Consider the following 65,635-nt stretch of genomic DNA (forward strand, 5'->3'; position numbering starts at 1 on the left):
TTATTACAGTAAAAGACACATTGCCATTAATACCTCTCAAATTACTCCCCCCCACACTTTGAACACACTTATTCCATCATTCTTGCCATCTTCTGAAGCAGTTACGTTAGTCCTCTTTCGTGAGTGTCTTTACTTGAGCTGTCATGGCTGCCTCGATGTCCTGAATTGATTCAAAACGTTTACCTTTCAGGGTCATTTTGACTTTGGTGCCAGTCACATGGTGCCAGGTCTGGTGAATAAGGTAGATGAGGACACACTGTAATGTTTTTATTTGACAGAAATTGCCATATCAAAAGCGATGTGTGACTTGAAGCCTTTCCATTGTGATCATAAAATATGGTGAATGCTGCTGCTGAGTGCCATCCAATGGAAGGGCAGGGATCTTCAATACAGAAAGCAGTGCAGCAAACCTTAGTAACAGTGTGTGACAAGTTTCAACTTGTTTGGTGCAAGTTGGGTGTGAGCTACAGTTGAGAAAAGGTGTTTTAAAGTGTGCCATAAATCATCCTCTATCATGACAATGCTCCGTGTTATACATCGCTTCTGGTATGGCAATTTCTGTTAAATAAAAACATTACAGTGTGTCCTCATCCACCTTATTCACCAGATCTGGCACAATACAACTTCGGGCTCTTCCCCAAAGTCAAAATGATTCAGGACATCAAGGCAGCCATGACAGTGCAACTAAAGACACTCACGAAAGAGGACTTCCAGAACTGCTTCAGAAAGTGGCAAGAACAATGGGATAAGTGTGTTTGAAGCAAGGGGGAGTATTTTGAGGGGGACTAATGTCAATGTGTCTTTTACTGCAATAATTTTTTAAAAATTTAAACATTCACCGTATTGTTTGATCACACCTTGTATAATCTATTTGTGATATTCTTTTTTCCTGATAATTTTTTATTCTGCTTGTATTGACATAATTTTATCATATGGTTGTTTTATGCCACCTCAAAATTTTTATAGAACAGGGAAAACATTTTCCAGAACTTAATTATAATCAATATCAAGTATTATATTAAAAAGAAGCCCCTCCACACATAAAATACATTTTTTCTTACTGGTAAATTCCTTAATATGTTACAAAATTCACTTATTCAATAGCATTTATTGGTATTTATTGGAAAATTAAAAGCAATTCCAGCAAAGCGGTATGGAATATATACTTTGAGGGATTTTTATAAATTGATCACTCTAGTATTTAAAGTTGTGAGTGTATGACCATGTTATTTTAGGGGCTGATTTTAAGTGTACATGAATGTACAGTGTTATACTATAATAACATTTGAAATAAGGTTATTCCATCAACATTTAACAATATACAAATAACTACCATGTTTGGTGGTAATTAGTTCATATAATTAATACAGTTGTATCACTTTTGTGTTCAAAGCATTTTTATGGTAATAAGAAATGGAGGTATAAATAGGCAAAGCAGGAAACTACTCTAAGACCCTTATTAGAACCTCTGAATCCATAACTCACGGTGACCCAAGCAGCCATGCCTCCCTTGGTGTTCAAGGATTTAGGTACAGATTCTCCTTCCTGACCCTCAGAAACTTCCCTGATGAAGGAAGGAATGGAAAATAAGATTGGATATAGTGGGGCTAGATCAGCACTGTCCAATATAAGGTGAGCCACATATATAATTAAATATTTTAAGGCCACATTTAAAAAGTACAAATAAACAAATGAATTTAATAATATATTTTACGTAACCAAGTATATCCAAAATATCATTTTAATATGTAATCCATATAAAAGTTGAGATATTTTACATTCCTTTTTTTTTTATACTAAGTCTGAAATCTGGTATGTATTTACACTTATAGTATATCTCCATTAGGATGCTAAATTTCCAACAGTTAAAGTGAAGTGTAGTTCTACCAAAACAATGAAGGAGTGTGTAAGGAAAAAATATTTTACACTCCTTCAGTATTTAATTTTAAAGTAAACATGCAATTCTTCAGTTGCACTAGCTGCATTTCAAGCGCTCAATAGCCACATGTGGCTAGTGATTACCATATTAGACAGTTTAGGGCTAGATTATGAAGAAATAGGCAGAAAATTATATTCAATTGATTTTATAATTGCTTCTCCTCTATTTTGCTTCCCTTTTCTTCACTCCCTCCCCCCATGCTTCTTCCTACATCCTATGGTGCAAACAAATTGAAGGCAATTATGAAGGTAGGGGTGCAAAAAACTCCACAGAAAAAGGGATGGGTGACAAACTGAGCCTTGAGACTTGTGCAAAAACTTTCTGCTCTTTCCTACCCACCTCATCTGGGAGACAGCTCGAGGCCTCATCTGCATCTTTTTTTTCAAAGTTTAAAAGCAGCCTTACAATCTAGGTGAAAAAAAACCCACTAATAGTCAGGCTTTTCAAATTGGGGTGTAGAGGCTAGACTCAGGGGTGGAATGTACCAAATATATAACAATTGTGGCCTATCTACCAGAAGATAAGTTTTACTCAGTGGTAAGAAACTTAAAATAGTGCTGTTAAATTAAAACAACCATGGATATATCATGTAATAAAATGCAAATTTTCTATCAAAAAGATAAACATCATCCTCACAGCTATTCCACTAAACCCTGTGTATGTGTTGGGATACTTCATATAAAATGGGAAAATAAAAAGAGAAGGAAATGTCTGAAATTCTCCAAATAAAGATTCATTGAGGTTTATAATAAGCAAACACTGGCAGGAAAGGTATGGAGAAGGCACTTAAGGAGAGAAGCTATCAATGCTACATTCTTGGTCAAATTCCACCTTAAGGTAGCTTTTAATTTTGTTCATTTAGATATACTAAAAGAATGATAAGCAAGCAAGAGGAAAAGAATGAAAGACAAATTAAAATATGAACCTTTTCAGGGAAGGACAATGGATAGAAAAGGAGGGGGGGATGAGAAAAAATTATGCTCATATGGGAAAATCCTTTAATGGACTCCACTAACATGAAAACACCATATCAGAATTCATAGTTGAATAGAATGTATGGGATTTTTTTTTTGTAAATAGACAACAGCTAATCTACAGGCATCTGAAATAATGTCTTCTCTCTGGGGATAGTATAAAGAGTGATGGGGGAGTGGTTCACAGAATCATACGATAGAAGAAGTAGTTTGGGGATTCATCAGCCTATATGAAAAATAGCCATTGGCAATTCCGGGCAGGCAGGTAAACCTTAACTGCAGCTTTACACTGAGCACTTAATATGGTCCAGGCATTATGCTAAAAGTTTTACATGCATTATCTCATTTAATTCTCATAACATCTCTATAAGGTGGGTATTATTTTATACTTATTTTTTAGATGAGAAGTTTGAGATTTAGAGAAATTAAGAAATTTGCCCATGGCCACATAATTAGTAAGTGATAAAGCTAGGACTTGAATCCAGGACTTTCTGACACCAAAGCCCCATATTCTTCAACTACTAAAGAATTGTTTTAAAAATTAAATTAAATCATGTGTAAAACACTTGACACATAGTAAGCAATTCAATGTTATGGTCACCTTGCCAGGAAAACATAAACCCAGCTATAGGGTTACACTTTATAAAAATTTAATTCTACCATTTGCAGTATAAGTGTGCACAATAAATTATGGCTTGGTTCTATAAGCAATTGCTGTGGGGAAGAAGGATGGGCTTATCACCTTTTTCATAAAATAACTCTTAGAAAAGAATCTTTATTGAAATGACTATAGCATTTTTCTCTATCATAACACAGAATCTAATTATTGAAAAACAATACAGCAAATTTATGAAAAATATTTTGGCAAACTTGCTGGAAGCTTTGCTGGGGGCTATAATCAAATCTCTACAATTCTGATGTTTAGTTTTTTTTCTAATTTAATCATTTAATGGTCAAAGAACACTTTTTAGCCTCAGCCAAGTGCTAAGTCCTACAGTGTTTATAAAATTACTTGGCACAATTGTTTCAATAAGTTCAAATCGATTAGAAATCCAGCCCATTAGTGAATAAAGCAATACAATTCAACAAAGTGGTGGGAATAAGTGGAAACTAGATTGAACAGAATTAAAAGAGTGATGTGCTAGAAAATGATATGCAGGAGGTGTGAACGTGTTCCTCTCCCCTTTTTTAAATGTGGCAATTAGAAGGAAGAAAATGAACAGCAGCTAGAAGGGACAATAATCAAATGAGGATTTTTTTTTTTTTTTTAAAGACAGGATTCTGAAGTCTGAAGCCAAAAGGGCAAAGCTAGTTGAGAGTATATGTTAAAACACTGGAGAACAGACCTGGACTAAGACCTGATTCAGTCTCACTAGCTTTGTGACTTCAGGCTATTTAACTTCTGAAACCAGAGGTTCCTCACTTAGGGATAATAATAGCACCTATGTTTGTTTTACTTTTTAAGAACCTACCTGGTACATAGTAAGTGTTCAATAGAAATTACCTATTATTAGGCATTGTTAACATTTTGTAGGATTAATGAGGAAAGGAACAAGTATATGGATAATGCCTAGCATAGCGCTGAATGCTTAGCAAAAACTCAATACATAGCAACACTATTACTGTATCTTTTTTTTACAGGAAGGGTGTGTTTCAAGGAAAGAAGAGTCTAAACATGACGGCCAAATTCCACCTCAACTAATAGAATTTAAATGTTAAAAAATTAAAGGTGAGGGCCGGCCGAGTGGCTCAGTTGGTTAAGAGCTCACTCAAGAGCGCGAGCTCTGAGCAACAGCGGTTCTCGGCCGAGCTGAGCTGCCAACAGGCGGCAGGATGGCTCAGCGGGGAAAAAAAAAAAAAAAAAATTTAAAGGAGTTTAGGTATTTAAAAAATGTTCTTATGGTAGAGAATAAAATTTGTGAATAGACAGGATCTAAATTTTAATATAGCATGGGCTTTGCAGTCTTTCAATGTTAAATTACTTAGGTTTATTTTTTTAGTTTTTTTAAATTGGGGAATTGGGGGAGGGGACCAGTGCTGGGGAATTGGGGGAGGGGACCAGCCAAGTTGTTCTTCAATCTTAGTTGCAGGTGGGTGTAGCCACCTTCCCAGGCGGGCGGCAACCTTGTTGCGAGGAGCACGTGCTCCCACCAGCTGAGCCATCCTGCCACCTGTCACTGGCCCACATCGAACTGGCAGCCCTGTTGCTCAAAGCTTGCGCTCTTAAGCCAACTCAGCCACCTCAGCCACGAACCTCGCCCCCAAAGAAACGAAGGCAGGCGGGCGGCGGGCTCCTTCATCAGTCCCCTTCTTCCCAGCAGGGAGGTGGGCAACCAGGAGCCCCCGGAGCAAGAGCGTCTCCAGGCAGGGCACTGGGGAACCGGAACGCGTCTCCTCTCCTTTGCCCCCTTCCCGCCCCAGCCCAGCAGCCGGCACAACCCGCTCCGCCGCGAGAGCCAAGCGCCCACGAAACTCCCACAAACGGACCACGGGAGGCGCCGCCCCCTTTCACGAGCCCTGCCGGCGCCTCGCCGTCTTTCCCCCGCCGCCCTCCCGCTGCGAGCAGCCGGGGGTCCGACCGCCGCGCCTCCCGCCCCCACCCGTCTCCCAAACCCAAGCTGGGAGGGTGTGTTCTCGTCGCTGCGAATCCACCTGAGGTGACTCACGGGCGGAAGCGCGTGGGGAAGGGTCTGAGACGCCGCCACATCCTCACACACGGTGGGCGGTGCGGCTAAGTGTGAGAGGGAACGGAGGGCCCAGGCACAACCGAAACTGCAGTGGCCGACGAGGCCCGAAGCCGGGGCGCGGGAAGAAGATACCTGCGGGAACCTGGGGCCGGTGAGAGGGGTCGGTTGGCCGGTCAGCCTCCCCAGATGCAGCGAGGCCTCAGACGGTTGCTCGCAGGTTGCGCCACCTCGACCTCCCACCAATTGGGAGCGGGGCCGGCGCGGGCCAATCAGCGCGCAAAGCTCACGGCCGGGGGCGGGACCAGCCCACAGCTGCGCGCGCCTCTCCTAGGGGACCCGCTTCCAGCGGATCTACCTTTATCCTGCCTTGCTTAACATTCCGGCAAAGCAAAACGCGAACACCCACCCAGACCTCCTTTGGCCTTCTAATTAAACCCCTTTCCCTTGAACACTAATTAAAGTCAGGATTGTATTAGAGCCATTGATCTTCCCTCCAGCTAGATGGGAGAGGCAGGCCCTGTTATGTTAAAATAAGTATGTGAACAGAGAGGAAGAGACCACTTAAACTAAAATCAGGTGTGAATGCTGTGGTTCCGTGAGAAGGGGTAATGTTTCCCCATTCTGTTAAGTCTGTTCTAAGCTGCAAATTCTTCTACAGGAACCTTTTTCTGTAGCCTCATCCTAACCCTTGGCCAGGTGCCTGGGATGTAGGTGTATAATAAATATTCAATGAATGAATAGATTTTTCAGTTTTTAATTTTTTTTTAGGTGACATACTTTCCGTTTCCCTTCTAAAGTATAACCTGCTTTTCCCCCTTTAACATATGGCCTTTTTTCATGTTGCTAGCCTTTATAAATAATTTTAGTAACTGCATAATACTCAAGTGGCTGGACCGATTTTATTTAAATTTCATTTTTCTTTTTTTGATCGTCAATGTTTATTGGACATTTAGAACATACCAGTCTGACATGTATTTTCTCATTAAACATCCCTACAACCACTTAAGATAGGGTCTAAGATGATCCCAATTTTACAAATGAAGAAACTGAGCTCAAAAAGAGTAAGTCTCTTAGCCAAGATCATGCAACTAGCAAAGGGTGGGGGCTCCTGTCCAGGAAACTTCAGGGCCTGAAGTCCACCCTGCACAGCCTCTGAATGAGCACTCTAAATTGCCAGGTGCCCAAAGCTGATTCCTCTTCAGCTACATTTCTCATCCATCTCCAACCCGTATTTCTAATCTGAGACCAGAGGGCTCCTTTCAAAGAAAGAATCAATGAAGGATGAGGAGTTAATAATTTTCAAATGTAAAAGCAAAGCTTGGCATCTAAAGCCAACTAACCAAAATGCCCAACTAAAAATAAAGACTAAATTTCACTTTTAAGAAAGATTATAAAGAGCATAATGATAAAACTTTAGGTGGATACTGACATGGAATCAATTTTTCTTATTTAACTATTGTTCACTCTGCAAGGAATGCTGTCCCTTTAAAATCCTTTTAACCACTTTTTAGCTGTTTAAGGAAATTATAACACACTGAAATCTACCAGCAAAAAGGGACACAGTATTTCTAAGTGGATGCCACTGATGTAATGAGGCTATTACGTGTTCTTAGGTGCAGCTTTGTTTCAGGGATGGATCCACAAGGAAGAGGGGAGTGGATTAGGTCAGGATAGCAAGAGCAGAGTAAGCGTGACCATTTTCCTATTCGAAACACATTTTTAGCATGAAGATGTAAAATAATAAAATTTTAATTCGTTATTGTTGCCAAGGAGACAATGGAATGTACCTGAACTTTTATTTCAGTTCCTTGGTTCAATATGACACTTTTATATTCTTAAGGGACACATCTCATTATGTTCCTGGCTTTTCTTCAGATAACTTTTTTGGAAGGCATATATATCCTCTGAACACTTCCAATTAGGCATCTTTTAAGCCTTAAAATTCTTTCTGGTATTTGACTCCACATTTTGTACACACCAGTCTGGCCAATCATGATTAAAATTTCTCCCTGGGCAAATTTAAAACAATGAACGTTAAAACTTCAAATGCAAGGGGTCAACTGTAGTCAATTCTTTCCATTTAAGAACAGTGCGACAACATGGATGGACCTAGAGAGTATTATGCTAAGTGAAATAAGTCAGAAAGAGAGAGACAAATACTGTATCATCTCACTTACGTATGGAATCTAAAGAAAAAAATAAACAACAAAAAAACCGAACCAGGGCCGGCCGAGTGGCGCGTTGGTTAAGAGCTGGCTTGGGACGCCAGAGGGCCCCGGTTCGGATCCCACATATGAGGGCGTGACACTGCCCTCTACAGCTAAGATGCTGAACAACAGCTCAACCTGGAGCTGGGCTGCTGTGAGTCGCCAGCGACGGGGGTAGGCTGCAGCCCCTGTGGCAGTGGGTTGCCATGGGCTACCGTGTGTAGCCAGCAGCCAGCGTGAGTGGCCAGCAGCCGCTGTGAGTGGCCATCCAGAAGCCGGCGACTGATCTGCCTCGCCCGGGAAGGGTGCAATGATGGTGCCAACTTGGGCCAGTGAAGCAACGTCCTCCACAACTAGACTGAAGAACAACAACAAAAAAAGACAGCAACTTGTCTGTTCCCCTCCCCCCGATTCCCCAGGGCTGTTCCCATCCCCCAATTCCCCAATAAAAATCTTAAAAAAAAAAAAAAAACCAAACCCAACTCGCACAGAGAACAAACTGAAGGTTACTAGACGGGAGGGAGGAGGTTTGGGGACTGGGTGAAAAAGGTGAAGGGATTAAGAAGTACACATTGGTAGTTACAAAATAGTTGCAGGGATGTAAAATACAGTACAGGGAATATAGTCAATAATATTGTAATAACTATGTATAATGCCAGGTGGGTACTAGACTTATTGGGGGATCACTTCATAAGTTATATAAATGTTTAACCACTACACTATAAACTGGAAACTAGTATAAAATAATATTGAATGTCAACTATAATTGGAAAAAACAACAAAATTGACCCAAATAATACATGCGATCCATCGTTATCAGTTATCTTGTGTGTTTAATAACTTTGAATGAAATGACATTTGGATTCAAGATAAATTTGAATATAGAAAATTATTAAAAATAAGAGGAAGAACAATATAAATTAGTGACACTATTTTAGTGACACTAAAAATTACAGGAATATTTTTCTCCTAAGAAATGAAGTTTTATTAATTTCAAGTAGAAATGTTACCAAGCAAATATTTTTAATGAACACAATGAATGAAAAGAAGCTATTAAAGTGGTTTTAAGACTGCTTAAATTATTTTTTTTTTTTTCCCAAGATTTTATTGGGGAATTGGGGTAGGGAAATGGTGTTGGGGAATTGGAACAGCCAAGTTGTCCTTCAATCTTAGTTGTGGAGGGCGCAGCTAGCTTAGCTCCAAGTCCAGTCGCCATCTGGCCCCCACATCGGCAGCTTTGGGCCGCTCAGCTCAAGGTGCCCTGTTCAATCCTAGTTGCGGGTGGGTGCAGCCCACCATCCTACGTGGGAGTGGAACTGGCAACCTTGTTGTTAGGAGCACGTGCTCTCACCAACTGAGCCATCCTGCCACCTGTTGGCAGCTCAGTTCAGGTGCAGCTCACTGGCCCATGAAGGAATCCAACCCGCAATTTTGTTGCTCATAGCTCGCTCTCTTAACCAACTGAGCCACCGGCTGGCCCCTTAAATAATTTTTAAACATGATAAATTTCCATACTTTTAAATTTAGTGACCAATATTAATTAGTGACTATTTTTTCATAATCAGTATTGACCTGAACAAATTATTATAAAAACCCAGTAAAGTAGGATCTAAATGTGTTTTGATTAATACTGAGATTAATAAAAGACTGCCCTGTTTCCTGCTAAAAGCTTATTTTCTAGACCTGCTTCACTGGCTACTAAGAGCACATTAAAAATTCTATTAGAAATTGCTCAACTTACACTCCAGTTAGGAAGATATTTAAATCATTAGATAAAAGCCCATGTGACCCAACTACATACATCACAGGCACTACATGAACATCTTCAGAAAAGGATCAAGTAATATACATTGAAGACATTAAAATCTATTGAAATAAAATGTGTTTAAATGTCTCATTGTAAACGGGAATAAAATAACCAGTCAGGCTTCATATCAATTAGACAACTTTTACTAAATGAGAAAACTACATTTAAAATGTGCTTTAAAACAAAATGAAATTAGAAAAAAAGACATATGCATTTGAAAGAACTTTGCACTGTGCTGAAAATCAAATTTCTTGCAGTATACAATACACCAATTCATAAAATGTAAGTTAACAGAATACTCAATTTAACATTTTCAAAGACGATATTAAGATCAAGAATTTCACATCTATGGTAGCACATATAGAAGGGCATTATAAATATGATGTCCATCCCTATGAAGCTTACAAATTTGACAATGCTCAATAAAAGCTTTTAGAATCACATCCAAAAGTATCGCATCCAAAAATCACAAATCTGTATCCTCTAAATTCTCCTTGTAAAATCTTTATGTTCACTTTTCTACTCTTGCCATTTGTTAATACTAACCCTTAAAAAAAAAAGAGAACAGGAAAAGAAATGCTGCAATAAACCCTTGATCGTGTACAGAAATTATTGCTACTATAGTTCACTACAAAGCATGTCTGTCTATACAATATCATATGAACTTTGATCATGAAAAATCAGAATAAAAATCTTTAGTGACATAAGCCTTATAATCGTATACAACATTCACATGGCAATATTAGACAGTTAAGCACCCAATACCAGTTGACAAAATGTCCCACTGACCAGCATTCATTTAAATACATCCTTCGTACAGAGGGAGGAAAAAAGAGATAATGTCAGCTTTCCAAGGCTTGTCAAAAAAGGATTCTCATGTCTTGTGGATCTAAAAACAAAAAAACAACAACAAAAACCCAAAAAACAAAACCAATGCAGGTGAGGGTGTTACCAGAAAGTTAAGCATGCCAAAAGGTGTTTCGTGCGAATTAAAACCTAAAGCCAAGGTACCACATAATCACTTTACCAACTAGTTGGGTAATACTATATGAGCCTTATCTTAAAGTTAAATGAAATGCTACTGCACAATAGAGCATCAATAAGTTAAAAATTAGAGTGCACAAATCCAAATTAGTGGCAATTTCTGTATAAAGCAAAATATTCACTATCAGCTGTAAAGTTTGCCCAAACTGTTTGATTAAATCACTGGATTGGACAGTTTGCATATTTTTAAAAATATCAATCTCTAAAACTCCTTTTTACGGTAATGAGGCATAAGTTTTCTTAGTAAGATCAAACAGGTACATAGGTAAGAGAAAATAATAGTTGGTGAATGTTTTTAAAGCTTGTCCCACATTTCACTTTTAAAAATGTTTAGGGAAAAAAGTTTAAAATATTTGCCATTAATCTAGCAAAACCAAACAAACAAAACAAAACAAGCCCCAAATAATTAAACAACCAAGCAACACTAAAACCACATTACACAGATGGGTCATCATGCTTTCATCTGGTTTAACTATCACATCTAGTTTAATTGGGATGCTTTTCAACTTTAAAAACTGTGATAAGTGAAGATGTAACTTTAATGGGTAATTTTGAATTTGGATTTAACTTTGTTGAATATTATAACAGAGTATACTTATTACAATACAGTGTAGCACATCTTTCTATTAGAAAAAAAATTTAAGATCCTTTACCCGTCTCCTTAAGTTAAAGGTGTGACATCATAAAGGGTGTCAAATGGCTGGATGGTTTTACAGTGCACACTTATATATTATGAAGTATGTCCTTAACAAATTTAATGGTTTCTTTACATAGTTCCTTTCTTCACCTTTTCTTCGGTGGATTAGCTGTTCGAGGTGGAGTGACAGGACGTCCTGAATTCAGTCCACCATACTGGTACTTAGCTTTCTTTTCAGATGGTTTCAATATCTTAAAGTAAACAATTTATCAACATTGTTATTCTTTCAAGTGAATAAGTTTAATAAAATTACTGTTACAATAGGGTTTTTCAATAAATGGCATAAATTATAAAAGTGCAATAAAAATATAAAAAAACCAGTGAAGTTCCACAAACATTTCTCACATTTAAAGTGTGCAAATGTCTGAATATCTGAACATTGCTATTATTTGTCATTCCATTGATAATTTATTAACAAAAGCTCGAGTATACAAATCCTAGCAATTACCCAATTCTTAAATTTAAGTGAAAAAATTTTCAAATTTCTGTATCTCTATGGTGAGGAAAAACCCTCTAGCTTAAGAGTCAAAAGACCTAGGTTCTCATCATAATTCTATCACTATTTAGACAGTAAACTGGCCAAACTCTCCAGACTGTATTTTGTGTAAATCAGTCTTTTTATTTAAAAAACAGCTCTTTTTCTACACACACATAGTTCATAAAATTCACCCATTTAAAATGTACAACTCAATGATTTTTAGTATACTTACAGAGTTGTACAATCACTGCTATAACCTAATATTAGAACATGTCACCCCAAAAGAAACCTTGTTCCCATAAGTAATCACTCCCCATTTCCACTTTCCACTCTCCTAACCCCCTTTCAACTCTAAGCAACCACTAAATCTACTTTCTTTCTCTATTGATTTGTCTTTTCTGGCTATTTCATATAAACAAAACCATACAGTATGTGGTGTTTTGTGACTGGCTTCTTTCACTGAGACACTGTTTTTGAGATTCATTCATGTTGTAGCATGTGTCAGTAATTCATTACTTCTAATTGCCAAATAATATGCCATATTATGGATATTCCACATTTTATTCACTCTTTAGTTCATGGACATTTGGGTTGTTTTTATCTTTTGACTATTATAAATAACTTTTATGAATATGCACATACATGTAATTGAGTACTTATTTTTAATCCTTTTGGGTATATACCTAGGATTAGAATTGCTGGGTCATACAGAAACCCTATGTTTAACTTTGCCAAAGAAGCTGCATCATTGTGTATTTCATCAATGTACATTTCCACCATAAATGTATGAAGGTTCCAATTTTTCCACATCCCAATACTTGTTACTGTCTTTTTAAAATTATATTTATTCTGTTGGATGTAAATAGAGCTTTAACCTAATTATAGATGGAAAATTTCAACAGTTACACAAAAAACTGCTTAGAAAAGATTTATGAAGTATTTCTTAGAACCATTCAGGGCATCAGTGTCTCAATGGAAAAAATATTTTAATTCAACCTCACTATGGCGACCATTGAAGGATAAGGCTTGGTTACGCATCCTTAAATTATAAATGAGAAGTCAAACATTTACCACTCAATTATACTAGTAGATACAAATAGTATATAATAGAGAGGGATGAGAAAGCCCGTCTACATTTAAAAAGAAGACAGTGTGTGCATGGTAGGGATATAAAATAACCTACCAAAACAAAAACAAAGTATCGGAGTTGTTTTGGTCCATGAACAAGAATGATTTTAAAGTAGCACACTAAAGCAAGAGTTGGTCCCCTTTTAAAATGTAAATGTTTCTGTATTTATAAATAGGTACTTTAAGATTATTTGGAAAGTTTTTTCTTAGGTAAATACATTATTTTCATCTAAATTTATAATATAATTCTTTCTCCTCAATCTGTCCCACCCATTCATCTTGCAAAAGAAACAAAATCTAAAGTACTCATTGAATTCATATTCTTTTAGTAGGTAAGTCCCTATCCAAGGAGTCATTCAGCAATTTAACAATTTAAAAATCTGCACTGAGACTGATTGATGTAACTTAGGTTCCCTAAAACTAATATTTGATAAATACCAAAAAGGCCAGAACCTTTGTGAATAAAATTAGGAAATCCCTAACAAGTCTAAAGGTGAGAATCACTTCTGAATAAAACCGATTTCCTACACTTGCTCAAGGAAAGAATATAAATCTAAAAGAAACATTTTTCTGACAGTAGTTTTAATTAGATTTCTAGTTGTTATAAATTTCTATTATACCTGAAATGAACACATCAAAGTTTCATCCACACTCATCATTCCACCAGCATTATCAAATTCGCCACAGTAATTTGGGGCTGAAAATAGGGTTACCAATTGTCGTTTAGCAAAAAATTCATATCCATCTTCCACCACCTGACAAAGGAAACGTCAAAAGAAAAAAACGTATTTATAGGTAATTCTCAACCATCTATACTTATTGAGATTAATGTGACAAAGACCTAAAAAACAAACAAACACCACCGTTTGTTTTGATTTTTATCCTTAAACTTGCCTTAGAAGATTAAAATTAGTGTGCCTTTTCTATAATGGCAAGGATTTAGGTTAAGTAAAATCATAATAAATTCATGATTATTAAAAAGTTGTAAAATCATACCATTTCCAAGGCTAATGCTAATAAATATAGTGTCTGCAGGGAGCTGGGACACAAAGTACTTCTTAGATGATGACACTACAATCCAACTATAGAATCCTTAATTCAATGAACCAGACAATGAAAGACAGATTATGGCAAAGCCATGTTTTCTGCTCCACTTTACAATTTTGTATTAGTATTATGTACACACTGAACAGTCTACTAAATTGAACTTAATTCACATAGTCTACTAAATTGAACTTAATTCACACAAAAATTTAGATGCCTATAAATTTTTTTGTATATAATTCTTTTCTTTAATGACGTAACATGATTTCTAGAATCTATTGTAAATTCCTGAGTTAAACAATTTGTTCCTCAGCTCTACAAATATGAACATTTTATATTTATGTATAGTAGGCAAGAATACTTTCTGAAGTCTTTTAGGTATCCTTTGATTAAGCAAAAATTATCCTACAATACTTACTAATATAAAAGAGCACCTCCAAAATCATTTACATTTTTAAATAATTCCTACCTTAGTATCAGGTACATGCATGCTCCTGTTGTATTTACGTCATAACATGACAGAATTTAGATATCAACCTTTTCTGTTAAGATGTTGGCCACCTTATCTACTCCAAGCTCAGCATGGTGCTTGGCACGCAGCACCTCGTTTTAGTTCATAAGTTTCTTGTTCACTTGCTCACTCATTCACACATTTACAATGAAAGAACAGGCTTTTTTTTCTATAGGAAATATTTGTATTGTTTCTTATAAGCCTCTTTATTTTAGAGATAATATGTGCTGTGTATTGGTTTGATATGATTTGAAATCCACTTGTGACAAAAAGAAGCTATTTTTAAGACTAAAGTTGTTTTGATATAAGAGTGAAGTAAGTTGTGTCAGGATGTCATGATCTCATCTGATAAGCATTCAGCAGCTCAGCTGCTGAGGGGCACTGCTGGGGGCTTATCAAATAAAACACGTGGAGAAGCAACTATGGCAAGGAGACACTGAAACCATAAATACCCAGAGTTTGTGAGGACCATGGGAGAGTTTCCCTCTGAGGAAGGAGACTCACTGCTGACCAAAATAGCTCTTTGAAAACCTTTGGGGCATTAGGTCTTCCCTTGGTAAAGGCTTACACACAGGAAGAAAATTGTGCAGCAGCCCCCACAAAGGAGATCATCTTGCCCGTCAACACTGGCTCCATCGTTGCCTAGCAATGTGCACTAACAACAAGGGATTTTTCCTTTTTTCCCTGGTAGCTGGCAGTCAGCGCTCCTTGGCTAAGCTAGCTCTCCTAAGCTGAGTTGGAGCCTAAGTACAAACTCATATAAAGGTACACCTCAATTAAATTTGGACTTTATTCTTTTTATTTTTCCTTGCCTGAAAAAGCAGTGTGAGTTATCTATTATTGGTTTGGAATACGTTATTTCTTTATTGGCTTATTAAGAGACATAATCCTATATACTACTGGCTTGTGAAATAATAATTCTTGCAGTGAACCTGTGTTAAACCATTGACAAAGACGATCTTGATCTCTAAGCATAACTTGCCATTCAAACATAACAATATGTTTGCAAGTAAGCAGAACAGGATTTTGGGTGTCTGGAAAAAGACCACACAAACTAAGGTAATTCAATAACCTGACTTAAAAATCATCATCTTTTTTTAAAAAGACAAGTGCATGGAGGGCCGGCCGAGTGGTGCGATGGTTAAGAACTCGCTTGGGATGCCAGAGGACCCCGGTTCGGATCCCACATATGAGGGCCAGTGACACTGCCCTCTACAGCTAAGATGCTGAACAACAGCTCAACCTGGAGCTGGGCTGCCGTGAGTTGCTGGCGACGGCATAGGCTGCACTCCCTGTGGCAGTGGGTTGCCATGGGCTACCGTGTGTAGCCAGCAGCCAGCGTGAGCGGCCAGCAGCCGCAGTGAGCGGCCGTCCAGAAGCCGGCGACTGATCTGCCTCGCCAGGGAAGAGCGTAATGATGGTGCCAACTTGGGCCAGTGAAGCAACATCCTCCACAACTAGATTGAAGAACAAAACGACAGCAACTTGTCTGTTCCCCTTCCCCTAATTCCCCAGCACTGTTCCCATCCCCCCAATTACCCAATAAAAATCTTAAAAAAGAAATAAAAATAAAAAATAAAAAATAAAAAGACAAGTGCATGGAGATCTATAGGTGAAAAAAAATTGAGTCTCAGTGGGTATTTTATTAGGAAACTTAGCAACTCTGCCCTCTCGTCTAACAGAAGGCTTATCTTAATTATCTCAATCATAAACACAATGTTTACTGATTAAAAGACAACTCTGACTAAAGGAAACAATTTACGGATATGACTTCATTTCAATTGAACTATGAATTCTGCTAGGAAGAAGGCATGTGATATACCACATGTGCAGAAAATAAGAAGCCAATCACCTGTGTTTTATTGCACAGGATCACAAAGAGCTAGCAGTAGTCAGGTGTCTATGAGGGTAAAGGCCCAGAGAAAAGGAAAGTATTGTGAAATACCTTATACTTAATAAATTTTGCTTTGAAAAAGAAATAACAAGGGATCTTTAAAAATATTGTATTTACAAATTTCAAATACTTTTAGTACTTTCAAAAGTAGCCAAAAAAGATCCTAAAAAATTCAATGTATTTCATACCAGTTATGTTTTAGAGAACGTGAGTACTTAATATATTAAATTGTTAAAATAAGCTTTTGTTAATTCTTTTATTCAGCAACACTAAATGCATGCTATACTATGTCAGTAAGTTTACACAGCAGTGTATATTGAAAAGTCAACAAGTCACAATCCCCTCCTTAAAAAAGTATACAATTTAGTGGTGGAGGACATAAAGAAACAAATAAACCTAAGTTGTGTATGTATTTTCATAATGAAAATCCAAGTATGTACAAAAATAGAGAACTCAATAAACTTCCATTTATTAACCAACCTGATTCAATAATTACCAAGATTTTGCTAATTTCCTTCATTTATTCCACCCTCCCCCTTTTACTCTGCTGATGTATTTTAAAGCAAATCCTAGACATGTCATCTTACCTTTACATACTCAAGTATGAATTTCTGATATGGACATCCTTCTTACATAACAATATCATCACAGCTAAAACAATTAACAATGATACTTCATTCTAATACCCAGTCTGTAATCAAATTTCCCCAACTTTTTAAAAAATGTCTTTACAGTGTGATTTGCTCTTACCAAAATCCACACAATTCATTTGATTGTTATCTATAACATATAAATATCATATTAAAACAGGATCAAATATTTCTCAAAAGCCTCAGACAAGCACTGAAAAACTTTCTAAATTTGCAGTGCAATGCAAAAATATCTTCTTTTGAAACATTTCCTCTTAGAGGGTGAGAGGGTTAACAAAACATTAGATTGCTAATTGTGAGAACAAGGTATAGGCTTCACCTCTCTGTTTCCTCAAAAATAAAAGGAGTGGATTTGTGTGAAATTCATACATATTAAAATATCCAAAAGTTTTATATTTCATACCTGATGAGCTCTACAAATCAAGTCTAAATCATGACGATTCAGAAATTTACTGACTACATCAGCTCCAAAAGTGAAGGAAACACCACGATCATTTTCTCCCCAGCCTTGCACATCCTTATCTGGGTCAGACCACAGCAAATCACAGAGCAAACCTTTAAAGAATAAAAACACAGCAATAAAAAACCCCAGAATTTATAAAGTATATATATGTCACATTTCTTCTCATGCCCTCTTACCCTTTACTAAACAGTAACAAGCTCTTGCCCCCTTAGTATCTCATTTTATTGAACTTACCCACTCTTTGTTAAAGCACCACACAAATGTAATCTTCCCTGGATTCTTTAGGTAGTGCTTTCCAACCCTTTCCACACATAGGAAACGTGTATGGCACATTCTAAGGATGTAATGTAAGGAAAAGGCTGTTCATCTTCTGTATGCAGTTTCTCCATATGGATAACTAAATAACCCAGCAGCTATTCCTGAATTCATCCTTTACTTACAAAGAGCTACCTACACTGTGTTTCTGGGTACTGTGGTCTACTCCATTAATCCTGTTTATCCCTGAGCCAACAACACACTAGAGCTTTTAAATAAATCTCTATATTTTATAGGGCTAGTATACCCAGTTAATATTTTTTTCTTCAGGATTGTCTCGGTTACTTTCAATCCTCTGTTCTTCCACATATAAAGTTCTGAATCAGTTTATCTAATCCCATGAACCTAATTGAGATTTCATTGGAATTGCATTTATCTAAAGATCAACTTAAGGGAAGAAAACATTTTCCACGAAGGCCTGGAGGGTTTAAATAAAGTCTGAAGGAACAAAACCAAATCAGATCCTTGGCTTTAGTAATGTTTCGGGCTTAAGAAAAGAGGTCAGAGCTAAAAGCACTTGTCTGGGTATCTTTATCATACGTAACAGCAGTATAAATCTTAAGAGGGACATAGACCACCTTGGGAATGAAAAGTGAGAAGGCCAGTAAATAAATTCTGAGGAATCAAACGTTTAATAAGTAGGCAGAGGAGGGGCAATGAGCAAAAAATACTGAGAAAAAAATGGTCACAGCAAAACAAAGAGATTGGAATAGCAGAGATCTCCTGAAAGGAGTAAGAATTATCTAGAATGAGAACAGTTAAGTTTCAAGCACAATGAACAACTGGAGTAGGTCAAAAACCAAAAATGTGGCACTTACAATTAGATCATCAGACCTTAATGAAAGCAATCCTTGATGGTTGAGGGGAAGAGAGTGGGTAAAAGTCAAATTGTAGGGAGATTAATAAGAGGGGATGGATGTTGAGATGATGATGTTAAGTACTTTTCTAAGAATTATGGTGCTGAGGAAATATATTGATCCATAAACTTCGTAATATAGCTTATCAGGATAGGAGATTTTCATTTTGGGTCATATATAGCTTGTCTCGATAGAAGAATTATTTAAAACATCTTGAAGAATTGGTAGCAATGTACTCTTAATTTCTATCACTTCCTAAGATCCTGCTATGGTGTTTTAATAAATCCAATGACACACAAAATCCATGGAGACAGTCTCAATTTACAAACTCTTTCTCATTTCTAACGAATTACAAGCTGATTTTTGTTTTTTAATACACACACCCAGTGCTTTAATTGCTCATACTTTCCAGTCTGTTTCCATAGGTGAAGGAGTGAGTGGGAGGCCAAGATGTTAATCTATAATTTTAATGTGACAATAAAACAAGAATGTAGTTGTTTTTGGAATTATTTGGGCAATATGACAGTCTGTATGCATACACAATTAAATAATGGTAGCAACAACAATCTGGCAGTATTCAATCTTAATGGAATCAAGATATAAATCTCAGAGTCAAGGTTTAGTGTTTTATAATTAAATTCCTAATGAACAAGCATCACAATCATTAGGGTATTGTTTCAAAACAATGTGTTAATTTATAAATTAAATTTCTTTAGATTACCAAGCTTAAAATGACCATTTTCAGCATCTTATGAAATTCCCAATATACTGGAAAGAGAAGCCTAAGTTTCACCTTTGAAACTAATTTATACTTGAACTATAGTATTAACAGATACCTGAAGATGTAATAACTTGAAATATATATTTATATATCTTATTTAAAAAACAGCATTTTCAATAAGTGCCCTATTATTTAAGTACAAGGCAACCACCACCCCATACCTTGCTCTATGCACTTCTTCCATTTGGCTGTTCCTGATTTGTATCTTTTAATTCAAATATGCCAACATTTTGCATAAAACAATTAAGTAAACTTCTCTGTATACTTAACCTGTATCAGGGACATCAGTGGGTCTCATAATTCTCCGAATCTGCTCCATAGATTGCAGGTCTGGTGACAGTCCTACAAATGGGGGGGTGGGGGGGAATGAGTCATAGTACTGACATCTAAAAACTTTTTTACTCAAATAAAAAAAATTTAATGAAAGTAGATTCACTATGTGAAATTAAATATACTTAAGGTGTTCCTTTTAATATATTGAGTTATTAAATAGTATCCCACTTTGATGTAATAGGACATTATGATTAGGCCTTCGCCACTTTTCCCTACCAGAGAATGAAATTCCCTTTCATTTCAAAAGATTTCTTAAGGAAAGAACTCTTACCACTCTTCTTTCTTTCCAAACATTCCCTGCCCTTCATAGGAACATACTCAATTCCAATCCTTCCTACCATTTTTGTTACTCATCACCTACTCTTAAACATGTTTACTTCCAAGTTAAAGGGACTCACTCTGTCCCATTAGGCCCTATAATCCACTCTAAAATGTTCATTATCTTCATAAAAGCATAAGTGATCAGAATGATAAACAAGAAAAAAAACATGAGAATAAATACTTTACAAGCTTTAAAGGAGTACATGGAAAAAAGCTGGTATTTCTCTTTCTAGACAATCCATCATCACAAAGAACGAAACTAAATATTCTATACTATTACATTTGTGTTTTTAGTTATACTAATGTTCAATAGCTACAATTTCTTTCTTTGTTTTTAATTGGGGATTTAGGGGAGGGGAACAGTGTTGGGGAATCGGGGAAGGGGACCGGCCAAGTTGTTGTTCTTCTATCTTTGCTGTGGAGGGCGCCAGTCGCCATCTGGCTTCCTGTCAGCAGCTCGTGGCCTCTAAATTCAAGGTGCTGTGTTCAATCTTAGTTGCGGTGGGTATAGCCACCATCCCGTGCGGGAGTTGAACCCGGCAGCCTTGTTGTTAAGAACAAACACTCTATTCACTGAACCCAGCAGCCTTGTTGTTAAGAACAAACACTCTATTCACTCAGCTCAAGGTGCTGAGTTCAGTCTTAGTTGTGGGTGGGCGTAGCCCACCATCGAACAGGCAATCTTCTTATTACACCAGCTAAGACATCCTGCCACCTGTTGGCAGCTCAGTGACAGTTCAGCTCGGGCGCAGCATCACTGGCCAATGTGGGAATCGAACCAGCGGCCCTGCTGCTCAGAGCTCATGCTCTTAAGCCAACTCTTAACCAACTGGGCCACTCGGCCAGGCCCTCTTAAGCCAACTCTTAACCAACTGAGCCACTCGGCCAGCCCCAATAGCTACAATTTCTTAAATGTTTAGTATCTAATTAAATGTAAACTATGTTTCAATTAATATAGTGAATTATGTTCTATTAGAGAATAAACCATTTATTACCTCAGGACTAGACAAGTGCATCTTTCTTTTTAGCTTTTCCCCACTTTAATTATTCCCACATGTTGATAGAAAACTAATTTTCTTACAGTATTTTCATTAAATACTTCCCTGTATAAAAATCCAGTGTGGCTATTAAACCATTCAATAAACTCCTCTGCTCAGTACTGAACTCTCCATAATCTGATCTCATCATTCTCCAACGGGTACTTGACATTCTAGTCAGGCCAGTCCTCACAGTCTTTGAACTTTACATTAAAAAGTCTGACTCAACTCCTTTTCACCTCTCCAAAGTCTTTATTCTCCAAAACCCATCCATTCACAAACATTCATCTAACAATTCTTTCCCTTTCCTGACTTCTCATAATTACTGTCTCTACAATTACTCTGGCGTTATTAAATTCCTCTCATACTCAATGTTTTGAATATATACATTTTAACAATAGGTTTTTAAATTCCTCAAGACAGCCAGTTCATGCACTAGTATCTGTATATTTTCATAGCACCTAGCTAAGTGCTAGACACATGTTGGTTATTCAAATAAACTTTCATACACTTAAGCTTATTTTAACAAGACATACAGAACAACTTATCTTTCCAAAAATTATTTTTAGGGCTAAAGCAGGCATATTACATAAAGCCTAGAACTCTTGGCACATGGGAATATTAAATTATATCTGGGTTCTGATTAAAGGTATTTAATATAAGCAGAAAAATAATAATGATCCTCTCATTTTTACTGACATCAGGGGCATCTTTCTGTCAAAACTAAGGCAAAAGGAAGGTATTTTTTTCAAACAAAACTTTGATTATCCTCCTCATACGTGAAACTCTTTAAAGATAAGTACTAAATTTTCATTATGTATAAATAATCATAAATTTATAGTTAGCAAAAGAGATTTTAGCCATGTTTAAAACAGTTTTAATCACTTGAGTTTTCACACAAGCACTGCTTTGTTTTCTGATAGCATCTTAATTATTATAGGTCTTTTCTAAGTAACAGAAGAATCAGAAAAACCCATAAGGCAAATTTACTAGTCTACCTCCATGACAACAAAAGATCTTCTCATCCACAATGGCAGCTATAGGCAGACAGTTGAAACAATCAGTGAAGGTCTTCCACAATTTAATATTAAACCTTCGTTTGCCTATAAAAAGAACAAAATTTATGAATGACATAAATTTTCTTTATACTTACCTAGCACTTTGTTTTTTCTATAATGAAGTGTTAACTTATATACATTTAAAAAGGCAATAAATATAAAAAATTCACAGCTTCAGTAAATTTACAAAAACTTCAAAGACTGTGAGAGGTGTTTTATGAAACAAATACATCAAACACTTGTCTTTTAAGATCACCACAATATAGCAACTCTGAAATAGTCTAATAGACGGTTAGTTTATTTTTTTCCATTCAACATGTACACTAGTTAAATACCTAGCCAAATAAGTAAGTAGAAGTGAAAGGAGCACCTCTGGACACTGGCCATTTGAACTAGAATGCATTGAGTAACACAGCATAAACTTACTGCCAAGAAAGGAGAATTTCCAAGTGCTTAACTGGTATTCACTTTTGAGTGAATTACAACTTGACACTATAGCAAGTATAAATAGACACAAAGGCTATAATTTTCCTGTAGTCTAACAAAAAGCGCTACAACAAAGTAGTATGTTCACCTTTTTAGAGTTACTCGATTTTTCTGAATTTGGCAATAAGTTACAACAACTAACCCAGGGAAAGGATGAAAGACAAAAGCACTAATTTCCAACACTTTTATGCCGTAACCTGACTCAAAGCAGCATTTACAAGGTGTTCTCACATATATCATTTCATTTGATGTCGTTTCTATCCCGAGGATATTCAAGCCCATATTTTATCTTTTAAGAACATACCTCTATTTCTGATGTAGCTTTGAAAAGTGGCTATAGTTTGAATATACTACAGCCCACTTCCTGCCCACTGGTCTGATTTAAACAACTGAAACCATAAATACCTCAGAAATGAAAATGCAATATAAATTCAAATAAAGAATCATTCCCATTAGAATGTAAGCTCCATGAGAATAAATACCATCTATCTTGTACACTGCTGCATTCCCAGTATTTAGAAGTGTGCCATGCTTATAACACTTCTTCAAACATTTGTCAAATAAACCATCAAATGGATCAAGGAAAGAGGAGCTTGAATAAGTCTCTACCATATTTAATGATAGAGAAAAGCAAAAATGGATTCTAATAGGGAATTCAGCACTAAAAACCAATAAATTCAATTTGAAAATCGTTGTTAATTGGTTCCAAATTGTAATTCACCAAATATATGCCCAGTCCCATACTCTAACAAAAGCAAAAGACCAAATTAAAATGTATTGGGTTATCGGAAGTCATGATGCATTTTTGCAATGAAAAACAGAAAAAATGCGTCATGACTTTTCCAACAACCCAATAGTAGGGTAACTCAGTAATGATACTTGTAAGAACTACCATACAACAGCAAATCAGTGACTTGTTACTGATGAAAAAGAGTACAACAAAATAAGGATACCCCAGAGTATTCAGTATGCTTATCTCTCTAGGTTTATAGGCATAGACTAAAATTCTAGTAATGAACTTCAACTTTCAAATAATTTTATAGGATGTCTCACTATTTCTTGTGACACAGAGCCAATCAGAGTTTCTGTCACATCACAAGAATGCTGAGAGCTAAAACCTTAACGGACACTAGAATACCAGAGGCTACTGTCTACAGTGGCCTCTGTTACACTTGAATATTTTACTATGTAAATTAATTACAAGAGTCCTGCTGAGTAAGCTGCAATCAACCTGAAACAACATGACCAAATAGAGCCCAAGGAACCAATTTCATTACTATCATTTCCCAGTTTCAGGTTCCTCTTCTATGAAACGCTCTCTTCTTGGGCTTATGCTTGATAGATCATATTTTAAGAAAACTGACTCGAAGGAACTCTTTTTAAATGGAAAATTATTAGGGAATTTTTTCATTAATAAAAAATAGGGTTTTATTTTTACTTACATTCATCATAGAATCCATAAATGCGATTGATGCTAGCACACTCATGGTTTCCTCTTAAGAGAAAGAAGTTCTCTGGATATTTGATTTTGTAAGCCAATAGCAAACAAATGGTTTCCAAAGACTGCTTTCCTCTGTCCACATAATCTCCTAAGAAAAGATAGTTGGCTTCCGGTGGGAAACCTCCATATTCAAATAATCGCAGTAAATCTGTATACTGTCCATGAATATCTCCTAAAAATAGAAAAAGGTGGTTTTAGAATATTTGGTTACTGTGGTAAAAGCAGCTTCTATGAAATGATTCCCCATGTTTACACCCTTATGTAATCCTTTCCCCCTAAATGTGGGCTGTAGTTAGTGACTTGCTTCTAACAAAAGTGAGCTAGCCTGGCACTTCTGAGACCAGGTTACACAAGATTGTGACTTCCATCTTGCTTGCTCTCCCTCTTGCCTTCTGTCACACTCAGTGATGAAGCCAGCTGCCTTATGGAGCACATATGGCAAAGAACTGAAGGAGGCCCCTGGCCAATAGCTCATTAGGAACTCAGGCCCTCAGTCCAACAGCCCATAAGGAACTGAGTCCTTTCACAGTCGAGCCTGGAGAGGACTGCATCCCCAGATGACACCTTAATAGCAGCCTGTGAGAGACCTAGAACCAGAGGACCCAGCTAAGCTGTGCCCAAATTCCTGACCCAAGGGAAATGTGAGATGATAAATTCATGTTTTTGCTTTAAGCCATAAAGTTTTGGGGTAATCTGTTATACAACAATAGAAAACTAATAGTTACTCTTGTTATTTGGTAGTTTTACTTAGGTCACTTTGTTATACCAAGTAGAGAGACAAACAGCAAGAACTTAGAAATGTTTAGCATAAATAATTTCTATCACTTTCAAATTATCTCTACTGTTTTATTTATTATTCTTTATTATTATTCAATAATTTTCTATATATTAAAGCGTTTTAAAGAGTACCTTGCTGAGAATTTGAATTATTTTAAAGGTGATTTACAAGTAGCTATATTTGCTTCATTTAAATTCATCAAAGGGACAGATCATTTCCACAAAATGCCATATTATTACTTAGTACTTAAAGATGACACTGTAAGCTTATTTTTTCAACGAACGTTTACTTAGTTAATATCTTATTTTCTAGTCACTGTACAAAGAAGCACCAAGCACATGACTTAATAAACCACATGAAGAAAGAGAAAAAAAGTATTTAAAGAGCACATTAAGCATTTGCAGGTTACACAGTGTGACTGTAGATCACTAAGAAACATTCAGGAGAATGCAAATTTTTGCATATGGCAAATAATCCTTGATTAAGCAAATGCTGATAGTTAAATCCATAAAGCTATGTCATCAACTCTAACAGTCTCTAAAAAGAAAAACTATGTTATTAAACCAAAACCCAGTAAAATACATTATAAACCACTTCTCACTGTTATGAGAACTATAGAAAAATGCGATCACTCAACTTAAGGGCATAAGTTTTTGCTTTTGGCCAAAAGCCACTCTAAGACTTGAAAGAACAAACTATAAAGTTATATCGTTTTCAAAATAAATCAAAATTATCACAACAAAGTTACAATACTGCCAATATTGCCATACTGACACCCAAAATTCTGTACTTATGTTTTCTAACCACTGTACTGACACGCCCATTTCTCTAAACTCTTGACAACACTGGGTATCAATTTTTGATATTTTTTTCAATCCGATTAGCGTTCAGGATTTGTTTTTTAAATTGTATTTTCCTGATTAGTAGTGAGGCTGAGGATCTTACATTTATTGGCCACTTGATTTTCTTCTAAGACCTGCCTCTTTTAATTTTTGAAATTTTTCTATTGTATTGTCTTTTTTTATTTATAAGAATTCTTTACATAGTGTGAATAGCAATCTTTTTATCTGTCATATATGTAGCAAATATTTTCTTGTCTGTAACTTGTCATTTTCTGAAAGTTTCAATTTTTATATAATAAAACCTATCAATCTTCTCTTTTATACAAAAATTTCCAAATGTTTTCACTAGATCATTTTCAATGTAAACATGGGAGGAAAACCAGAATTCAAAAGAATTCTTTCCAACTTTACTCATTTACATACCACAAATTTTCAGCGGTGCTTCCAACTCCAAAAGAATAGGCTGGCTGAGAAAGATCTCCCGAGACTTGATACATAAGCCCCGAACTTCTGCTTCAGTCATCTGCACAATCTTTCCGGGACGACATCCTCGTACTGATAAACAACAAATAAAATGGTCAGTTTTCTCAAATTTATCTATAAAATAATAATTCTTAGAAAAGAGGCAGGCTCATATTTTGAAGATCAGAAAGGTCACCCAGGCAGCGAACTACCAGAAACCCTGTTGTGTCCTAGGCTAACAGTAAGGTTATATCCTATGATCTTTGGCTTCTCTCTATCTCCACTGTTGCTTGTCTTGATGATTCTTCTTAAGGCTGCTGCCATGGACATACAGTCCTCGTTTGCTCTCCAGTGGCCAACTTGAGGCCTCACAGCCTAAGAAACCTAATAGGTTTCAGGGACAGCACCACTAAGAGTCTGGCCTACTCTCTCAGCAATGTCTTGCATTTAGTAGAAGGCCAAAACAGTATCATTAAGAAGCAGTGGCTAGGAAGAAAGGAAAATTAAAAGCTTTGCACACTTCCTTGGAATAGTATGAGCAGTCCCAAGAATTTTAGCAACCACAACCTCTATTTTCTAATCAAAGCAAATTTTAAAACGTGCCAGCTATTTATTAAATTTTTAATGCATTATTATGTTCACAATAGGGCATTATACTAAAAACTCTATAAGCTATTTAGATGGAGGAAAGCATTCTTCACATGAATGAGTAAATAAAATCCATTAAATAATATGGTTCCCAGTAACTTCTGGGATGGAGTGTATAGAAATGGTGCATGGGGAATAAAATTCATTAAATAATATGGTTCCCAGTAACTTCTGGGATGGATTGTATAGAAATGGTGCATGGAGAGGGTCCTTATTTGCCCTATTGAATTGAACTTGGAATCATTTCCTCTCAACATTGTCTTCTCCACTGGCTCTCTTTTTAACCTCTAAATATACTGCTAGCTCCCATTTAATCTTAACTGAAAAGACATTACAAAAAAGAAAACAAGAGACTGTATATCTACCCCTACTCTTTCCCATTTACAATTAAGTCCACACATTTCTTGCTAAAAATTGTTGATTCCTTTGTCAGGGAGAGGCTTAAGAGGAGGGAAAAAAAAAAAGGCTCCCACATGAAAAAGTAAATCCATGTGTGTGTGTGTGTGTGTGTGTGTGTATATATATATATATATATTTTTTTTTTTAGCTGAGCCGTCCTGCTACCTGTTGGCAGCTCAATGGCTGCTCAGCTTGGGCTGGACTCGAACCACTGTTGCTCAGAGCTCAAACTCTTGAGCGAGCTCTTAACCAACTGAGCCACTCGGCCGGCCCTATTTTTCATTTACATAGTAACATATAGTAACAAAGAGGAGACAGACAAATGTTAAAATGTGCTTTAGCAAATATGACAGTTAATAAGACCATCCTTGAAATTCAAAACAAGGATCAGCAGAACTTTTATTATGGGAGCTTAGCATAACCTAACTCGCTCTCAAATTACCTACTTCCCATGGACATCTGGATTTTTCTAAGACCAAAAAAGACATCTAACTTTGTACCTTCCATTAAGTATGCAGAATACTAGCTTAGATTCAATGCCCAGCAATAGGAACAATTCTTAATCTTAGCATTAAGTTTTAAATGTGGGAAATAATGGTTACAGAATACAGTTGTACCATCAGTGCATAAAATATCTATTATTTATAATATCTTATTATCCGTGTGTGTGTGTGTGTGTGTGTGTGTATTACTTTTCTTGGAACCATTTGAAAATGGATTGCATACATCATGCTCCTCTACTCCTTAGTACATCAGTATGTATGTCCTAAGAATATTCTTTCATATAACCACAGTACAGTTATCAGATTCAGGGAATTTAACATTGATACAAATCTTTAATCTAAAGAATATACTATAATTTTACTAACTATCTCATTCATGTCCTTTATAGTATCTTCTTCCCTTCTAGTCCAGAATTCAATCCAGGATAACATTATTGCATTTGTTCCATCTCTTTAGTCTCCTTTAACAGTGATGTCCTCTGTGTCTTTCTTGATATTGGTAATTTGTTTTCTATTTTTTATATTATCAGTCTTCCTGGGTGTTTATCAATTTAATCTTTCAATGATTTCATTTCTAAAAATCATACATCTGCTTATTTGATTTCTGCTTATTTTTATTATAGTTTTCCTTCTACTGTTTTGGTTATAATTTGCTTATTCTTCTATTGTCTTGAAATAGAAGCTTAATTTTCAGCCTTTTGTTTTTTCTAACATATACCTTAAAGCTATATATATCCCTCTAGGCATTGCTTTTAGCTGCAACTGCACAAGTTTTGACACGTTTTCATTATTATTCAGGTAATCATATTATTTTCATTAATATATCTTCTTTAGCCAATAGGATATGTAAAAGTACATTGCTTAATTTCTAAATATTTTAGGTTTTTCTAGTTATCTGCTATTGATTTCTAGTTTATCATCACTGACATCAGAGAACATATAAGAGATCTCATTTCTTTCCCATTTACTGAGATTTGCTTAATGGTATAGTGTATAGTATATTTTATTTATTTATTTATTTATTTATTTATTATTTTTTTAAGCTGAGCCATTCCTGCCACCTGTTGGCAGCTTAGCGGCTGCTCAGCTCGGGCTGGGAATCGAGCTGCTGTTGCTCAGAGCTCAAACTCTTGAGCGAGCCCTTAACCAACTGAGCCACTCGGCCAGCCCTATAGTATATTTTAGTAAATGTTCCATTCATATGTTCCATTCAAATGTTCCATTAAAAAGCATGTAGTTGATCACTGAACAACATGGGTTTGAAGTGCTCAGCTCCACGTAAAAACTTTTTTTGTTTGTTTTCAATAAACACCTGTACTGTTTTTGATTCACAGCTGGGAGTCCAAAAGATGTGGAGGGCCTACTGCATGCATTGGTCTACGGCATTTTATACAGGGGACTTGAGCATCTATGGATTTTGGTATTCGAACGGGGTCCTGGAACCAAACCCCCATAGATACTGAGGGTGGTTAAATTTGAGAGGAATCAAAAGTTACACATGGATTTCTGACTGCACCCCAACCTCCATATTATTCAGGGGTTAATTGCATATCCTATAGTTGTGGGTCTTACGTCAAGTTGACTATGTATTTTTAATCTTCTAGATTCTTGCTGACAGTTACTGAGAAAAGTGTGTTAATCTATGGCTGTGGTCTTGTCTATTTTAACCTTTGGTTCTATCAACTTTTTTGTGTGTTTTAGACTTATTAAATACCTAAAAAGTATCAGATAATTATGTCTATCTGTTGAGTTTATTCTTCTAACATTATGCAATGCCCTTCTTTACCCTCTAGTGATACTTCTTGCCTTGCAGTCTACTTTTTCTGACATAAATGTATAGCCAACTCAGGTTTCTTTTAGTTAATGTGCACATGATATATTTTCCCCATTCTTTTACATACTCATCTGTGCCCTTAAATTTAAAATGTCCCTTGTAAACAGTATACAGTTAGTTCTGAGCTTTGTCTTGAGTGTTTGTTCCTTTTACATTTACTATTACATAATTACTGATAAAGTTGAGTTGAAGTCTACCATCCTGTCATTTGTTTTGTCTCATCTGTTCTTTATTCCTTTCTCTTTTCTTGCATTTCTTTGGATTAATAATTATCTTTTATGATTCCACTTTCTCCTTTATTAGCTTTTTATATATTCTTTTCCTTTTGGTGGTTACTCTAGAAATAACAAATACCCTTTGGAATGATTTACTATACTTTCCAGCCTTTTGTTCTACAGGTGTCATCCAGTAATGCTTCCACATATTTTAAACCCTGCATGCCGTAATTATTATTTTGAACAGTATTAATTTATATTTACATGCATTTATCCTTATTGCTGTTCTTCATTTTTTTTTCTGCAGTGCCATGCTTTTATCTGGGATCATTTTCTTTCAAACATAAACTTCCATTAGCGTTTTTTTACTGATGGTCTATCATCAATAAATTTTCTCAGGTTGTCTTTGCCTTCACTTTTAAAGGATATACTCACTGGATTTAGAATTTTAGTTAGCATTCTTTTTTTTTTTTTCCTCCTCAGTACTTTAGGAGCTCATTCTATTGATTTCTGGCTTCTGTAGTTTCAGGTGATACATCAACCACTCTTATTATTATTCTCCTGAAGGCAGCTTTTAAGGTTTTCTTTTTCTTTGATTTTTAGCAGTTAAGTCTATGATGGGTTTCAATACGGCCTTATTTGTCTTTTCCCTGCTTGGAATTCACAAAGTTTCTTTAATCTGTGTTTTGGTCTCTTTCTCAGTTTTGGCAACTTCTTGGTCAGTATTTTTTCCATCCTCTATCTCCTCTCCTTCTGGGACTCCGATTACACATGTTAAGCCCTTCTACGGTCTCTTATGCTTTCTTTCTGTATTTCTCCTCCATTTTTTTTCTCTCTCAGCATTTCATAATTTCTGCAACTCTTTTTTTCTAGTTTACTCCTCTATTCTGCTGTTTCTAATTTGCTAGTAAATCCAACTACCAAGTTCTTAATTTTAGTTAATGTATTTTTTAAGTGGTAGTTTCTAGGTCTGGTAAAATTTTCATCTTTTCCTATCTTGAGCATATTAAATTAATTATTTTAAAATCTCTGTGTAACTCTAATATCTGAATTATCTATGGATTTGTTCCTTTTCTTCTTGATTTTTGGTTAATTAATCCTGTTAGCATGTCCTGTCGCATTTTGCTTAATAAAATATATGGTTATGGATGAAAAATTGTGTAAGTTATAGACGACATCTTCCCCTATAGAGGGGTTGTTTCCTTTTAACAGAATGCCAACGACACCCACATTTTCTTGAGGGTTAGTCTATTTCGGTTTGCCTTAAATCTTACGGAGTAGCCATGATGAAATCTCAATGGAAAACTCGGGGTGTTAAAGGTCCCTCTAAGTTGGCAGAGTTTCAACGTCAATTTTTGCCTCTCTGGCACTAGGGGGATCCTGGAATCTCTGCTCAGATCTTTAGCTTTCCAGCTACTGTTTTCTTAGAATCTTCTCGCACACATGTGTACCTTAGAAGTCAGTCAATGACTTTAAGGGGAAATGACTACAGATTTTGAGGTTAGAATCTATGTGGAATCTCTCCGCTTTCAACTGTTTTAATGGCCCTTGACTTCCACCTCTCCTCTAGTCTAGTAAGACTGTGACTTTTTGTTTGGGATCAATTCTCCTATGCTTCCAGGAAAAAAGCCACAGTGACTAAGCTCTCCAGTGCTTCCCTTCTCTTGAAGATCAAACCCTGAAACACTTCCTGTTTGACAGAAATGGAAAGGCTGCTCAAGTAAAACCAGAGAGGTACAAAAAATATGATTGTTGGGCACACACTAGAAATCTAGATGATTACATAAAGAATTTTGAGGAATACCGTACCAAGGACTAGGCACTTTGGGCCTTAACCCTATATTTTATCTGACTGAATCAGTCACACTAAGGTCTCCTGACTCCTGATAAGGCAATTTTTCTGCACAGTCATGTTTACATCAGAAAAGGGGGGAAACACTAAGACCTGAGGCTTAAATCTGGCCCAATTCCTGTTTTTGTATAACCTGTAAATTCAGAGTAATTTTTCCATTTTTTAAATGTTTGGGGGTAAAAAAAGAACATTATTTTGTGACACATACAAATTATATGAAATTCAAATTTCAGTGCCCATAATCAAAGTTTTCCTGGAACACAATCACTTTTATTCATTTATGTATCACCTACAGGCACTTTCAAGACACACTGGCAGAGTAGTTACAATAGAGACCACGCGGGGCACTCTCATTGCTTCGCGTTGCTTCTCGGGGTACTGCAAACTGCAGAGCTGCACTTTTTTTTTTTTAGCTGAGCCATCCTGCCACCTGTCTGCAGCTTAGCAGCAGCTCAGCTCGGGTTGGGCATCGAACCGCTGTTGCTCAGAGCTTGCACTCTTGAGCAGAGATGCACTTTTAACCCAGCAGTGTATAGAGTGTCATGCTTATTACTGTACTGCAACATTTTTTTAAAACTTTTATTACCCATGCATATTGATCAAGTCAAAGCAATAAAAGCAGAATGTGAATACTGTGCTTTTAAGGCACAGTGGAGTGTGGATTATTTTATTACTTGATTAGACGGCTAGGCATTATATTTATGACATTATAGCTGTGCTAAAAGAACGTATGTTCACATTACCAGACTAAGCACTCATCACGACATTCCCAATTCACAGGAAAGCAACAGTCAAAATAAAATTTTTAAAAATTTAAATGGGGGCCGGCCGAGTGGCGCGATGGTTAAGAACTCGCTTGGGATGCCAGAGGGCCCCGGTTCGGATCCCACATATGAGGGCCAGTGACACTGCCCTCTACAGCTAAGATGCTGAACGACAGCTCAACCTGGAGCTGGGCTGCCATGAGTCGCCGGCGACGGCGTAGGCTGCACTCCCTGTGGCAGTGGGTTGCCATGGGCTGCCGTGTGTGGCCAGCAGCCAGCGTGAGCGGCCAGCAGCCGCAGTGAGCGGCCGTCCAGAAGCCGGCGACTGATCTGCCTCGCCAGAGAAGAGCGCAATGATGGTGCCAACTTGGGCCAGTGAAGCAACATCCTCCACAACTAGATTGAAGAACAAAAAACAACAGCAACTTGTCTGTTCCCCTTCCCCCAATTCCCCAGCGCTGTTCCCATCCCCCCAATTCCCCAATAAAAATCTTTAAAAAAAAAAAAATTTAAATGGAATCTCATCACAACAGAATTTCTTCACAAGAATAAAAATGAGGCTGCAACCAAAAGTAAGTTTCCAACTGGCTCAGGTGTTAGCAAGTGACAAAAGCCATTTACCAATGATTAGTAATTAAATTGTGTTTGGAAAAGCCAAAGAAATATGTCCCAAGACAAAAATTTGCTTAAGGCTATTAGCCTTTTTGTAAAAACAGTTCTTGAAAAGCTGAGGTCATTGAAAGCAACATCAATAATCAGCTAAAAAACAAAACAAATTATTTTGAGTGGTTTTCCTAAGGCTCTTGATGAGTTCACAGGTAATACCAATATTTAGTTGTTGCGTTTTGAGGAGCCAATACTGAATTTGAAGTGACTGAAGAGTTAGCCTTCTAAAAATAGTCTGGGTGGAACAACAGGCAAGAAAAATATTTTCAAAGAAACTGAGAGGAAAAAAAACTGATGGTGAGAAAAATACAAGTGGAGCAGAAAGACTTAGTTGGACAATTTTACAAAGCTTGTGAAAATTTAAGATGCTTAAAGTCTATGGAGCAATTGTAATTACTCAGCAGAATAATATTTTAATGTATTATGTATTATTGTACCAATGGTATCAATGGTGAACTCCATCATCTCTCATGAACTTAACCACTGTCAGTTCCAAGAATATTTGTTGGAAATAAAAGCTGAATATTTTGACTTGCCCTACCACCAGCAGTTTGATGGCTTAGTAGTGATCAAAGTTTTATTGTGATTTTTTTGAGTTCAGGGCCAATAATGACATTTTTCTGAATAAGAAGAATCCCCTACAGTCACTATTATCAAACACTGAGTAGTTATATAAATTAGGTTTTGCTGCGAACCTGAGTTTCTTAATGATTCTACCTAAAATTATAAAGCAAAAAAATACTATGCTGTAGGTTAAATCATTCTACTAATGTTGCCTGAATGCCAAGAAAATGTCAGTTACTTTATACACTTCTGGTGCTGTACAAAGTTAAAACAAGTGAGATCTGGGCCGGCTGAGTGGCACGATGGTTAAGAACTGGCTTGGGACACCAGAAGGCCCTGGTTCGGATCCCACATATGAGGGCCAGTGACACTGCCCTCCACAGCTAAGATGCTGAACAACAGCTCAACCTGGAGCTGGGCTGCCATGAGTCACCGGCGGCGGCGTAGGCTGCAGCCCCTGCGGCAGTGGATTGCCATGGGCTACCGTGTGTAGCCAGCAGCCAGCGTGAGCGGCCAGCAGCCACAGTGAGCGGCCAGCAGCCGCAGTGAGCGGCCGTCCAGAAGCCGGCGACTGATCTGCCTCGCCTGGGAAGAGCGCAATGATGGTGCCAACTTGGGCCAGTGAAGCAACGTCCTCCACAACTAGATTGAAGAACAAAATGACAGCAACTTGTCTGTTCCCCTTTCCCAATTCCCCAGCGCTGTTCCCATCCCCCCAATTCCCTAATAAAACAAAAAAAACAAGTGAGATCTTCATTCCCTCAGATTTGCATCACATACAGAGGGAGCCGAAAAAATGTATACACATTTTAAGGAAAAAACTATTATAATTGTAATAATACATACTGATAACAAAAGATGAATACAAGTCATGTGTATACATTTTTTTGGCACCCCCAATATGTTTTCCAAGTTTGAGCCACAATTCTAACAGCAATCTCCAGATCTCAACGCTAGTGGCAAAGTACATATCAAAATTCATTTAATTGTGCGGATGAAAAGCTTCCACCTAACCCTCTCTTGGAATTGATTAATCTGCAATGTAATGACATACTAAAAGGCAAACATCAAGAGAGGACTAATAGAATTCTATAAATGCCTTCCAAGTGATGACTAAAACCACTAAACTAAAATCATATGCTTATAGGTAGATATCAGTACTTGGCAGTACCTGTGGTAAAAGATCTCTTCCAAGATGAAATACATAAAATCTCATTACAGATCAGCATCAACAGATGAACACTTGCAATCAATTCTGATACAGAACACTAACTAAACCGCAATTAAACAAAATGTTATCCTTCCCCCCAAAGAATTCCCCTTTTCTCATAATTACAAAAAATTGTACTCAATCATTACACTTCAAATTCTGTATTCGTGTAAAAACTTTCTCAATGCAGGTTTGTCTTTTAAGTTACAAATGGTGTGAGATATATATGTCTGTATGTGTGTTGTGTGTGCACTAAATTTTATCTTTCAATAACCTGCTATTTTCTCCAGCAAGTTCTTATTAATAACTATCTTCTCTAAAACAGAAAGGATGCCAAGAAAAACTAACTCCACCACTTATCAAGTCTGCCCCATAAAATGTTAGTCATTAAACTTTAATGTTTTAATTACCCCACTCCCACCCTCAAAAAAGATTCACTCGAGGTTCTGTACTAATCAATAGTCAAGTTAACTTAAATCCAGGTTTCCTAAAGTTCTTAAATTTTTTTCTGTATAATGAAATGGCAAAATTCAACATTTTTAGCACATAGGTCCACCAAAGGGGGAAAAAAGTATAAATTTTACAATTGGCTAAAATGTGTAATTTTAGTTTGAAGTAAATTAAGCAGCTGCCATAACTTCAATTTAAGTCTGTCTGGTAGGAATAATTAATGTGGTTTCAGTGCCTACAGATGGCCTTCAGGAGTCCTGTATAATACCCCCAAGTGTCTATAATATTGTGTATGTACACAAACGTATATTTTTCTGAGAAGGCCCATGGCTTTCATGAATTCTCAAAGGGGTCTGTGAATTATCTTAAAAAAAAATCATCCCTGGTACACTGGTAAACAAATAGATAATGAGAAAAGAGGAAAAGTAACATACAGGTGAGGCTAGACAATTCAGGAATAAAGGAAGAAGCGCCCTAGGCCAGTGGTTCTCAAAGTGTGATCCCTTATTCACTGTGTTGACATCTGCATGGTGTAAAAGCAATGGTTGATAAAACTGCTGGCACCTTAGCAGAAACCAAGTCAGTGGCGCCTAACTGTACTGGTAATCACTGGGGTTGTTCCCTGCCATGCACTTACAGTAAAACACTACGAAGTCCAGTTTCACTTAAGAATGTCCTTGACGAAGAAGTAGAAACAATTTTATTACATCTCCACCACTGAATATACACCTTTTATATATTCTGTATGATGAAATGCAAAGTACCCATCAAGTATTTCTGCTGCATACCAAAGTACAACAGTTGTCTTCAAGAAAAGCACTCACCTGGCTGTTTTAGCTCCAAGCTAATCTAGCCACTTATTGTCATAGGACATATTTTTTACTGGAAAGCACCACTGACAAACTATGGTTATTCACACTTAGATATTTAACAGATCTTCCTGAATACGAAGAAAGTGTGTCTGTCATTTCAAGGAAAACAACTCTCAGCATTTGTTGCTAATAAGACTCAAGCTTTCAAGTGAAAATTAAAAATTTGGAAACCTTGTATGTATCCAGCACCAGGAAAGTGACAGCCTCTCCATACTTAAGGACTCTTCTAATATCTTGCTGTAATATTAACAAATGTGATTTTTTTTATATTGTGTAAGATGTGTCTACATTTAAACATCTGCATAATTCAGCTTAACCAGTATTTTCCAAATGACCAATGCATATTACAAAGTCATGTGTAAGATCCATTTAAAGATAAATGGATTTCAATGTAAAAGAACAAAAATTTCACTGATATTTTAGATTCCACATTACAATTAACCATTAAGAAATTACCACTTATCAATTTTTGGTATATTAAAGTATATCCACAATTATCTTAAACAGCTATTAAAATACTCCTTCATTCTCCAGATATTTTCTTTATATGCTTCAACCAAAATAATGTATCAATGCAGATATGATAGTTCAGCTATCTTCTATAAAACTGGACATTAAAGAGATTTGCTTATCACAATTTTTGTTGTTTTAGAAAACAAACATGCTCAAATGTAATGGGTTATTATTTTAAATTAAAGAAGAGATATTTTTAAATTGTTTTACTTTCTAACAGAGTACCAATAAATAACTCACATCAATAAAAGCTTGTCTTCAATTCTCTTTACAAATATCAAGAGGTGTCAAGACTCAAAAAGTATGCAATCCATTGCTCTAGTCTCTAGCCTAAAGAAAGCATACAACAAATTTTCTTAAATCACCTTTCACCATCTTATCCTGCCTAGAAATATTTCCCTCTCAGCACCAACATGTCAAACCAGGTTATACACACTGGATAATGTGAACAGGAAAAAAATATTTTTATACACAAACACACACATACATACATATGAGAAGAGTGGTTATATGCAATAAACACAATATGGAGAACACAATATCAGATCATCACAAGGAACAGCCTGCTTAAAAATTACTATGGGGAAAAAAATTACTATGGGGAGGGCCCAGGACTCAGCAACATAAGAAGCTTTCTATTACCTATTTCTTGGCTCAGGTTTATACTAAACAATTAACAGCTAACGCTTCCTGAGCTTTTATTATGTGCCAAGAATTGTTCAAAGTGTTTTTACCTGTTTAATCTTTACAGATATATTATGAAGTAGGTACTTACTAATATCCCCAATATGCAAAAGAAACCAGGGCAGAGCTGAAATTAAAATACATGCAGAATCTATATCCTTAACCAGTATAAACATGTCCTCCCACTATATTAACACTTACTGATATATCTTGAGTAAACACTTAATTGAGTAAACACTTGATTATCATTCAAGATTCACATAATTACTGCAGTTAAGGTCTGGTGTTCACAAAATATATTCCTTTGTGTCGTCATTTGATAAATATTCAAGTAACAGATGAAACCTACAAGTACTTATGAAGTTTCCTTCTCAATTTACTATGTAAAGTAAAAAGAGCCATTATAACTGCTAAATATAACATTAGAGAAAGCTGTATAACAGATGTCCTTAAACTTCTTTTATTACAGAAAGTAACTTAGACTTCTCTAAATCTTGAAAATAGGGGGTAGAATTAGGGCAAAAGTAAAAATGATGTTAGACAAGTACGCAAAACAAGAACAGGCTTTTGGTCAGCCTGTAATTGATTAAATGGGAACTCTGGGATATTTTGGTGAACATTCTGGGGATAAAATTCCTTTATGGTGAAATAAACTGTGTCAAAGCATCCAAATTACAGGGTCGGCACATATGAAGACCCAAAGGCAATGTTCCCACTAGATTATACACATAACATAAATACCTCTCCTTGTCCTTGCACAAATGCAGGTAAATTTGGGAGGCCAGTGATTTTTAGGAAGATTATGTATATCCTCATAAATCACTTTGCTACATGTGAACAGTGAAAAGGCAGAATAAAGGAGAACTGCCACTGTCCTTTTACTACTTTTTCTACTGCATAACATGTACCCACAGAGACCAGGAACTGAATCCCTCCATCAAACTAGGAAAACAATGGCTACTGGTTATTTATACTTACTAACCTACAGAATTAGTTTCTGTACTTTTAGTCTTCTACCTCCAATTGTGGAATAAGACTTTATTTCCATTAAAGCATTTTCATTTTATCTAACAGATGGAAAGTCTCTGTTGTACAATATATTTCAGAGAATGGGGTGTAAAAAAATTACATTTCACCTACTAATAACCAAGGTTTCAAAGGTAATCCAATTCAATCTTGGGGGAAGGTGGAGGGTGTACAAGAAAAAAAGACTCGTGACCTTGATCTCTTCCTCCTTCCTATCTTCTCTGATCCTCTATTTTTCCAGGAAGAATAAGCCTTGAAACAGGTATTTACAGCTGCTACAGGAGCACTGATTGATGCCTGGAGGTATAAATTTGTATCCACAGTAAAACTAAATCCTAGAAGATTCAACTGGGAATCCTATCCTCCACCACCACATCACTAAGCCTGCTGATATTTACAAACGATTTCTCCTTGTGCCCCTATACCCCAAGACTTCCAGGATAATCTTTGTTTGAGAAACACTTAATGATACTTAGTTATTATTTCTAAATGTCTTGACATTCTTATGCACCTACATTATCTTACCTCTGTTCAAGCTGTTTGAGAATGCCTGACATTGGAATAGATACTCTGTTAAACCATAAATGTGGAGAAAATGGGAGAGGGAAAAAAACCTACTGGGTACAATTTACTATCTTTCTCACTAATCCTAAATCTTAATATAATCCTGTTTCTAGACTCAAATATAAATATAATGGATTCTAAATCCCAGTGACTCCTAATCTTGGATTTAGAAGTTTACCAGAAAAGCTCCAGATCTGTATTTAAATAACAAAATAGAAACACTTCTGGGCTACTTCAAACTGTCAGTTTCCCTCACCTGTTGAAACTAATTAATTTAATTAACTAATTAGAAAACAAACAGACCTATCTCTGAATCAGTTAAAAACATAAAGGTACATACCACCTTTATGCCTCCTCCAGCTTCTCATCCACAAAGAAGTAAGAGAAGAAAGTACCCTTCTGATATCTCTACTCTCTAGCCTGCTCTTTTCTAACACACCTACCTTTGGATCTACACACACTTTCCCTGCGGAAGTTGAGGTGGCCAGGAGCAAGTAGCACTTCCTTTAAGCTGTCTAACCTTTAGACTACTGGGTCATAATTAAACAATTTAATCAGAATAGAGGCTTTAAACAGTCTGGCAGTGCCTCAAAAGCAGCGGTTCTCAACCTGTGGGTCTCGACCCCTTTGGGGGTGGAACGACCCTTTCACAGGGGTCGCCAGGTACTCGTATGTGGGCATATCTGCATGTGGGCCTGGAGACGGATAGAGGAGCGGTGTCTCGGTTCCTAAGACCATCGAAAATATGTGTTTTCCGATGGTCTTAGGCGATCCCTGTGAAAGGTTGAGAACTGCTGCTCAAAAGGGTTAAACATAAAGTTACCATATGATCTAGCAAATCCACTCCTAGCTATATACCTAAGGGAAATGAAAACATGCCCACATAAAAACTTGTACGTGAGTGTTCATAGCAGTATTATTCGCAACAGCCAAAAGGGGAAACAACTCAAATGATGAATGGATAAATGTGTATATTTATACAATGAAATATTATTCAGCCATAAGAGGAATGAAATACTGACCCATGCTACAACATAAACTTTAAAAACATTAAAAGCCAATCACAAGAGACCACACATTATGATTTCATTTATATAACAGGTCCAGAAAAAGCAAAATCCAGAGAGACAGAAAATAGATTAGTGGCTTCCTAGTGCTGGGAGGGAAGGTGAAGGAAAAAAGGGAGTGTCGGCTAATGGGAACAGGGTTTGTTTGATGGTGGTGATGGTGAAAATGTTCTCAAGTTAATTGTGTTCCTACAACTCTATGAATATACTAAAACATCACTGAATTATACACTTCAAATAGGTGAATTGTATGGTATGTGAATTACATCTAAATAAAATTATTACTTAAAAGATGGGCTTTCATGTAGTTTTTAAAAATCTGTTTTATCAAATCCTTTCCTTTTTTAATCTTCAAAAAGACATATAAGAGGAAAACTTCCTATTTGCTTAGTCTGTCAGTCTAAGTAAATTTTAAGAGTACATGATTCCCAAGAAAGGAAGGGAGATGTGCATTAAATGATCACGGCAGTTCCACAAATTCAGACATATGATAGGTTGAGATAAAGTGAAAAATTGATTAAAAAACAAAACAAGAATACACACACCCCAAGATTTTCATAAAGCTATTAGTGGGCCAAAAATATAAAAACAATCACAGTCTGCCACAGAAGTATACAGAGTGCTAATATTCTATGATTCATGCTGTATTATTCAAGCTTAGCTTTGTGGTAAAGTAAAAGAAAAAAACTTTAAGAAACTTTTCTATCACACAGCAAAAAGCTTTTGAAGTATCTGTGAAGACATTTCAATGGCAAGGAAAAATGCTCACAATGTAGTACTTGAAAAATTAACCCATAAAGCTATATAAATAATACTCTAATGGTGTAAAGTATGTAAACAAAAATGTATCAAAATTTCAACAAGCGTTATCTCTGGATTGTGGAATTATGGGAGAGTTGTTTTTTTTTTCCATTTATACTTCTCTTGCACAGATTTTCTACAAGAATGCTTACATTTATAATCACAAAAAAAGCACATCCCACACACAGTTTTATATGTATATGATATATACACATGATATATAATATATAATGAAATGACATTATAATAGGCGTATGTTAATTATTATCAACTGACACAGCCCAGTTTTTAAACACTTGGATCAAGTCAGTGTTGGGAACAGAGCTAGCACGGTGTTAATTAGCGGGAAGCAGTTTTCCATACCTACCTTCTCCCCCAAATCATATTCTCCTCCCATTTTACCTGCTCCAAAATAAATTCAACATTTATAGTCTGAATAAAGTTCCAGGTGATTCTGCTATACTTGCCCTGCCATCCAGGAACTGATACCAAAGTAAAAAGTTTTTACTGGATTTTCCAGGATACCACAGCAACTAGTTTCAAGTTAAACAATCAAGTCAAGAATACTATATTGTATGATAAGCCACAAGAATGTGGTAGCAAGGTAACTACAAGGGATAGAATAGCGGACATCTCTGGTTGTAGTTCTAAGTAAAACTTAACCCAATAAAATATACACCATCCGAACATCAGTATATTGTTATGCATTAAATAATAAATTTTTAAAAATATTCCATGCACTTTGTAAATATGGCATCAATGATAGGCCCACCTAAAAAAAAAAAAAACGACAAAGCAAAAGTCATAGAACATATTTACTAAAAGTGTTATAGTTGATTGGCAATTTAATATAATAAAAAAGAATACATAAATCAAAAATATTGTGGAACTCCAATCAGCATTTTAAAATGAAATCAAGTACTGCTAATTCCCTGTCTTCCCCAACCCTGGTCCCCATGTAGAGAAACGGTGCCCAATTTTAATTTGTATGTTCATTTAATACTAAAAAAGAATTTCTAACTGTAGTTATTCTGCTAGGCAACTTTTACAAAATACCATCACTTAAATTTGAGTTAAATTTAACTAGCATGTAACATCAATGAACATCAAGGAAGGCATAAAAAATTTATTTGAAGACTAAAAATAATTACTTATTAGAAAATCCAAGTCTGTTCTGGATGTCTTTTAATAGGTTTAGATTTTGGAAGGGGAAAGGAGAAGAGGACCCTGGGGAATTTAAGAATCCCAGGGAGGCATTGTTAAACTAAATATACTTCTTGGGATTAAGAAGTAATGAAACTCAACTGATGGGAGTGTGTTTAACATATCAACAGAAGGGGAGGCTAAAAAAGCCTGCAAATCACTTGTTTATACTGGGAGCGCTAGTGAAGAAACTGCATCTTATCTTCAGATTCCTGGTGACTGGCACAAAGCACTTCAATAAATGTTTGCTAATTTAAAAGGGGAAAATGTCTAGACTAGGATTTTCATCACAAAAAAAAAAAAAAAAAAGAAAAGGAAAAATGATTGCTCAAAACCAGAACCAAACATTTAATTTGAATACACAAAAACAAATGGAATCACTCAGCCTATTTTTCACTCCATATCTTTTATCCAATAACCTTGAATAATCCACTAGTGAAGATTCTTAAGTATCTATAATCATAAAAAGGTGCATTTGACTTACAAGCTTTCGGATCAAACATTTTAAAACACATATGTCTACTTTTTTATGCCTATAAAGTATATAAATATATAAGTATGTGGAAAATAAAAGTGGAGAAGTTAAAATTTTAAAAATATCTAATTTACAAGCCAAGTTTAAAATGTATAAAATGGTGGTGGGTCTAAACTTCCCCCCAAGTTAATAAGATATTAAAATTTTTAAATAGCTATAGTTCCTTCTTACAACATACAATTACCATATGAAAATTTTTTCAAAGCAAATGTCTCAAGATCACATCTGTTAAAACCCACACAGTCTTAAAGCAGTGAACACTGACTGCAGGCACCAGGGGGCCTCCCAGGAATAACTTCGTAGGAAAAGAAAAGGTAAATAAGCGTTCCTGGTAAAACTTTGCTTTTTATTCAGGCTTAGACGGCTGGAAAGCCTTTACATCTGGAGCAAATATACTGTAGTTTGTACACAGAACTGTGAGATAGACACTGGTTGGAAAAAAAGGAAGGAACTAGCGCCCCCCCCCAATCATACAATCTGATGATTTTCCAAATGTTAAGTACAAATTGCTTCTCTGTATCAAACAATTATCTTCAGGTAATTCGAAAACAAATAGTAACAGTTATTGCATATGTAATCCTTCGACGGTTTCTGGCAGAAAGGACTAAAATTTTTTTGAAGGCTTAATTTTTTCCCCTCCAAACTCACAAAGCAATTAGTGATGACGCAAATTTTAGGCTAAAGGGATTCACTGGGAGAAGACTGCGATTAACTTTCAATATCTTGGCATCTCCATCTCTTTTTCTCAATCCCCCACCCCAACGTAAAACTATTCAAACCAGAAGGGCCTGGAAACTTGAAAAACTGCGAAGACTTTAAAAACACAAGAGAGGCTTTACAATAGACCTTTTCTAAGTTTGTGCAGAAATTAAATCCTGTTCAAACCTGTTAAATTCTGAAACTTGAAAGCCAATCCCTTCAGCAAACCTCTCTACATAGTCCATATTTCCTGCGTGCATCTTCAATTCCACCAAAGACTTTTTACTATTTAAGCAAAATAATAAATGGGAGGCAATTAACTCCCGCTGTTATCCTCTCCTTAAAGAGAGTTCGTCCTACAGCATCATATAAAAATGCAGAAGAGATCAAACAATCGTCTCAAGAAGGTTTTTATAAAATTCACTCACGGAGCAAGAACAGGAGGCAGCCAAGGGCAATGCACAAAGAAAACGGAGAAGAAATACACGTTCCATGGACATAACAATGCACAGGAGCACGCATCCTGGCACTTTCCTTGGGAAGGGTCACCCAGCACCCCTGGGCTCCTCGCACCCCCAGACCGGCGCGTCGCTGTGCGAGTCCCCGAAGGTCCGGGGACACTGCCCAACGGACCCGACCCGGCTGCCCTCGGGGACAGCCCCTCTCGACCTGCCTACCCCCGGCCAACCAGCCTCTTGCAACCCTCCTAGGCGGCAGGCTCTGGGCGGGAAAGGGGGTAACCTCGGGTTTCGGCGGCCGAGGAGAAATGAGGACTTAAGGAGGCTCCCCACTCACCCTCCAGCAGTCGGGTGATGAGACTGTCCACGTTCAGCTCCCCGTCCGCCATCTTGTCGGCAGCAGACGCTCCTTCCCAGCAGCGGGAACAAGGGCTTCTCGGCTGCGGAGGCTGCGGCGACGGCTCGGCGTTCCCTCACCTACAAGTCACGCGGCGTTTCGACCCCGGTTCCCGCTCCCCCTTTCCCCCGGGCCCTCCCCCCACCCCCTCCCCACCAAGTAGTGGAGCGCACGCACTCGGAGGCACACACGATATATAAATAAATAAACAAGCAAGCGGAGCCCCCAAGAACCCGGCCGCGTCAGACCCAGCCGCCGCCACCTCCTCCTCCTCCTTCTCCTCCTCGGCACCGCCCAACTCCGCAAAGCTCACCAGCGCCGCCGACGGCCTCACCCGCAGCGCCACTCACTCTCCACCGCCCGGCCCCGCCACCGCGCCACGCAGCCCCCGCGCAGGCGCACGGGGCACTCCTTCGCGGCCACCCCCCTCGCCTCCCCGGCCTTCGCGCAATCGCACTGGACTCGGTTCTCCCGCCGCCGCCGCCGCCGCCGCCGCCACCGCCTTCGCGCAGGTGCGTCGCCCTCCCTGGCCCCTTCCACTGCGCCGAATCGACGAGGCAGCGCAGGCGCCTCGGAGGCTCCCGGGGTTTGCTGCGCCGAAGGAGCTCGCGTTACCCAGAGCGCGCGTAGGCAACGCTGACCTTCCCGCTTCCCAGCTGCCCAGGCCCGGGCGCTCCGTAGGCATAGCTGTACCCTTCCCGCCTCGTTTTCCTTTTCTCGGCTTCATTCCCTGGTTTTGCAAGGGAGTCTTCATGTTTCCGTTAACTGGGAAACGCGGACTGGGTTACCCGTGTTTGAAACTCGGGTTTGCACGTTTGGGAAGCAAAAAGGGGTTACTCTGCTGAAAAACTGTAGCATTGTTAATAACAGGTTTTATACGATACCATTCCACAAGGCTAGTTGCCCAGTTGTCCCTGGATGACGTAAGTTACAGTGTGCCCCGGATCAACAATAATATTTTACATAAGTACCTCCTTCTGCGTTCTGTATATTGCTTTCACATACCTTACATCTACGTCTGCTCAGTGGGTGCTATTTTCCCACAGCGCGTTTTTGTTCATACCTCCATTATATTGCTTAATCATCCACCTTGTAATTGTTTATGCATTTATCTTCTGCACTTGACTGTGACCTCCAGGGTAAACCCACATAGAAGACAGGGACAAAGAAACACGAAGGCTCAGAAAGGTTGTTTGCCCAATTGTTCTTCCACCACATTATTCTGCCTCTAGAAAAGCAGGAGGAATAGTGAACATGCAAAGGATCTAGATAAGCCAGAGTTTTGGCCTGTTCTAGGAGGTGGTAAGACCAAAGGTCTTTTACTCATTCCTCAGGTCCAACTTTGTCCAGAAACTCAGATAAGATGCTCTCCCAAGCTCAAGGCAGTGGTTCTGTTCATATATCCTTAATAATAGCTACCATTTATTGAAATCCCTGTATGTGTTCTGGCACTGTTTTAAATGTTCTACACTTGTTATCTCATTTAATCCTTACACCAGTCCTATGAGGTAGGTGAGGGGAAATTATGGGGGGGGGGAGAATATATATATATATATATATATATATATATGTATGTATGTAAAATTGGGATCATGCTTCATTTTCATTTTATCCTTTGTTAAATAAGTTTTGGTGCCACATTTACATGAAACTCAGTGTTCAAAGTTTATTTGTACTCTGGGTAAGAAATTGAGGACAGAGGAAGAAGTAAGAAGTGGAGATCTGGAGGCTGCAGGAGACAATGTTGCAGGTAGCAGCAGCAATAGTGGCAGTTGGAACCACAGTAAGGTTCAAGAGTAGGTGGGTACCAAGTGGGAGCCACAGTAAGTTTAAAGAGTAGGTGGTGGGTACCAAGGAAAGAGAAACTCCTCTTGGCAGATACACTGAGGAGGCTCTTGACCAAAGTGTGAGAATTGACTTGTGGGCAGAGTAGAGGTCATCGGTTAGCGTAGCCAACAGTTTAGAAGCAGAGACAAAAGAAGGCTCCAGTGGTGTAAGAGACATTAGTTGGACCAGGCACCGTGGTGAGCACCAAAGCCTGGAGACCAGCAGACTTTGGAGCAAGCAATTAGTGGTTCTGATTGCACACGTGTAGGAAACTGCCTCCTCTTTTTGGACACATGCAAGACTTAGAAAAGGTATCAGGCTAAGGTCCTGCTCCTTGTTACACTAGGATTGTTAATCTAATAGACCAAAGAGCAAACTATTAGCCGGGACTCCCAATTCAGTGGGCTTTAGATAGTGGTGTGCTGGAGCCAGCTTACTTTGGCTCATGAGAACCAATTGTTAAACTTCCAGGAATTTTGCAAGCTAATTGTTAAACAGAGCTATTATTTTAAAATTAAATTATATGGACTTACAAATAAACTATACAGTACTAAAAACAAAGGTAATGATTACTCCGAACATCACATCCTATTTTTGTTGCTACATTTTACTATTATGTGTAGTTTAGAAGTTGTTTGCATCCGTTTTATATCTATGGTGGAAATATTATATAATGATATGCTACTATGCATCTCTTTCCAACTCCATGTTCAGTGACATCATATTGACCATGGTGGGAGTAGTTACCCCAAGGAAATTAGCAAATGCTACAAATCTATAGCTTTTTCACCAGAAAGCTGGTTGTTAAACATTTACCAGCATACCACTGAGCTTAGAGAGATTTGGGTCATGCATGTCAATATCCTTGGGTAATTTCAGAAATGTCTGTGGGGGGAAATTGGATGTCCTGATTGCAAGGGGCTTGGGAAATTTTGATTCTGGGTCTTAATAAAATCATGGTCTTAATTGTACTTATTAACAAGAAATGCCTGGGACCATTAGATAAAGACAGACCAGTGCTTAGAGGAACCCAGTCATCACTACGCTGAGACTAGAGAGATGTTCCTATGGATTGTCCTCAAAGAAGGCACTTTGGAACACAGTGAACAAAGTCTCATGATTTATTTTAGTAAACACAACACAGACTTTCATAGGGATGTTTTATATGCCTCTCAATATTGGCCAGGGGCCAACATAGTGTGAAAGTGAGTAGGTTTTAATAGCAAAATGTGGAGGTTGTGATAGTGATATACAGCTCTTTGCTGTCCTCACTAATCCAAGATAGCTTATACATGAATGAATGGTTATTCATTGGGTTGTCCTTCCATAAATATAATACCTCTTAATCAAGTCTTTGATAAGTCTTAAAAGGCAGTAAATTCTAAATTTTACTAGATATACGTTGAGGGCAGCCATTCTGTATATCAAATATCTTTGGCTTTTGTAGTCAACTCTATTCAAGGATATTGAGAAACGAGACAAGGGCATATGCTTCAGTAGAAGGTTACGCTTCGGTAGAAGGTTACTCCTCAGTACAGAACCAGGCCTGGGTGGTACACCTGGGCAGTGCCAAGATTTTTCCTTACGATTTAGTTTTGGTTTCATTTCAGTACACATATAAGAGAATAACCAAGTGCCAAAGTTATTAGCTAAGTCATAAGGTATGTCCTCAGTTATTTTTGCCCCCAGAATTATTAAGCCAGTATAACCAAAAGCCTCTTCCCCTGCCCTTAGCCAGTAACAGCAACCCTCCTACCCTCACCCCACCCCTACTCCTAACCTCCCAAAACACACACAGACTCTCCTCAGTAGAGCATCATCTCTTAAATTCTCCAGTATATCCTTCAAGATAAAATGACTGCAAAATAAATGCCTGATAATTGGAAGGAGTTAACTGGCTATACAAAACTGTTATCTATAAGGCAATTAAAGTTGATGGGCAGCTACCACAAAGGATGACTATTAAAGTTTTGCAGAGTTCATCCTGGGCCCTTCTTTTTCTTGTAATTAGATTACAGGGCCAGCTGTCTATTTAGGTCATTCCTAGTTTGTTACAATAAAGCCATGTCATCTACATATATGAGATTGTTTCTCTTTCAGTGCTCTCCCATCCTGCTGATTCAAACAGATACTGGGAAGTAACTAAAATGTGTTTGTTGGTGAAGGAAAGTATATCAAATGTGAAAATTTGTTTCAAATAAAGCAATTTAAATACTTTGTTTCTTATGATGGTTGCTCTCTTCATACAATATATCTAAATTGTGCATGGGGCACCTTTTCAGTTGGAGAAGGTTTATTTCTGAATTGTTTCATAAGTCTCCGTTTCAATTGGTTTTGGTAAATAAAACAAAGCATTAAGTTTTCTAATGTAGTTATAAAATGAGTAAACTCTTCCTTAAGACCACATTAAAATTAATGGTATGTATCTCCTAAAACTAAAACCAAATGTGTGTGTGAGCTGTGAAACATATTTATTGGAATGACATCCAACACTGATAGGTCCTTTTATGTAGGAAACACTGGTTAAATAGAATATTTATGAATTATTATTCAAATCTTGATTGAAATCAAATCCAGTCTATTATAAATAAATACTTAATTGAAATGCTCCAATGGTACTTGTTATTTAAGGAAACTTACAGTGAATAGACTTTAAAAGCAAAGTGAATAACGAACCAATTAAGTATTTATGAAACATTTAGTATGTTTGATTCCATGCTGGGGAAGACATGATCTTCCCAACTTTTAAGTGGTTTAATGACTATGTGGGGAATTGACCACAAAATGATTTGAATAGTGGGAAAAGCATTGGCTCGGAGGTAGGAGACCAAAGTAGTTGAATAACTATAGACAAATCTCTCTACCTTTCTGAACCTTGGTTTTATTACCTACAAAATTAGTCCATTAATAAATGATCAAAGTTTCTTCCAGCTCTAACAAGGCTTTGATTCTGGGAAACAAATGAAACCCAAAATGTAACACAATATTGTACAGGCCGTCCCCAACTTAGGAACTGGATCAACTCCAAAAGGTCAATTGTTTGGAACACAGAATATATTTTCCCACAGAGACTGTGGTACAAATGGTGGTTAAATTCCCAGATCAGTCTGTAAAATCAATTTAATCCTTAATGTAACTGTAGAAGCGTATCCATGGTAATATGGACTCTAACCACCAATTATAACAAAGTTTATGGGTAAAAGCCATTGAGGATTCTAATTTGGCATGGCAGAAACCATCTATCAGTGTTTTCCACCACCCTGAGCAACAGGTCGGAATACAATTCTAGTTCTAATTCACAGGCAGACCGGGCCCTAAATGCGAAACAAAGACGAGGCTGGCAGCTTGGATGGTGAGGGAGGCTCTGATATCTTGGATCCTGTAAGGGGGTGGGGGGAGGGGCTGAGGACAGTTCATAGTGTCTGGGGGTTTGGTTGCCAGGAAGAAGTTGGCTCCAAACCAAAAGATAAGGAATGTAAGGGCAGAAGGAAAAAAGGGAGTGAACATATGTGCTGGGAACTTTTTTTAAAAGATACAATTACTTTTCATCTCATTCACTGTGCAGTCGAGATCAAGGAAGGTTAAATTGCATTGATTTAATAGCAAAACTAGTACTTAAATCTAGAATTCTTACCCCAGATATCTCTCCCCCTCCCCCTTCCCTCTCCCCCTCCCCCTCCCTCTCTCTCCCTGATGTTTACTTGAAAGCTAGCACACTGTGTAAGGACCTACTCTTTTCATCCCTTCTCCTTCGTGTGCAGGACTCCTTTACGATCCTGTACCCCTCACCCTACTTTCATCCTCTGGTCTTCCAGGACAGCCTGGTCAGCCATCAGCACAACAGTTTCCTATTGGGCCGCAGTGCCACTAGCTTAAAGAACAACTTTCTAGTTGCTAAAAAAGGTTGCTGTGGCCCCTTGTATTCCATTCCAGGTTTGAACAAAGCTCCCAGAGAATGAGAATGAGAAATCCCAAACTCTAGTAACATTGGGATACTTCTAAGTAGAGATGCTTCTGTTAAGACAGAACTCCAACAGGCTGGGAAAGCCAGTGTTCCAATGGCCAGATGACAGGGCATTGCTCCTTTGTCAGAAAGAAGGCTTCTGGCCAGAGCTTCCTCCTAGGTGTACCACGTGATGAGAAATTTTACTGACATTATCACATTGAATCACTCTGAAAACCCTGTGACGCAAGGATTTCCCCCTTTTATAGATAGGGGAGAGAAGGCTCAGAGACTTTGACTTTCCTCTTGTTACCAGGTCAGTCTGATTCCAGTTCCAGCCCTGGCTGGAACCAGGAGGTGTGACTTAGAGGTTGGTGCTCATTAGGTAGACCAGCTCTGGGACACTTGTGAGGGGAAGTGAGAAGTGAGTAGAGGGCTGGGCTAGGTCAGTGGCTGTCATCTGCTTTCAGGGCACAGATAGTTAACTCACAGGGGAGGGTAGAATGTGAGCGATTTCTCAGTGGGGCAGAGTCTTCAGGAATGAGAGGGAAGGAGGGGTCATTCTCAGCTACAGCCAGGGGGAGGTGGGTAGTGATTACATTTGTGTCATTTTAATTTGTATTTTTAGTGAGCCTCTCCATTTTTCCAGATGGTGATTGGCTACACGTATAATCAAATGTGCAAGCTTTTGATTTTCCTTGATTACTTATGGAATATAATTGGATATTATAGAAATTTGAAGATATAGATTTGTATCAATTTCTATCAATATACTTTGGAATGGGAGAGCCTATTGTTTATATTTATCATACATATTTTTTTCATTCTGTGTTTCCTTTAAATATATTTTTTATGTTCTGATGTGTTTTATTTTATTAATTTTATTTTTATTATGATTTTATTTTTTAAAGATTTTTATTGGGCAAGGGGAACAGTGTGGGGGAATTGGAAAAGGGGAACAGCCAAGTTGTTGTCCTTCAGTCTTAGTTGTGGAGGGCGCAGCTAGCTCAGCTTCAAGTCTAGTTGCCATCCGGCCGCCCGACAGCAGCTCACGGCCGCGCTCAGCTCAAGGTGCAGTGTTCACGTCTTAGCTGTGGGTGGGCCTAGCCCACCATACCATGTGGGAGTTGAACCGGCAACCTTGTTGTTAGGAGCACGTGCTCTCAACAGCTGAGCCATCCTGCCACCTGTTGGCAGCTCAGCTTAGGCATAGCTCACTGGCCCATGTGAGAATCGAACCAGCGACGCTGTTGCTCAGAGTTCGCACTCTTAACCATCTGAGCCTCTTGGCCGGCCCCCCAATGTGTTTTATTTGAATTCATCTATTTTGTATCTACCAATGGCTTCTATGAAGTAAAATAGTAGGATGTTAGAGCTTGAAGGAACTTTAGTGTCATGGTCTTTATTCTTTTTATAGATGAGGGATCTGAGTGTCCAACAATCTGACTTATGTAATGCCACAAAATTATCATTTTTAGCTAAAAACAATTTTTTTCCTCCAGCTGGGGTGAATAGAATGTTTTCTAGTTTTTAAAAATATCTCTGATATTCCTGTATAGAATGGGATTTGCTTGAGCCATGTACATTTAATGTTTAAACTACTCAGAGCATAAGAAAAAACATTTATTAATACTTTCTGCTGACTATGTAGTGTGTGTGTGTATGTGTGTGTGTGTGTGTTGATGTTTGAGAGTGATAAGAAAGAAAGCAAAAGAGAAACAGACAAACAGACACACACAAAAATTAACCATAAAAGGAAAGATTGATAAATTGGACTTCATTAAAATTAAGAAGTTTTGGGAAAGGGCAAGTCATAGACTGAGAGAAGACTATATATATCTAACAAAGAACTTGAATCCTATAAACCAATAAGGAAAAAAGCAAACAACCCAGTTTAAAACAAAAGTAGGTAAAAGTTTGAACAGTAATTTCACAGAAGAGGGTGTCCAAGTGCCAAATGAGGATTTGAAAAAGTGCTCAGCATCATTAGTCACTAGGGAAATGCAACTGAAAACCACAGTGAGATACCAGCTCACATTCTTCAGATGGCTACAATTAAAAAGATTGAAAATGTCAAGTGTTGGTGAGGATATAAATTGGAACTTTCACACATTTCTGATGACGGGACAGCCAGTTTGGAAAACTGGCACATCTATGAAAGCCAGCTCGAAGACTACCCTATGACGTAGGAATTCTACTCCTAGGTATATACCCAAGAGAAATAAGCGCGTGTGACACTAACAGACACAGACAAAATGTTCGTGGCAGTTTTATTTTTAATAACCAAAATTTGGAAACAAGCTACATATCCCTCAACAGGGGAACTGATAAATAAATTGTGTATTCGTGAAGTGGAATTAATACAGCAAAAAACAAACAACCAAAAAGCCAGTCTACTGATACGTGTAACAACATGGATGAACCTCACAGACATTATAATGAGCGAAAAAAGGAAGACATAAAAAGTATATGCTGTATGATTCCATTTACATGAAATTCAAAAACAGCTAAAACTAATCAAAAGTGATAAAAGTCAGAATAGGATTTATCTCTGGGGCATAAGGATAGTGACTGGGAAGGAGCAAGTGAAAATGTTCTCGAGTGCTGGGGTGTCCTTCATGTTGATCTAGGTTTGGGTTAAACAAACACACGCTTATACTTACATAATGTATTCAAATGTATATTTAAGATTGATACACACACATACACACACACACATATCCTCAGTAAAGAGTATTAAAGGAAATTTTAACTACCTTATTTTTGCTATGTGGTCTGAATGTTCTTACCTTTTCTCAGCTATATTTTCCAAAAAGTAAAAAATGAAGACATGATGAATTGTCATGAGAGAAAAATAGAAGTTATTATTTTTAAAAGCTAGAGCGGAATCTCAGCTACCTATCTGGATTTAGTGCCCTGAATCCAAGACCCACCTAAAAATAGTTCAGAGGCTTGCCAGCTAATGATGACCTGGGATCTGGACTATATTTAGCAGAAGCCAGTAGGTGAGTGAAATGGATGGAGCCAGGCATTCTGATAGGTGTGGCTCCCTCTCGGGCTGTTTAAGCCATCAGTCACTCAGGCTGTTCCGCCCATTGTAGGCCAACAGTAGAGTGTAGGCTCACAGTTTACTGGCAAATGGAAATGAGAGGGAGGGACAAGAATCCATATTGATTACAAGGGAGCGGTCCATTGCTGGAAAGCTGATTGGACGTAAAGGAAGTCAGAGCAGCTAAATTCTGGCTAAGCCCAGGGTATACCTTCCTTTTTGTTCCATCCGGTTAGATTTAGTTTTTGTTTTTGCAAAAATGTATTCATTTCCAATAACTCAGTTTTAAGTGTTAAGCTTTAGGAAACCATTTGCAGAACTATTTAGATGGCAACAATGAAAAGTTCTCTGAGTAGTTTTGTTGCTGAATCGGCAGAACCTAAAGAATTAACTTCACTTAACCTCTTCCTCTTTGAATGTGCCCATCTAAAATGCAGGAATGACTACTGTAATTATCTGGGTCACAGGGATGTTTTAAGGCTTAATGAATGTTTATCACCCACACTGAAGTATTCAGATGAAGAGAGAGTTGATAGGAATGGTGCTGTTCTAAGTTCCACTGTACTTACAGACTCTTACAAGTTGCACAACATGATAGATACGTGGTACTCTACTTCCAAATGTACCAGCATGGTACCTCCAAGATTCCACCTGATTTAATTAAAATCACCATCACTCAGCCAATAGTAATAGTCGAGAGGACTCTATTTCTACATTTTTTTTTAAAGAAAGGTACAAATATGAGGGTAATTCAAAACAAGTGACAACATTTAGGGAGATGAGTTTAAATAAGTTGGTATGTTGCAATTGTCAGCATACAGGGAGCTTTTAGCCCCCAATGTAAGATGCAATCGAACTTTCAAGACAGGATAAAGGTGTGCCTCCCAAACTCTGAGATCAAAGGTAAGCTGTAAGTCAAACACTGTGGAGGCCATTAAAAACCTTCCTAAAAATAAATCCATCCTATTGCGTGATTTGGAAATGGCTCAGAGTACTATCTTTTCCATCCTTAAGGAGCAGAAATCCTGAAATATCATCAATTGAAAACAGTCTGGGAGATGCTACGAAAACTCTCTCAAGGATGCCGTCTTCCTTATTACAGTAACAAATAAACTTGGCTTTGCTTGATTAAAAAACCCCTCAAATTTGTGAGCAAACAGGAATGTGGTGGGCTGAATGATGACAATGAAGATGATGAGTGACAATAATGGCGGTAATAATAACAACAGCAAGCATGTACTGAGGGCTTACTGGGTGCCAGTCTGTTTGAAGGGCGTTACATGACTTGGCTCATTTCATCCTATTATTATCCCTGCTTGACAGACAAATAAACTGAGGCTTGCAGAAGTTGAGTAACTAACTTGCCTGAAGTTATATAGCTTAGCAACTAGCAATGGTTTTCAAAACACTGGTGTGCTTACAGTCCCCCATAGAAAACTACTTAAAATCAATACTCCCAGCCAAAGATCAGAGATTCTGATTCAGACGTGTGGGATGGGGCCTAGAAAAAAAATGCATTTCTAATAAATACCCAAGGTAAATTTTCTATAGGTGGACTTCAGACCACTCTTTGGGAAACAGTGGCCCAGGCCTAGAAATAGGAGAGACTGGGAGTAAAAATTTGCCAGTATTTCTCCAGCACTGGCCTTCCCTGTCCAGTTGAATAGTAGATCATTTGCCTATCTGGGACTGTATGTCCTTGTGGTGAAAAAAGACTGTATCAGGCTGCCATTGCTTAATGAAAATAGCTCTTCAAAACATCCAACTTGATTTGTTCAGCTTCCATATTTAACATTTAACCTTCTGACTTTAATTTGATTTCTTAAATAGATTTTCCTACCAGGAAGAATATGTGCTGACCGACAAGACATGAATTTCTGCCCGTATTTATAACTCTCACAGGTAATGAATAAATGGCATTGTACTTTATTCATCAGTCTACTATAACTCTGATGAATGTGAATCAATTCCCCAGATCCAGCTCTCTCCTGAATGTACTGAGAACAATGAGTTTATGAACCTGCAAACCTCAGGGCCAACATACATTTTTAGTCCTGATGTAGTCTTTCCTTACAAATACACATATCACTGAGCTGAAAGACACATTTTGAGACTTAGAATCCTGACACCTCCATCCCTTGAAAAGGGTAAGTTTGTCAAGTTTAATAAAAACAATTCATAAACATTTATTCACCTGGCTCTTATTCTTCCACGCTTGGCTTTTAAATGCCTGTGACCTCTGAGCTATTGAGGGCATGGTAATACATTTTTTTTTAAAGATTTTATTGGGGAATTGGGGGAGGGGAACAGTGTTGGGGAGTCAGGGAAGGGGGACAGACAAATTGCTGTCCTTTTGTTCTTCAGTCTAGTTGTGGAGGACATCACTTTGCTGGCCCATGTTGGTATAATGATCATTGTGCTCTTCCTGGGTGAGGCAGATCGGTCGCCGGTCTCTGGACGGCCGCTCATGGCAGCTCTTGGCAGCTCACGCCCGCTGCCAGGCTGCTCATGCTGGCTGCCAGCCACACACGGTAGCTTATGGCAGCCCAGTGCAGCAGGGGCTGCAGCCTACGCTGACGCCAGCGACTCGCAGGAGCCCAGCTCCAGGTCGAGCTGTTGTTCACCATCTGAGCTGTAGAGGGCAGTGTCACTGGCCCTCATGTGGGATCCGAACCGGGGCCCTGCTGCTCAGAGCTGGCGTCCCAAGCCAGCTCTTAACCAACACTCCACTCATCCGGCCCGGTGATACATTTTTAACATTCTTGCTGCTTTGCTTTCCTCAAATATCATTTGTCTGATTTGGAACATGGTATCACCCGGTAAATCTGGAACAGACACACAATGAGCTTGGCCAGAGACAATGTTATGGAGACTGAAACCAACCCATATTACACACCCACCTTTCCTTATGAGATATTTTAAAAATAGAGCAAAAACATGAGGCAAGACAAAGCAGTTAGTTTCCATAGTCCCTCTACATGAGGAAATTATCCAGGAATTTGCCCCTGCACACATTCCACATCCTATGCTTTGGATGGAAGACTTACTTTTATGGCCACTGTCCTCCTTGCCGGCCTCACTCCATTAACTTTCTTTCTCTTTCTCCACACGCTGAGCCTGCTCCTTTTGGGCCTCCGTCCCTGGCCTCCTCTATCTACCTACAATGTTCTCTACCCCCTTTTTCCTGTGATTGGCTCCTTCTTGTCTTTCAGGTCTCAGCTTAAACATCACCCTTCAAGGAAGCCTTCACTGATGACTCCATCTAAAGTAGCAACTATTACATTATTCAGTTTCATTCTCCATATAGTACTTACTAATTGCTGATATTTTTCTTATTTATTTATTTATTTACTTTTTTATAATCTGTCTCCCTCAACTAGAATGTAGTCTCATAAGTCAAGAATCTTTTATTGTATCATATTTTCACTGTTATCTATAGTGCCAAAAACTATCTCTAACACAGGAAAGATGTTTGGGGAAGATGAAAAGGAAGACAGTGGGTGAAAATGTTTCTGATCTGAGGCTAATTCTGGTTGTCAGAGGCCTCCAACTGGGTATTCTTTTGCTTGAAAGTGAAATATTTTCATGCACCTCCTTTAGAAATCAGAGATCTTAAAGATGTGTTGAACTTATTGTATAAGACTATTTAACAGTAGTTTAAAAAATAACAGATGAGTTACACTGAGATGAGAGTCTTTACTAAGTATTTGTCTTCATTAGCTCAAGTGTCATAAGTTATTACAATATAAAATCAAGAAAAACTGCGTAAATGCTTGAATTCAGGTAGTTAAGTTTCAGAGTATGATAAAAACAGTTATGCCAAAGGTTTTCTTTCCCAAAGAGCTCAAAAATACCTTGTTCACAGTAAATGGGTAATAGTAAAGTGTCTTCCAAAGAAACCTGGAAATAGGAAACGAGGTTGCTTTCTAAGAGTTAAATCAGCAAGATACACACACACACATTATGATAAATCAACTGAAGAAGTAAAACGATAGACAACTGATAAATTGATAGAAAAATACGATAGAATAAGATTTTGGAAACACCTATAACCTCAGCCAAGGTGACCTGGGGGGTAATCTCAGGATGGCAAGCACCAGAATCATACTGTTAATCTTTTCTTTTTTTTTAAAGATTTTATTGGGGAATTGGGGGAGGGGAACCGACAAGTTGCTGTCGTTTTGTTCTTCAGTCTAGTTGTGGAAGACGTTGCTTCACTGGCCCATGTTGGTACCATCATAGCTCTCTTCCCGGGTGAGGCAGATTGGTCGCCGGCCTCTGTACGGGATACTGTTAATTTAACAAGTTCAAAGCTAATCTATTTTTTTGGAGAAAGCCTGGATGAACAGAGGCAGTGGGCAGAGGTGCTATCCGCCTGTAGCACGGAAAATCCAAACCTAAGAAGCCAGAAATTGGCAGCACCTTCCCAAATACTGTTCAGGGGAGAAGGGGCCTTGGCCCAAGGATTTGAGCTCTCAGGTCTCTGTGGCAAATGCATCCTTTGAGAAATCATCTACCTACCTTGCCTTACTAAGATTTCATAGTCTGAAATACAGAATTTAAATGGCTTTGCTCATTGTCCACAGGGAGCAAATGCTCTGATCTGCTGATGTGAGGGCCCATCTGCTAGCTGGCTGCATTTATCATTAAAATGGAATAAATTTGAATAAAATTCTGGCTATCCAGCATTTTCTGTGAGCTTGGGTTAGTGTGATTCTACCCTGAGATAAATTTCTAGAGCAGAGTTGGCCCCATACTACATAGCAGAGAGTGGACAAGAATTAATACTGCCATGACAGGATGGCTCTGAGAGGACAAGGGCCTTCTCTCAAGGTCATCAATCAAATAACTCACACAGCTTCCTGAGGGGATATTGAGGGAAACAGAGTGACAGGCCAGCTATGTATTCTAGCTTTTCGCATTCTAAAGAAACCACAGAGGAGCCATAAGTCCTCTAGTTCATGGTTGAGAAACTTTTTATGTAAAGGACCAGACAATAAATACATCTTTGCTAATCAAGGAGATAGGTAGGCCCCAAAGTTCCAGGAACAGAGACCAGAGGGGCCGGATAAGAGTTGTTGCTTCCAAAGGTTATCAGAACTAACGTGGGTGAGGGCAAGGCAAAATAAGACTTTCTAGAGAAAGCTGAGAAAATGCCTTTGGCCAGAAATGAGATGAACTCAGGTAATTGGTGGAAAGTACCAAACCCAAGGCATCTCTGAGACATAAATGTCTCCAAGCTGCACACTCACTTCTCTGTGGGCCTGTAACTGCCTGGCTCCACTGAGCCTTGTCAGCTCTCTACCATTCACCTGGTTGAAGGGATCTACCCGGGAATTTGGCTAGCACACCTAAATTGCACCCCAATTGGATGATGGGCATCATTTGGAAACTGGATTCTCCAGCTACAATTGAATGTCTGTTCCTTTGAGAGGGGAACAAGACTTGCTGAAAGAACCCAATTTAGCAAACTTTGCTCTGTGTTTTTGGGGTAAGTATAATATACAGCAGACAGTCTAAAGCTTTTTCTTTATATATTTCATTCTTTGGAATTTAAACCATTTAAAATTTTTATTTATTTAAACTCAAAATATGTAGATGAACAGATTAGTGTAATTGGCCAGGAGATGAACCAGGATCCCAGAGCAATAGGGGAGCTGCTGATAGAATGTAAATGGAGCTTGGGCTCCAGGCTCTAATCTCCTATTATCACTGCAGTGATTCTTAAATGTTAAGATGAATAGGGATGGGCAGGAGGGCAGTGTATAGTTTGAAAAAGCTCTTATCCCTCTCCCCCCCACCCACCCCATTGAAGTTCACTGATCAATTCATCACATTTTGCTCTCTCTGGGTCTTCTTGAAACTCCTTCAAATTATACATATTATATATATATATATATATATATGAGTTTTACAACTCAAGCTGGAGAATGCTTCTATAATACTTATTTAGAAGTGGCCAGCAAAAGAACTATAAAGAGCAGAATGATTCCTGAATCAGCAAACCCCACGAGCTTGGATGATGCAAACCAAAAGACGGGCTGGGATCAGCTTCATTCACTGGCAGGAAGCCACCCAATAAATCACAAACTAGAACCATTTTAAGGCCTCTCTTTTCTAAAATAGAAGAGAGGAATGTGTCTCGGATTCACATTCATTTTGAAAGGATCAAAGACAAGTAAACTCTTTCAGAATTTGAATCTCTGGCAAGTAATTAACTTGAGGAAGATGACAAAACCGTTCTCCACCAAATGAGGGTTGATTAAAGGGGCCCTGAGCTCTCAAAATATCCCTACACCAATACCCCTCTACCCCAACAGGTACAATGTAAATGTGGGACTTTAGGTAGGTTAACAACATCAGGAAAACATTAAGAGGCGTTTTGAAGACTGATTCTGGCATCAGCATCATAGAAGTACTATAGCTATGTCAGTGTAGCTGTAAAACACCTTGTCTGATACAAAATGAAACCTAGAGTCAATAACTACAATCATATACATTATAGAGTTTGAATGGACCATGGAGAAATTGTCCAAATGAAAAAATTGCACCCCTGCTCTGGACTCAACACCTGTGGGCTGGGCTGGACCAGGAGCCGTGCGCAGGTCCCTAGCAGAGTACACATCTCATAGAATGCCCACCGTCTGAATCCCCCAGACGGGACTCATTGACTGCAAAGATTGTATTTTTTTATTTTTGAATTCCTAACATCTAGCACAGACAGTATCGGACACTTAATAAGTATCCAATGATGTTTGTTAAACCAATCAGAAGAAGCAAGAGTGTAAATCCTAGGACAACAGAAAAAAAAAATTAGAGCAACAATCCTTGTCTGATCTCCTAGGGCATGGCAGGGCAAAATTACCCCCAAAAGCAAACGTGACCTTGACCTCAGTGTATCTTGTTTTAGGCGAACACCCCAAGTCACAGGTAAATAATTGCTAGACTGCCCAGAGCTATCACTTCCATCATTGCTATTAGCAGCGTGGTATTAGAATGAGCTCACTCACAATTACATCTCCTGCTTTTTAATTACAGCAGAAATAAAAATTAGGCAGACAAGTGATTTTCATTCAAGTATTTCAGAAATGTTTGATTTTCAAAGTCTGAAGTATTAAGGGTAGATTAAAATAGCATCTTGTTTGAAGTTAAAAGTAGAGGTTCTCTCCTCATGGAAAAAAGATTAAATGTAATTTTATCTACCTTATGATTATAATGGCTCATCTGATTTAGTAGCTAATGGGAAACAATAATATCTTTTCTGTATCTAAATTATTTTTTTCCTTTGAAAAGACTAAAAATACTGTTAGTCCTTAATTTCGATGGCACAAAGAATCGTGCATTGCATATTTATAAGCCAGCCGCAGGACAAAGGGAAGCAATGAAGAATTAAACATTATATTATCTTAAGAAATATTTTCTTTCAGTGTTACATAGATATCTTTGAGCTTTCCCATTTTCCTTTTGAAACCAAGTAACCCTATGACATTTCAAAGTGAAATAACGACACACCCAGTTTTTATATAGAGGCTAAAATGACTTTTTTTTTTTAGAACCAAGAATAATTAACCACACACGGCATATTATTCATTGTCCTTTGACCTTTGTTATTTAATTTCATACTCTGAAAACGTTTGCATCTAAATTTAGTCAGGAAAATGAGGGGATGTCGATGTTGCTTTGCTGGGTGTACATTACAGTGGATTAAACCTAAAAGAATGTTCAGATGTGGATGTTTCACATGTAGATATACTGTCTGCTTTGACTTACGAAAGGTTTAATAAAGCCTAGTAATTTAGATTTCCAGAGAGGCTCCCCATCCAAGGTCCTGAAAAATTCTAAGTAACTTAAAGGATAGTGTCTGGTGGGGTCAAGGAGGGGAACACACCTATAGGGACAGCATGTAATGTCTGTTCATGTCCCTGGAAAGCACAACCCTTCCCCTGGCGCTGTCCCTCTTCTCCCATTGCCTCCAGAGACCATGATGTGGCTGATCAAAACCTGGAGTTTAACCATAATCTTTTTTTGAAGTTGTACAGTTCCTTTTCCAGGCAAAAGCCAAAACAAGAACAAAACTACGATACACATCAGGTGACAGGGAGCTGCTGTGGTTGATGTGCTGTTGGGGGGTCAGAGGCACCTCATAGAACCTAAGGAATTTTGGAATCACTGCTCCAGTGTGCCACCACGGAAGTCAGGACACCTTCCCCGCTCTCGTGTGGCCGCCACTGCCCAGGCCAGGCTACATGCGTGGTGGGGCAAGTTGTGTGCTGTGCTTGGTGCCCAGCTAGCGGGGGCCACCGGGGGCTGAAATCCAGACCTGACTCCTCTTGCCAAACCCAGCTCCCTGGCCCAGGGCTGCTTCTGCAAGGAGGCAAGGGAGCCATTTGTTTCATCTGCCTAAAGCGGATGTGGTTTTCTCACAAGTATAAAAGTGTTAGGAGCTGGCAAGGCCCAGGCCCGAGGCTCTGGATGTTCCTGAGAGAGCTCCTGCCCCTACTCCTGCCTCACCTCCCCGGCCTGCCTGTCACTGGGGTTTGTCGTGCTCCACCTTATTCACCCGGAGTTAGCACCTAGCAGCAGTGTCTGGCAGTCCAGTCCTGAGGGGGCGGCCATCTCTCAGCCTTGAATGGGCCTTGGTGAGGCAGAATGGGGGAGGCCCTGGAGGGCCCCTTCTCCCCACTGGGAAGCATTAGTGTGTGGGGCCCTTTTCTGCTTTTGTCTGCTGAACTGGGTTTCAGCCTTAGGCTTGTTATTGCTTCTCCTCTCCTCTTCCTCCCTCCCCTGGATTACCTCACTCAGAAGGCTCATGAATCATTTCCATCTCCAAGGTTTTAGGGGCTTTTGTGAATTTTAAGTGAACTTAAGTGTGCTCAGGGAAGCATGACTACCCAAAGAAAATCCTGGAATTTTTTATTTTGTTATTTGAAAGAAAGGCCTTCCCCCAAACTTCCCAACTCATCCTTAGATTTGCCTGGATAACCTGGATCCCTTGGGAAGCAGGCAGGCAAGTGCACAGAGGCCCACACATACCTTATGTGTGTACATTTAAAAATTCCAAAAACTGCTTTAAAATGTCAAATAAAATGTGTTCTATCCTTTTATCTTGACAAATCAATGACAAAATCCAAAAGCATCGATAAAACTATGGTCTTTATATGATAAAAGGTAGCAAAATATTAAAGATGGCTGAATTTAATCATTACTGCACATATTTAGATGAGCTAGTGACATTTTGTGTAACAAGACACAAATAATTCATAAATCATTCATTTCTTCCACAATATTTTATTTTCATTTTAGCAAAAATTATGTTGTTACAATAAAGATTTTCAAGTAATTTATGTCCAATTGACAGTAATAACATAACAGATTAAAAATAAAGTTTAATTGTATTCAAACTATTTAAAATTTGAGTATTTTTTATTAAAGTGTAAGTTAAAGTGAATATAAATTTTAAATTATAATTATTTTGTATATTTTCAAAAAGTTATTGTTTTAAAAATATTTATACTGTCAAAATTAAGTGGCAAAATAAAAAAATAACATAATACACCAAATTTTCAATAAAATTATTTAAATATAGCTGAACTTTTAAATTTATCTCTGAACATTTGATTAAATCTTATTAAATATATTTATAAAAATTAAATTATTGCAATGCTAGTGTTTAATATCTATCTAGTTTTCAATATAAAGAATCGGTATTATGGTTCACGCATGCGACAGCTACATCTATATATTTACGCTTTAAAAGTCATAGGAATTGTTTGCTATTGCAAAATATCCTCAGTCACTGCATGCAACTCTTGGAATATCCTCTCATTCTCAAATATGTCCAGGACTATGAGAGGGAACACAATCAGAAGCCAGAAAAGACATGCTCAGCATTTCCGGATAATGATACTGCGTTATGCAAGAATCTGTTGCATTCATACCCTTTGAGAGGAAGGATTTGACAACTTAATTATTTTGCCTTTTCTTACCAAGGAGCTTCCACTGCTCAAAACCTTTTCAAAGCAGTTTTTATTTCTAATATCAGCAGCAACACAACCCACAAACCTTCTTTTGTTTTGAAGACGTGGGGCAAGAGAGGTATGCAGTGTTTCCGTGAGTCCTGGATGCTATTATCTGAAGAAGAAATGTTTAGACTCATGGGTTACACGGGACCAGCATGGGTTGCTGGATCTAAAGGCCCAGAGTCACCCATATGTCCTTTAATCAATTTAGTGTGTGGTAAACATGGAGGGCAGGGCAGATGTCTCTATTGCCTGGGTCTCAGGGTAGTACTGTCTGAGAGTTTAAGAGAAATCATCCTTAAAAAAAACCTCTGGTGTCAGAATTCAGAAGCAGATATTTACATGGCAGAGATCCCGCTTTAATTAGCAAATTACACATAACAATTATGCTAAAATTTTACTTTCTGTTTTGCTGTGACAGTATGTCTTTTCTTCTTTTTCTTCTCTCTCTCTCTCTCTCTCTCTCTCTCTCTCTCCCCCCCCCTCACCCCACACATGTATTGCCAGCACAAATCTAAACTGGTCTGGGGTCCATCAGTCAATTTGCATTCTGAACTTGGTGCCAGAGTTCTTTCTTTCTTTCTTTCCTTTTGGGGTAACGGTCTTATTGATATATAATTCACATACTATACACTTTATCTATGTTAAGTATACACATCAATTTTTTTGTATATTCACAGAGTTGTGCTACTATCACAACAATCAACTTCAGAACATTTTCATCACCCCAAAAGGAAACTCCATAGCCATTAGTAGACATGCCTTATTTCCCCTCAAACTCCTTCCCCCACCTTCTTCCTTCCCTCCCTAGCCCCAGACAACCACTAACCTATATTTTGTCTCTATAGATTTGCCTATTATGAACATTTCACATAACTGGTATCATACAATATGTGGTCTTTTATGACTCGTTTCTTTTACTTATAATGTGTTCAAGGTTCACCCGTGTTATAGCATGTATCAGGACTTCATTCCTTTTTGTTGCTGAATAATATTCCGGTTATTATTATCTATATGGATAGATCACATTGTATTTATCCATTCATCAGTTGATGGACATCTGAATTGTTTCCACTTTTTGGCTGTTATGAATAATGCTGCTATGAACATTCATGTACCAGCATTTGTGTGGACATATGTTTTCATTTCTCTTGGGCATACTGCTACGAGTGGAATTGCTGGGTCATATGGTAAGTCTACGTTTAACTTTCAAGGAACTGCCAGACTGTTTTCCAAAGAGGCTGCACCATTTTACATTCCCACCAGCAATGTATAGTCATCCTAGTAGGTGGGAAGTGGTATCTCATTGTGAGTTTGATTTGTACTTCTCTAATAGCTAATGATATTGATAGTTCTTTTGAACTGGCTGTTCCTGATGAGAGAGGAACAATCTTTGTGAACAGACTCCTCACTCAATGCCACGCTCATGGTGTTTAGATATAAATCAACTCATAGAACAAAAGCATTAGACAGGACCTTAGACCCAGGGTAGGTTCCTGCTTTACAGCATAGCTCACCTGCAGTGCTGGGTGTTTACTACTTCCACTGTCAGAAAGTTCTGATCTTTAGCAAGATTTTTTTTTTTTTATCTGAGACTTTTAGTCGCTGGGTCTAGCTTTGCTCTCTGAAGCAAGGCAAGCTCTCTTTTCACCCCAGCATCCTTCTTCTTCACTTGACTAGATCCATCCACATATTTTTAAAGACCAGCTTTGGCAGGCCACTAAGCTGTTGCCTTTTTCCTGTCCTTTTTGAGTTAATGAGCGCAGCCTGAGGCTGGTATGCAGGTCTGGTCCCACTTTCAGGCAGCAGGCAACTCAGCAGGGCTTCTCATGGAAAGTCCTCAGGTTAGGAGGGTACAGGCCAAAATCTGGGCAGGGGGCACTAAGGAAGAAAACATATAGTAACATATAGAAAACATAAAGTAATAAAAAGCAAACCATTCTGAAATCACCTTGCTTTGTTTTTAGTTACTATATTTATTTTGACATTTCAAATGACTTTAAAAGAGGACATGTGAATTTTATGTTTACTGAAAGGGAACAAAGGTTAAAAAGGTGTTGAAAATGCAGGCTATAAAAACAGGCTTGGCCATCCTGCTTCCTGTATATAGAAACAGATACACTTTGAAAAGTCACCTCCTATTGCTGCGTGTGTGTGAGGCTGTATAAGGGTGTGTACCCGCCTGTGTGTCCTCTAAAGAGGGTTCTCTCTCCTGCATCTACTCAAACCCTGGAACTCTTGTGGGCAAAATGCCCTAAACTAACTTCTCTTACTTTATATTTCCAGTCTCCCATTCTTCCTCATTCAAACGGTTGCTTTCCTCTTGAAGGCAGCATGCCCTCTTTTCCCTTTCTTAAAGAGGCCTCGTCTTTCTCTTACTCTCTGCCACCATCTTTGCAGCCTGGAATCCTGTACTGGCCTTCCCTCTCTGCTCCTCAAGTTCCAGTCTCTTTTTACTCTGTTGCCACATGGCTGCCACGTTGACTTTCTGAAACCACAGGACCCCCCCCCTCCTCCCCCAACAACACACACACACACACACACACACACACACACACACACACACACACACACACACA

General features: G+C 38.0%; 2 protein-coding genes across 9 annotated transcripts in view; both read right to left on the reverse strand.

The window, feature by feature from the left end:
- Positions 1-5,826, reverse strand: part of SPDYA (speedy/RINGO cell cycle regulator family member A) — a 35,111-nt gene extending 29,285 nt beyond the window's left edge. For 3 of the 4 annotated variants that reach the window (XM_019644992.1, XM_019645823.1, XM_019646580.1), the window contains exon 1: positions 5,580-5,719. In XM_019644992.1, the coding sequence (XP_019500537.1) occupies positions 5,580-5,620 (41 nt within the window). In that variant the 5' untranslated portion in view covers positions 5,621-5,719. The other variant, XR_002124587.1, reaches the window with a different exon arrangement.
- Positions 5,827-9,735: 3,909 nt separating this feature from the next.
- On the reverse strand, positions 9,736-44,620 carry PPP1CB (protein phosphatase 1 catalytic subunit beta). Of its 5 annotated transcripts, none has more exons than XM_019649378.1 (9): positions 44,532-44,620; positions 44,159-44,298; positions 26,256-26,387; positions 24,154-24,384; positions 22,166-22,270; positions 19,747-19,818; positions 17,464-17,615; positions 13,582-13,716; positions 9,736-11,546 (listed from the first exon to the last, which is right to left on the reverse strand). In XM_019649378.1, exons 2-9 carry the CDS (start codon positions 44,208-44,210, stop codon positions 11,442-11,444), a joined length of 984 nt encoding a protein of 327 aa, XP_019504923.1. In that variant the 5' UTR covers positions 44,211-44,298; positions 44,532-44,620; the 3' UTR covers positions 9,736-11,441. The 5 variants fall into 5 exon arrangements, with proteins under 5 accessions (XP_019504923.1, XP_019506480.1, XP_019505737.1 ...); XM_019650935.1 differs by lacking the exon at positions 44,532-44,620 and adding an exon at positions 44,467-44,485; XM_019650192.1 differs by lacking the exon at positions 44,532-44,620 and adding an exon at positions 44,396-44,463.
- Positions 44,621-65,635: the final 21,015 nt, after the last annotated feature.

This window comes from Hipposideros armiger, unplaced genomic scaffold (assembly GCF_001890085.2).
Source record: "Hipposideros armiger isolate ML-2016 unplaced genomic scaffold, ASM189008v1 scaffold_0, whole genome shotgun sequence".
Taxonomy (NCBI): Eukaryota; Metazoa; Chordata; class Mammalia; order Chiroptera; family Hipposideridae; genus Hipposideros; species Hipposideros armiger.

Bases quoted from the DNA above. Each gene is read 5' to 3' on its own strand.
- PPP1CB (XM_019648601.1), bottom strand. From the start codon at position 43,885: ATGCGTGCTCCTGTGCATTGTTATGTCCATGGAACGTGTATTTCTTCT. The intron at 24,385-26,255 runs GTATGTAAATGA...TTCTATTTTTAG, and splicing joins AGCACCGCTGAAAATTTGTG to GAGATATTCATGGACAGTAT. The intron at 17,616-19,746 runs GTTAAGTATACA...TATTCTTTAAAG, and splicing joins CACTGATGTCCCTGATACAG to GTTTGCTCTGTGATTTGCTG.